We start from the raw sequence: 72,089 nt of genomic DNA on the forward strand, positions 1-72,089 counted from the left end.
CACCTCCTAAATTGAATTAGTAGAGATTCTAACATTTATTCAATGTCACGAGCTTTACGCTTGAATCAAAGAAGCAACCTGCATTCATTCCGTTATTGAATCAAACTTCAATTCCAGATGCAATGAATCAACCTTTACTCTTTGATACAATGAAAGAAACTATTCTTTTTTTTCTCTATCAAACTGCGTTCATTAATTCAATGAATCAAACTGCGTTCATTCATTCATTGAATAATCCTTCAATCATTGATTCAATGAAACAAACTTAATTCATTCATTTAGCAGAGCTAACTGCATTCTTTCATTCAATGAAGCAAACTGCACTTATCCATTCAGTAAAACACGTGTAATCGAAACAGTATGGGTTCTGCCAATCGTGGAATGCCATGAGCTTAAAGCATTTATTCAGTGAAACAAACTGCACACATTCATTCTTTGAAACACACTGCACGTATTTATACAATGACTAGAGCTTTTTTTCATTCATTCAATACGTCTAGCTTAACTCATTAATTAGATCAAACAAACTGCACCTGCTAAATGGAATTAGTAGAGCTTCTATCATTTATTCAATGTCTCGAGCTTTACGCTTTCAATCAATGAAAAAAGCTGCATTCATTCCGTTATTGAATCAATCTTCAATTCCAGATGCAATGAATCAACCGTTTCTGTTTGATACAATGAAAGAAACTATTCTTTTATTTTCTCAATCAAACTGCGTTCATTCATTCATTGAATAATCCTTCAATCATTGATTCAATGAAACAAACTTAATTCATTCATTTAGTGAATCTAACTGCATTCATTCCTTCAATGAGCAGACTGCACTTATCCAATGAGCAAAACACGCTGCACGTGTAATCGAAACAGTATGGTTTCTGCCAATCGTGGAATGCCATGAGATTAAAGCATTTATTCAATGAAACAAACTACACACATTCATTCAATTAAATAAATGTTACGCATGTTTTCAAAGAATAGACATCACTCATTCATTCAATGTGTCAATTTGAACTCATTCTTTCAATCAAGCAAACTTTCAGTGTTCACTTCAAGCTTCTATCATTCATTCCTTGCCACGAGTTGAACGCATTCACTCAATGAAATAAACTGCACACATTCACTTCAAGCTTATATCATTCATTCCTTGCCACGAGTTGAAAGCATTCACTCAATGAAACAAACTGCACACATTCATTCTTTGAAACAGACTGCACGTATTTATACAATGACTAGAGCTTTTTTCATTCATTCAATACGTCTAGCTTAACTCATTCATTCGAAGAAACAAACTGCACCTCCTAAATTGAATTAGTAGAGATTCTAACATTTATTCAATGTCACGAGCTTTACGCTTGAATCAAAGAAGCAACCTGCATTCTGTTATTGAATCAAACTTCAATTCCAGATGCAATGAATCAACCTTTACTCTTTGATACAATGAAAGCAACTATTCTTTTATTTTCTCAATCAAACTGCGTTCATTAATTCAATGAATCAAACTGCGTTCATTCAATCATTGATTCAATGAAACAAACTTAATTCATTCATTTAGTAGAGCTAACTGCATTCTTTCATTCAATGAAGCAAACTGCACTTATCCATTCAGTAAAACACGTGTAATCGAAACAGTATGGGTTCTGCCAATCGTGGAATGCCATGAGCTTAAAGCATTTATTCAGTGAAACAAACTGCACACATTCATTCTTTGAAACACACTGCACGTATTTATACAATGACTAGAGCTTTTTTTCATTCATTCAATGCGTCTAGCTTAACTCATTCATTCGATCAAACAAACTGCACCTGCTAAATGGAATTAGTAGAGCTTCTATCATTTATTCAATGTCTCGAGCTTTACGCTTTCAATCAATGAAAAACACTGCATTCATTCCGTTATTGAATCAAACTTCAATTCCAGATGCAATGAATCAACCGTTTCTGTTTGATACAATGAAAGAAATTACTCTTTTATTTTCTCAATCAAACTGCGTTCATTCATTCATTGAATAATCCTTCAATCATTGATTCAATGAAACAAACTTAATTCATTCATTTAGTGAATCTAACTGCATTCATTCCTTCAATGAAGCAGACTGCACTTATCCATTCAGCAAAACACACTGCACGTGTAATCGAAACAGTATGGTTTCTGCCAATCGTGGAATGCCATGAGATTAAAGCATTTATTCAATGAAACAAACTGCACACATTCATTCAATTAAATAAATGTTACGCATGTTTTCAAAGAATAGACATCACTCATTCATTCAATGTGTCAATTTGAACTCATTCTTTCAATCAAGCAAACTTTCAGTGTTCACTTCAAGCTTCTATCATTCATTCCTTGCCACGAGTTGAACGCATTCACTCAATGAAACAAACTGCATTCATTCCGTTGTTGACTCAAACTTCAATTCCAGATGCAATGAATCAACCGTTACTCTTTGACTCGATGAAATATACTATTCTTTTATTTTGTCAATCACACTGCGTTCATTAATTCAATGATTCAAACTGCGTTCATTCATTCATTGAATAATCCTTCAATCAAACAAACCTAATTCATTCATTTAGCAGAGCTAACTGCATTCTTTCATTCAATGAAGGAAACTGCACTTATCCATTCAGTAAAACACGTGTAATCGAAACAGTATGGGTTCTGCCAATCGTGGAATGCCATGAGCTTAAAGCATTTATTCAGTGAAATAAACTGCACACATTCATTGCACAAACACACTGCACGTATTTATACAATGACAAGAGCTTTTTTTCATTCATTCAATACGTCTAGTTTAACTCATTCATTCAATCAAACAAACTGTACCTGCTAAATGGAATTAGTAGACCTTCTATCATTTATTCAATGTCTCGAGCTTTACGCTTTCAATCAATGAAAAAAACTGCATTCATTCCGTTATTGAATCAAACTTCAATTCCAGATGCAATGAATCAACCGTTACTCTTTGATACAATGAAAGAAACTATTATTTTATATTCTCAATCAAACTGCGTTCATTAATTCAATGATTCAAACTGCGTTCATCCATTCATTGAATAATCCTTCAATCATTAATTCAATGAAACAAACTTAATTCATTCATTTAGTAGATCTAAGTGCATGCAATCATTCAATGAAGCAAACTGCACTTATCCATTCCGTAAAACACGTTGCACGTGTAATCGAAACAGTATGGTTTCTGCCAATCGTGGAATGCCATGAGCTTAAAGCATTTATTCAGTGAAACAAACTACACACATTCATTCAATGAAATAAATGTTCCGTGTGAATTCAAAGTGTAGACATCTCTCATTCATTCAATTTGTCAAGCTTAACTCATTCTTTCAATCAAGCAAACTGTAAGTGTTCACTTCAAGCTTCTATCATTCATTCCTTGCCACGAGTTTAACGCATTCACTCAATGAAACAAACTGCACACATTCACTTCAAGCTTATATCATTCATTCCTTGCCACGAGTTTAAAGCATTCACTCAATGAAACAAACTGCACACATTCATTCTTTGAAACAGACTGCACGTATTTATACAATGCCTAGAGCTTTTCTCATTCATTCAATACGTCTAGCTTAACTCATTCATTCGAAGAAACAAACTGCACCTCCTAAATTGAATTAGTAGAGATTCTATCATTTATTCAATGTCACGAGCTTTACGCTTGAATAAAAGAAGAAACCTGCATTCATTCCGTTATTGAATCAAACTTCAATTCCAGATGCAATGAATCAACCTTTACTCTTTGATACAATGAAAGAAACGATTCTTTTATTTTCTCAATCAAACTGCGTTCATTAATTCAATGAATCAAACTGCGTTCATTCATTCATTGAATAATCCTTCAATCATTGATTCAATGAAACAAACTTAATTCATTCATTTAGTAGATCTAACTGCATGCATTCATTCAATGAAGCAAACTGCACTTATCCATTCATTAAAAAACGTTGCACGTGTAATCGAAAAAGTATGATTTCTGCCAATCGAGGAATGCCATGAGCTTAAAGCATTTATTCAGTGAAACAAACTACACACATTCATTCAATGAAATAAATGTTTCGTGTGAATTCAAAGTGTAGACATCTCTCATTCATTCAATTTGTCAAGCTTAACTCATTCTTTCAATCAAGCAAACTGTAAGTGTTCACTTCAAGCTTCTATCATTCATTCCTTGCCACGAGTTTAACGCATTCACTCAATGAAATAAACTGCACACAATCACTTCAAGCTTATATCATTCATTCCTTGCCACGAGTTTAAAGCATTCACTCAATGAAACAAACTGCACACATTCATTCTTTGAAACAGACTGCACGTATTTATACAATGCCTAGAGCTTTTTTCATTCATTCAATACGTCTAGCTTAACTCATTCATTCGAAGAAACAAACTGCACCTCCTAAATTGAATTAGTAGAGATTCTAACATTTATTCAATGTCACGAGCTTTACGCTTGAATCAAAGAAGCAACCTGCATTCATTCCGTTATTGAATCAAACTTCAATTCCAGATGCAATGAATCAACCTTTACTCTTTGATACAATGAAAGAAACTAATCTTTTATTTTCTCAATCAAACTGCGTTCATTAATTCAATGAATCAAACTGCGTTCATTCAATCATTGATTCAATGAAACAAACTTAATTCATTCATTTAGTAGAGCTAACTGCATTCTTTCATTCAATGAATCAAACTGCACTTATCCATTCAGTAAAACACGTGTAATCGAAACAGTATGGGTTCTGCCAATCGTGGAATGCCATGAGCTTAAAGCATTTATTCAGTGAAACAAACTGCACACATTCATTCTTTGAAACACACTGCACGTATTTATACAATGACTAGTGCTTTTTTTCAGTCATTCAATGCGTCTAGCTTAACTCATTAATTAGATCAAACAAACTGCACCTGCTAAATGGAATTAGTAGAGCTTCTATCATTTATTCAATGTCTCGAGCTTTACGCTTTCAATCAATGAAAAAAGCTGCATTCATTCCGTTATTGAATCAATCTTCAATTCCAGATGCAATGAATCAACCGTTTCTCTTTGATACAATGAAAGAAACTATTCTTTTATTTTCTCAATCAAACTGCGTTCATTCATTCATTGAATAATCCTTCAATCATTGATTCAATGAAACAAACTTAATTCATTCATTTAGTGAATCTAACTGCATTCATTCCTTCAATGAGCAGACTGCACTTATCCATTCAGCAAAACACGCTGCACGTGTAATCGAAACAGTATGGTTTCTGCCAATCGTGGAATGCCATGAGATTAAAGCATTTATTCAATGAAACAAACTGCACACATTCATTCAATTAAATAAATGTTACGCATGTTTTCAAAGAATAGACATCACTCATTCATTCAATGTGTCAATTTGAACTCATTCTTTCAATCAAGCAAACTTTCAGTGTTCACTTCAAGCTTCTATCATTCATTCCTTGCCACGAGTTGAACGCATTCACTCAATGAAACAAACTGCATTCATTCCGTTGTTGAATCAAACTTCAATTCCAGATGCAATGAATCAACCGTTACTCTTTGACTCAATGAAATATACTATTCTTTTATTTTGTCAATCACACTGCGTTCATTAATTCAATGATTCAAACTGCGTTCATTCATTCATTGAATAATCCTTCAATCATTGATTCAATGAAACAAACTTAATTCATTCATTTAGTAGATCTAACTGCATGCATTCATTCAATGAAGCAAACTGCACTTATCCATTCAGTAAAAAACGTTGCACGTGTAATCGAAAAAGTATGATTTCTGCCAATTGAGGAATGCCATGAGCTTAAAGCATTTATTCAGTGAAACAAACTACACACATTCATTCAATGAAATAAATGTTTCGTGTGAATTCAAAGTGTAGACATCTCTCATTCATTCAATTTGTCAAGCTTAACTCATTCTTTCAATCAAGCAAACTGTAAGTGTTCACTTCAAGCTTCTATCATTCATTCCTTGCCACGAGTTTAACGCATTCACTCAATGAAATAAACTGCACACATTCACCTCAAGCTTATATCATTCATTCCTTGTCACGAGTTTAAAGCATTCACTCAATGAAACAAAGTGCACACATTCATTCTTTGAAACAGACTGCACGTATTTATACAATGCCTAGAGCTTTTTTCATTCATTCAATACGTCTAGCTTAACTCATTCATTCGAAGAAACAAACTGCACCTCCTAAATTGAATTAGTAGAGATTCTAACATTTATTCAATGTCACGAGCTTTACGCTTGAATCAAAGAAGCAACCTGCATTCTGTTATTGAATCAAACTTCAATTCCAGATGCAATGAATCAACCTTCAGTCTTTGATACAAGGAAAGAAACTATTCTTTTATTTTCTAAATCAAACTGCGTTCATTAATTCAATGAATCAAACTGCGTTCATTCATTCATTGAATAATCCTTCAATCATTGATTCAATGAAACAAACTTAATTCATTCATTTAGCAGAGCTAACTGCATTCTTTCATTCAATGAAGCAAACTGCACTTATCCATTCAGTAAAACACATGTAATCGAAACAGTATGGTTTCTGCCAATCGTGGAATGGCATGAGCTTAAAGCATTTATTCAGGGAAACCAACTGCACACATTCATTCTTTGAAACACACTGCACGTATTTATACAATGACTAGAGCTTTTCTTCACTCATTCAATACGTCTAGCTTAACTCATTCATTCGATCAAACAAACTGTACCTGCTAAATGGAATTAGTAGACCTTCTATCATTTATTCAATGTCTCGAGCTTTACGCTTTCAATCAATGAAAAACACTGCATTCATTCCGTTATTGAATAAAACTTCAATTCCAGATGCAATGAATCAACCGTTTCTGTTTGATACAATGAAAGAAACTATTCTTTTATTTTCTCAATCAAACTGCGTTCATTCATTCATTGAATAATCCTTCAATCATTGATTCAATGAAACAAACTTAATTCATTCATTTAGTGAATCTAACTGCATTCATTCCTTCAATGAAGCAGACTGCACTTATCCATTCAGCAAAACACACTGCACGTGTAATCGAAACAGTATGGTTTCTGCCAATCGTGGAATGCCATGAGATTAAAGCATTTATTCAATGAAACAAACTACACACATTCATTCAATTAAATAAATGTTACGCATGATTTCAAAGAATAGACATCACTCATTCATTCAATGTGTCAATTTGAACTCATTCTTTCAATCAAGCAAACTATCAGTGTTCACTTCAAGCTTCTATCATTCATTCCTTGCCACGAGTTGAACGCATTCACTCAATGAAACAAACAGCATTCATTCCGTTGTTGACTCAAACTTCAATTCCAGATGCAATGAATCAACCGTTACTCTTTGACTCAATGAAATATACTATTCTTTTATTTTGTCAATCACACTGCGTTCATTAATTCAATGATTCAAACTGCGTTCATTCATTCATTGAATAATCCTTCAATCAAACAAACCTAATTCATTCATTTAGCAGAGCTAACTGCATTCTTTCATTCAATGAAGGAAACTGCACTTATCCATTCAGTAAAACACGTGTAATCGAAACAGTATGGGTTCTGCCAATCGTGGAATGCCATGAGCTTAAAGCATTTATTCAGTGAAAAAAACTGCACACATTCATTGCACAAACACACTGCACGTATTTATACAATGACAAGAGCTTTTTTTCATTCATTCAATGCGTCTAGTTTAACTCATTCATTCAATCAAACAAACTGTACCTGCTAAATGGAATTAGTAGACCTTCTATCATTTATTCAATGTCTCGAGCTTTACGCTTTCAATCAATGAAAAAAACTGCATTCATTCCGTTATTGAATCAAACTTCAATTCCAGATGCAATGAATCAACCGTTACTCTTTGATACAATGAAAGAAACTATTATTTTATATTCTCAATCAAACTGCGTTCATTAATTCAATGATTCAAACTGCGTTCATCCATTCATTGAATAATCCTTCAATCATTGATTCAATGGAACAAACTTAATTCATTCATTTAGTAGATCTAAGTGCATGCATTCATTCAATGAAGCAAACTGCACTTATCCATTCCGTAAAACACGTTGCACGTGTAATCGAAACAGTATGGTTTCTGCCAATCCTGGAATGCCATGAGCTTAAAGCATTTATTCAGTGAAACAAACTACACACATTCATTCAATGAAATAAATGTTCCGTGTGAATTCAAAGTGTAGACATCTCTCATTCATTCAATTTGTCAAGCTTAACTCATTCTTTCAATCAAGCAAACTGTAAGTGTTCACTTCAAGCTTCTATCATTCATTCCTTGCCACGAGTTTAAAGCATTCAATCAATGAAACAAACTGCACACATTCATTCTTTGAAACAGACTGCACGTATTTATACAATGCCTAGAGCTTTTTTCATTCATTCAATACGTCTAGCTTAACTCATTCATTCGAAGAAACAAACTGCACCTCCTAAATTGAATTAGTAGAGATTCTATCATTTATTCAATGTCACGAGCTTTACGCTTGAATAAAAGAAGAAACCTGCATTCATTCCGTTATTGAATCAAACTTCAATTCCAGATGCAATGAATCAACCTTTACTCTTTGATACAATGAAAGAAACGATTCTTTTATTTTCTCAATCAAACTGCGTTCATTAATTCAATGAATCAAACTGCGTTCATTCATTCATTGAATAATCCTTCAATCATTGATTCAATGAAACAAACTTAATTCATTCATTTAGTAGATCTAACTGCATGCATTCATTCAATGAAGCAAACTGCACTTATCCATTCAGTAAAAAACGTTGCACGTGTAATCGAAAAAGTATGATTTCTGCCAATCGAGGAATGCCATGAGCTTAAAGCATTTATTCAGTGAAACAAACTACACACATTCATTCAATGAAATAAATGTTTCGTGTGAATTCAAAGTGTAGACATCTCTCATTCATTCAATTTGTCAAGCTTAACTCATTCTTTCAATCAAGCAAACTGTAAGTGTTCACTTCAAGCTTCTATCATTCATTCCTTGCCACGAGTTTAACGCATTCACTCAATGAAATAAACTGCACACATTCACTTCAAGCTTATATCATTCATTCCTTGCCACGAGTTTAAAGCATTCACTCAATGAAACAAACTGCACACATTCATTATTTGAAACAGACTGCACGTATTTATACAATGACTAGAGCTTTTTTCATTCATTCAATACGTCTAGCTTAACTCATTCATTCGAAGAAACAAACTGCACCTCCTAAATTGAATTAGTAGAGATTCTAACATTTATTCAATGTCACGAGCTTTACGCTTGAATCAAAGAAGCAACCTGCATTCATTCCGTTATTGAATCTAACTTCAATTCCAGATGCAATGAATCAACCTTTACTCTTTGATACAATGAAAGAAACTAATCTTTTATTTTCTCAATCAAACTGCGTTCATTAATTCAATGAATCAAACTGCGTTCATTCAATCATTGATTCAATGAAACAAACTTAATTCATTCATTTAGTAGAGCTAACTGCATTCTTTCATTCAATGAATCAAACTGCACTTATCCATTCAGTAAAACACGTGTAATCGAAACAGTATGGGTTCTGCCAATCGTGGAATGCCATGAGCTTAAAGCATTTATTCAGTGAAACAAACTGCACACATTCATTCTTTGAAACACACTGCACGTATTTATACAATGACTAGAGCTTTTTTTCAGTCATTCAATGCGTCTAGCCTAACTCATTAATTAGATCAAACAAACTGCACCTGCTAAATGGAATTAGTAGAGCTTCTATCATTTATTCAATGTCTCGAGCTTTACGCTTTCAATCAATGAAAAAAGCTGCATTCATTCCGTTATTGAATCAATCTTCAATTCCAGATGCAATGAATCAACCGTTTCTCTTTGATACAATGAAAGAAACTATTCTTTTATTTTCTCAATCAAACTGCGTTCATTCATTCATTGAATAATCCTTCAATCATTGATTCAATGAAACAAACTTAATTCATTCATTTAGTGAATCTAACTGCATTCATTCCTTCAATGAGCAGACTGCACTTATCCATTCAGCAAAACACGCTGCACGTGTAATCGAAACAGTATGGTTTCTGCCAATGGTGGAATGCCATGAGATTAAAGCATTTATTCAATGAAACAAACTACACACATTCATTCAATTAAATAAATGTTACGCATGTTTTCAAAGAATAGACATCACTCATTCATTCAATGTGTCAATTTGAACTCATTCTTTCAATCAAGCAAACTTTCAGTGTTCACTTCAAGCTTCTATCATTCATTCCTTGCCACGAGTTGAACGCATTCACTCAATGAAAAAAACTGCATTCATTCCGTTGTTGAATCAAACTTCAATTCCAGATGCAATGAATCAACCGTTACTCTTTGACTCAATGAAATATACTATTCGTTTATTTTGTCAATCACACTGCGTTCATTAATTCAATGATTCAAACTGCGTTCATTCATTCATTGAATAATCCTTCAATCATTGATTCAATGAAACAAACTTAATTCATTCATTTAGTAGATCTAACTGCATGCATTCATTCAATGAAGCAAACTGCACTTATCCATTCAGTAAAAAACGTTGCACGTGTAATCGAAAAAGTATGATTTCTGCCAATTGAGGAATGCCATGAGCTTAAAGCATTTATTCAGTGAAACAAACTACACACATTCATTCAATGAAATAAATGTTTCGTGTGAATTCAAAGTGTAGACATCTCTCATTCATTCAATTTGTCAAGCTTAACTCATTCTTTCAATCAAGCAAACTTTCAGTGTTCACTTCAAGCTTCTATCATTCATTCCTTGCCACGAGTTTAACGCATTCACTCAATGAAATAAACTGCACACATTCACTTCAAGCTTATATCATTCATTCCTTGCCACGAGTTTAAAGCATTCACTCAATGAAACAAACTGCACACATTCATTATTTGAAACAGACTGCACGTATTTATACAATGACTAGAGCTTTTTTCATTCATTCAATACGTCTAGCTTAACTCATTCATTCGAAGAAACAAACTGCACCTCCTAAATTGAATTAGTAGAGATTCTAACATTTATTCAATGTCACGAGCTTTACGCTTGAATCAAAGAAGCAACCTGCATTCATTCCGTTATTGAATCAAACTTCAATTCCAGATGCAATGAATCAACCTTTACTCTTTGATACAATGAAAGAAACTAATCTTTTATTTTCTCAATCAAACTGCGTTCATTAATTCAATGAATCAAACTGCGTTCATTCAATCATTGATTCAATGAAACAAACTTAATTCATTCATTTAGTAGAGCTAACTGCATTCTTTCATTCAATGAATCAAACTGCACTTATCCATTCAGTAAAACACGTGTAATCGAAACAGTATGGGTTCTGCCAATCGTGGAATGCCATGAGCTTAAAGCATTTATTCAGTGAAACAAACTGCACACATTCATTCTTTGAAACACACTGCACGTATTTATACAATGACTAGAGCTTTTTTTCAGTCATTCAATGCGTCTAGCCTAACTCATTAATTAGATCAAACAAACTGCACCTGCTAAATGGAATTAGTAGAGCTTCTATCATTTATTCAATGTCTCGAGCTTTACGCTTTCAATCAATGAAAAAAGCTGCAATCATTCCGTTATTGAATCAATCTTCAATTCCAGATGCAATGAATCAACCGTTTCTCTTTGATACAATGAAAGAAACTATTCTTTTATTTTCTCAATCAAACTGCGTTCATTCATTCATTGAATAATCCTTCAATCATTGATTCAATGAAACAAACTTAATTCATTCATTTAGTGAATCTAACTGCATTCATTCCTTCAATGAGCAGACTGCACTTATCCATTCAGCAAAACACGCTGCACGTGTAATCGAAACAGTATGGTTTCTGCCAATGGTGGAATGCCATGAGATTAAAGCATTTATTCAATGAAACAAACTACACACATTCATTCAATTAAATAAATGTTACGCATGTTTTCAAAGAATAGACATCACTCATTCATTCAATGTGTCAATTTGAACTCATTCTTTCAATCAAGCAAACTTTCAGTGTTCACTTCAAGCTTCTATCATTCATTCCTTGCCACGAGTTGAACGCATTCACTCAATGAAAAAAACTGCATTCATTCCGTTGTTGAATCAAACTTCAATTCCAGATGCAATGAATCAACCGTTACTCTTTGACTCAATGAAATATACTATTCTTTTATTTTGTCAATCACACTGCGTTCATTAATTCAATGATTCAAACTGCGTTCATTCATTCATTGAATAATCCTTCAATCATTGATTCAATGAAACAAACTTAATTCATTCATTTAGTAGATCTAACTGCATGCATTCATTCAATGAAGCAAACTGCACTTATCCATTCAGTAAAAAACGTTGCACGTGTAATCGAAAAAGTATGATTTCTGCCAATTGAGGAATGCCATGAGCTTAAAGCATTTATTCAGTGAAACAAACTACACACATTCATTCAATGAAATAAATGTTTCGTGTGAATTCAAAGTGTAGACATCTCTCATTCATTCAATTTGTCAAGTTAACTCATTCTTTCAATCAAGCAAACTTTCAGTGTTCACTTCAAGCTTCTATCATTCATTCCTTGCCACGAGTTTAACGCATTCACTCAATGAAATAAACTGCACACATTCACTTCAAGCTTATATCATTCATTCCTTGCCACGAGTTTAAAGCATTCACTCAATGAAACAAACTGCACACATTCATTCTTGGAAACAGACTGCACGTATTTATACAATGACTAGAGCTTTTTTCATTCATTCAATACGTCTAGCTTAACTCATTCATTCGAAGAAACAAACTGCACCTCCTAAATTGAATTAGTAGAGATTCTAACATTTATTCAATGTCACGAGCTTTACGCTTGAATCAAAGAAGCAACCTGCATTCTGTTATTGAATCAAACTTCAATTCCAGATGCAATGAATCAACCTTCACTCTTTGATACCATGAAAGAAACTATTCTTTTATTTTCTCAATCAAACTGCGTTCATTAATTCAATGAATCAAACTGCGTTCATTCAATCATTGATTCAATGAAACAAACTTAATTCATTCATTTAGTAGAGCTAACTGCATTCTTTCATTCAATGAAGCAAACTGCACTTATCCATTCAGTAAAACACGTGTAATCGAAACAGTATGGGTTCTGCCAATCGTGGAATGCCATGAGCTTAAAGCATTTATTCAGTGAAACAAACTGCACACATTCATTCTTTGAAACACTCTGCACGTATTTATACAATGACTAGAGCTTTTTTTCATTCATTCAATGCGTCTAGCTTAACTCATTCATTCGATCAAACAAACTGCACCTGCTAAATGGAATTAGTAGAGCTTCTATCATTTATTCAATGTCTCGAGCTCTACGCTTTCAATCAATGAAAAAAGCTGCATTCATTCCATAATTGAATCAATCTTCAATTCCAGATGCAATGAATCAACCGTTTCTGTTTGATACAATGAAAGAAACTATTCTTTTATTTTCTCAATCAAACTGCGTTCATTCAGACATTGAATAATCCTTCAATCATTGATTCAATGAAACAAACTTAATTCATTCAATTAGTGAATCTAACTGCATTCATTCCTTCAATGAGCAGACTGCACTTATCCATTCAGCAAAACACGCTGCACGTGTAATCGAAACAGTATGGTTTCTGCCAATCGTGGAATGCCATGAGATTAAAGCATTTATTCAAGGAAACAAACTACACACATTCATTCAATTAAATAAATGTTACGCATGATTTCAAAGAATAGACATCACTCATTCATTCAATGTGTCAATTTGAACTCATTCTTTCAATCAAGCAAACTTTCAGTGTTCACTTCAAGCTTCTATCATTCATTCCTTGCCACGAGTTGAACGCATTCACTCAATGAAACAAACTGCATTCATTCCGTTGTTGAATCAAACTTCAATTCCAGATGCAATGAATCAACCGTTACTCTTTGACTCAATGAAATATACTATTCTTTTATTTTGTCAATCACAATGCGTTCATTAATTCAATGATTCAAACTGCGTTCATTCATTCATTGAATAATCCTTCAATCAAACAAACTTAATTCATTCATTTAGTGGATCTAACTGCGTTCATTAATTCAATGAAGCACTCTGCACTTATCCATTCAGTAAAACACGTGTAATCGAAACAGTATGGGTTCTGCCAATCGTGGAATGCCATGAGCTTAAAGCATTTATTCAGTGAAAAAAACTGAACAAATTCATTGCACAAACACTCTGCACGTATTTATACAATGACAAGAGCTTTTTTTCATTCATTCAATACGTCTAGCTTAACTCATTCATTCAATCAAACAAACTGTACCTGCTAAATGGAATTAGTAGAGCTTCTATCATTTATTCAATGTCTCGAGCTTTACGCATTCAATCAATGAAAACAACTGCATTCATTCCGTTATTGAATCAAACTTCAATTCCAGATGCAATAAATCAACCGTTACTCTTTGATACAATGAAAGAAACTATTATTTTATATTCTCAATCTAACTGCGTTTATTAATTCAATGAATCAAACTGCGTTCATTCATTCATTGAATAATCCTTCAATCATTGATTCAATGAAACAAACTTAATTCATTCATTTAGTAGATCTAACTGCATGCATTCATTCAATGAAGCAAACTGCACTTATCCATTCAGTAAAACACGTTGCACGTGTAATCGAAACAGTATGGTTTCTGCCAATCGTGGAATGCCATGAGCTTAAAGCATTTATTCAGTGAAACAAACTACACACATTCATTCAATGAAATAAATGTTTCGTGTGAATTGAATCAAACTTCAATTCCAGATGCAATGAATCAACCGTTACTCTTTGACTCAATGAAATAAACTATTCTTTTATTTTGTCAATCACACTGCGTTCATTAATTCAATGAATCAAACTGCGTTCATTCATTCATTGAATAATCCTTCAATCATTGATTCAATGAAACAAACTTAATTCATTTATTGAGTGGATCTAACTGCATTCGTTCCTTCAATGAAGCAAACTGCACTTATCCATTCAGCAAAACACGCTGCACCTGTAATCGAAACAGTATGGTTTCTGCCAATCATGGAATTCCATGAGCTTAAAACATTTTTTCAGTGAAACAAACTACACACATTCATTCAATGAAATAAATGTTACGTCTGAATTCAAAGAGTAGACATTTCTCATTCATTTAATATGTCAAGCTGAAATCACTCTTTCAATCAAGCAAACTGTAAGTGTTCACTTCAACTTTCTATCATTCATTCCTTGCCACGAGTTTAACGCATTCATTCAATGAAACAAACTGCTCACATTCATTCTTTGAAACAGACTGCACGTATTAACACAATGAATAGAGCTTTTTCATTCATTCAATGTGTCTAGCTTAACTCATTCATTCGATGAAACAAACTGCACCTGCTAATTGAATTAGTTGAGCTTCTATCATTAATTCAATGTTTGGATCTTAACGCATTCACCCAATGAAACAAAGTGCACACAGTCATTCTTAGAAACATACTGCAAGTACTAATTCAATGAGTAGAGCTTTTTTTAATTCATGTAATGTGTCTAGCTTAATGCATTCATCCGATGAAACAAACTGCACATGCTAATTGAATTATTAGAGCTTCTACCATTTATTAAATGTCTCGATCTTAACGATTTCATTCAATGAACAAACTGCATTCATTCCTTTACTGAATCAAGTTTCAATCCCTGATGCAATAAATCAAACGTTACTCTTTGATTCATTGAAATAAACCAGTCTTTCATTCATACAATGAAACTGCAGTGACTCATTTACTGAAATACAGTTAATTCAATGAGTAGAGCTTTTGCTCTTCGTTCAATGCCAGGAACGTAACACATTCTTTCAACGAAACGAACTGCGTACATTCATTTAATGAATAAAACTTCAATCATTGATTCAATGAACATTCTTAATTCATTCATTTTGTAGATCTAACTGCATTCATTCATTCAATGAAGCAGACTGCACTTATCCATTCAGCAAAACACGCTGCACCTGTAATCGAAACAGTATGGTTTCTGCCAATCCTGGAATGCCATGAGCTTAAAGCATTTATTCAGTGAAACAAACTGCACACATTCATTCTTTGAAACACACTGCACGTATTTATACAATGACTAGAGCTTTTCTTCACTCATTCAATACGTCTAGCTTAACTCATTCATTCGATCAAACAAACTGTACCTGATAAATGGAATTAGTAGAGCTTCTATCATTTATTCAATGTCTCGAGCTTTACGCTTTCAATCAATGAAAAACACTGCATTCATTCCGTTATTGAATCAAACTTCAATTCCAGATGCAATGAATCAACCGTTTCTCTTTGATACAATGAAAGAAACTATTCTTTTATTTTCTCAATCAAACTGCGTTCATTCATTCATCGAATAATCCTTCAATCATTGATTCAATGAAACAAACTTAATTCATTCATTTAGTGAATCTAACTGCATTCATTCCTTCAATGAAGCAGACTGCACTTATCCTTTCAGCAAAACACGGTGTAATCGAAACAGTATGGTTTCTGCCAATCGTGGAATGCCATGAGATTAACGCATTTATTCAATGAAACAAACTACACACATTCATTCAATTAAATAAATGTTACGCATGATTTCAAAGAATAGACATCACTCATTCATTCAATGTGTCAATTTGCACTAATTCTTTCAATCAAGCAAACTTTCAGTGTTCACTTCAATCTTCTGTCATTCATTCCTAGCCACGAGGTGAACGCATACACTCAATGAAACAAACTGCATTCATTCCGTTGTTGAATCAAACTTCAATTCCAAATACAATGAATCAACCGTTACTCTTTGACTCAATGAAATAAACTATTCTTTTATTTTGTCAATCACACTGCGTTCATTAATTCAATGAATCAAACTGCGTTCATTCATTCATTGAATAATCCTTCAATCATTGATTCAATGAAACAAACTTAATTCATTTATTGAGTGGATCTAACTGCATTCATTCCTTCAATGACGCAGACTGCACTTATCCATTCAGCAAAACACGCTGCACCTGTAATCGAAACAGTATGGTTTCTGCCAATCATGGAATCCCATGAGCTTAAAGCATTTATTCAGGGAAACCAACTGCACACATTCATTCTTTGAAACACAGTGCACGTATTTATACAATGACTAGAGCTTTTCTTCACTCATTCAATACGTCTAGCTTAACTCATTCATTCGATCAAACAAACTGCACCTGCTAAATGGAATTAGTAGAGCTTCTACCATTTATTCAATGTCTCGATCTTAACGATTTCATTCAATGAACAAACTGCATTCATTCCTTTACTGAATCAAGTTTCATTCCCTGATGCAATAAATCAAACGTTCCTCTTTGATTCAATGAAATAAACCAGTCTTTCATTCATACAATGAAACTGCAGTGACTCATTTACTGAAATACTGTTAATTCAATGAGTAGAGCTTTTGCTCTTCGTTCAATGCCAGGAACGTAACACATTCTTTCAACGAAACAAACTGCGTTCATTCATTTAATGAATAAAACTTCAATCATTGATTCAATGAAACATTCTTAATTCATTCATTTTGTAGATCTAACTGCACTCATTCATTCAATGAAGCAGACTGCACTTATCCATTCAGCAAAACACGCTGCACCTGTAATCGAAACAGTATGGTTTCTGCCAATCATGGAATGCCATGAGCTTAAAGCATTTATTCAGTGAAACAAACTGCACACATTCATTCTTTGAAACACACTGCACGTATTTATACAATGACTAGAGCTTTTCTTCACTCATTCAATACGTCTAGCTTAACTCATTCATTCGATCAAACAAACAGTACCTGATAAATGGAATTAGTAGAGCTTCTATCATTTATTCAATGTCTAGAGCTTTACGCTTTCAATCAATGAAAAACACTGCATTCATTCCGTTATTGAATCAAACTTCAATTCCAGATGCAATGAATCAACCGTTTCTCTTTGATACAATGAAAGAAACTATTCTTTTATTTTCTCAATCAAACTGCGTTCATTCATTCATTGAATAATCCTTCAATCATTGATTCAATGAAACAAACTTAATTCATTCATTTAGTGAATCTAACTGCATTCATTCCTTCAATGAAGCAGACTGCACTTATCCTTTCAGCAAAACACGGTGTAATCGAAACAGTATGGTTTCTGCCAATCGTGGAATGCCATGAGATTAAAGCATTTATTCAATGAAACAAACTACACACATTCATTCAATTAAATAAATGTTACGCATGATTTCAAAGAATAGACATCACTCATTCATTCAATGTGTCAATTTGCACTCATTCTTTCAATCAAGCAAACTTTCAGTGTTCACTTCAAGCTTCTATCATTCATTCCTTGCCACGAGGTGAACGCATTCACTCAATGAAACAAACTGCATTCATTCCGTTGTTGAATCAAACTTCAATTCCAGATGCAATGAATCAACCGTTACTCTTTGACTCAATGAAATAAACTATTCTTTTATTTTGTCAATCACACTGCGTTCATTAATTCAATGAATCAAACTGCGTTCATTCATTTAATGAATAAAACTTCAATCATTGATTCAATGAAACATTCTTAATTCATTCATTTTGTAGATCTAACTGCACTCATTCATTCAATGAAGCAGACTGCACTTATCCATTCAGCAAAACACGCTGCACCTGTAATCGAAACAGTATGGTTTCTGCCAATCATGGAATGCCATGAGCTTTCAGCATTTATTCAGTGAAACAAACTGCACACATTCATTCTTTGAAACACACTGCACGTATTTATACAATGACTAGAGCTTTTCTTCACTCATTCAATACGTCTAGCTTAACTCATTCATTCGATCAAACAAACTGTACCTGATAAATGGAATTAGTAGAGCTTCTATCATTTATTCAATGTCTCGTGCTTTACGCTTTCAATCAATGAAAAACACTGCATTCTTTCCGTTATTGAATCAAACTTCAATTCCAGATGCAATGAATCAACCGTTTCTCTTTGATACAATGAAAGAAACTATTCTTTTATTTTCTCAATCAAACTGCGTTCATTCATTCATTGAATAATCCTTCAATCATTGATTCAATGAAACAAACTTAATTCATTCATTTAGTGAATCTAACTGCATTCATTCCTTCAATGAAGCAGACTGCACTTATCCATTAAGCAAAACACGGTGTAATCGAAACAGTATGGTTTCTGCCAATCGTGGAATGCCATGAGATTAAAGCATTTATTCAATGAAACAAACTACACACATCCATTCAATTAAATAAATGTTACGCATGATTTCAAAGAATAGACATCACTTATTCATTCAATGTGTCAATTTGAACTCATTCTTTCAATCAAGCAAACTTTCAGTGTTCACTTCAAGCTTCTATCATTCATTCCTTGCCACGAGTTGAACGCATTCACTCAATGAAACAAACTGCATTCATTTCGTTGTTGAATCAAACTTCAATTCCAGATGCAATGAATCAACCGTTACTCTTTGACTCAATGAAATATACTATTCTTTTATTTTGTCAATCACACTGCGTTCATTAATTCAATGAATCAAACTGCGTTCATTCATTCATTGAATAATCCTTCAATCATTGATTCAATGAAACAAACTTAATTCATTTATTGAGTGGATCTAACTGCATTCATTCCTTCAATGAAGCAGACTGCACTTATCCATTCAGCAAAACACGCTGCACCTGTAATCGAAACAGTATGGTTTCTGCCAATCGTGGAATGCCATGAGCTTAAAGCATTTATTCAGGGAAACCAACTGCACACATTCATTCTTTGAAACACAGTGCACGTATTTATACAATGACTAGAGCTTTTCTTCACTCATTCAATACGTCTAGCTTAACTCATTCATTCGATCAAACAAACTGTACCTGCTAAATGGAATTAGTAGAGCTTCTATCATTTATTCAATGTCTCGAGCTTTACGCTTTCAATCAATGAAAAACACTGCATTCATTCCGTTATTGAATCAACCGTTTCTGTTTGATACAATGAAAGAAACTATTATTTTATTTTCTCAATCAAACTGCGTTCATTCATTCATTGAATAATCCTTCAATCATTGATTCAATGAAACAAACTTAATTCATTCATTTAGTGAATCTAACTGCATTCATTCCTTCAATGAAGCAGACTGCACTTATCCATTCAGCAAAACACGGTGTAATCGAAACAGTATGGTTTCTGCCAATCGTGGAATGCCATGAGATTAAAGCATTTATTCAATGAAACAAACTACACACATTCATTCAATTAAATAAATGATACGCATGATTTCAAAGAATAGACATCACTCATTCATTCAATGTGTCAATTTGAACTCATTCTTTCAATCAAGCAAACTTTCAGTGTTCACTTCAAACTTCTATCATTCATTCCTTGCCACGAGTTGAACGCATTCACTCAATGAAACAAACTGCATTCATTCCGTTGTTGAATCAAACTTCAATTCCAGATGCAATGAATCAACCGTTACTCTTTGACTCAATGAAATAAACTATTCTTTTATTTTGTCAATCACACTGCGTTCATTAATTCAATGAATCAAACTGCGTTCATTCATTCACTGAATACTCCTTCATACAAACAAACTTAATTCATTCATTTAGTGGATCTAACTGCGTTCATTAATTCAATGAAGCAAACTGCACTTATCCATTCAGTAAAACACGTGTAATCGAAACAGTATGGGTTCTGCCAATCGTGGAATGCCATGAGCTTAAAGCATTTATTCAGTGAAACAAACTGCACACATTCATTCTTTGAAACACACTGCACGTATTTATACAATGACTAGAGCTTTTCTTCACTCATTCAATACGTCTAGCTTAACTCATTCATTCGATCAAACAAACTGTACCTGATAAATGGAATTAGTAGAGCTTCTATCATTTATTCAATGTCTCGTGCTTTACGCTTTCAATCAATGAAAAACACTGCATTCTTTCCGTTATTGAATCAAACTTCAATTCCAGATGCAATGAATCAACCGTTTCTCTTTGATACAATGAAAGAAACTATTCTTTTATTTTCTCAATCAAACTGCGTTCATTCATTCATTGAATAATCCTTCAATCATTGATTCAATGAAACAAACTTAATTCATTCATTTAGTGAATCTAACTGCATTCATTCCTTCAATGAAGCAGACTGCACTTATCCATTAAGCAAAACACGGTGTAATCGAAACAGTATGGTTTCTGCCAATCGTGGAATGCCATGAGATTAAAGCATTTATTCAATGAAACAAACTACACACATCCATTCAATTAAATAAATGTTACGCATGATTTCAAAGAATAGACATCACTTATTCATTCAATGTGTCAATTTGAACTCATTCTTTCAATCAAGCAAACTTTCAGTGTTCACTTCAAGCTTCTATCATTCATTCCTTGCCACGAGTTGAACGCATTCACTCAATGAAACAAACTGCATTCATTTCGTTGTTGAATCAAACTTCAATTCCAGATGCAATGAATCAACCGTTACTCTTTGACTCAATGAAATATACTATTCTTTTATTTTGTCAATCACACTGCGTTCATTAATTCAATGAATCAAACTGCGTTCATTCATTCATTGAATAATCCTTCAATCATTGATTCAATGAAACAAACTTAATTCATTTATTGAGTGGATCTAACTGCATTCATTCCTTCAATGAAGCAGACTGCACTTATCCATTCAGCAAAACACGCTGCACCTGTAATCGAAACAGTATGGTTTCTGCCAATCGTGGAATGCCATGAGCTTAAAGCATTTATTCAGGGAAACCAACTGCACACATTCATTCTTTGAAACACAGTGCACGTATTTATACAATGACTAGAGCTTTTCTTCACTCATTCAATACGTCTAGCTTAACTCATTCATTCGATCAAACAAACTGTACCTGCTAAATGGAATTAGTAGAGCTTCTATCATTTATTCAATGTCTCGAGCTTTACGCTTTCAATCAATGAAAAACACTGCATTCATTCCGTTATTGAATCAACCGTTTCTGTTTGATACAATGAAAGAAACTATTATTTTATTTTCTCAATCAAACTGCGTTCATTCATTCATTGAATAATCCTTCAATCATTGATTCAATGAAACAAACTTAATTCATTCATTTAGTGAATCTAACTGCATTCATTCCTTCAATGAAGCAGACTGCACTTATCCATTCAGCAAAACACGGTGTAATCGAAACAGTATGGTTTCTGCCAATCGTGGAATGCCATGAGATTAAAGCATTTATTCAATGAAACAAACTACACACATTCATTCAATTAAATAAATGATACGCATGATTTCAAAGAATAGACATCACTCATTCATTCAATGTGTCAATTTGAACTCATTCTTTCAATCAAGCAAACTTTCAGTGTTCACTTCAAACTTCTATCATTCATTCCTTGCCACGAGTTGAACGCATTCACTCAATGAAACAAACTGCATTCATTCCGTTGTTGAATCAAACTTCAATTCCAGATGCAATGAATCAACCGTTACTCTTTGACTCAATGAAATAAACTATTCTTTTATTTTGTCAATCACACTGCGTTCATTAATTCAATGAATCAAACTGCGTTCATTCATTCACTGAATACTCCTTCATACAAACAAACTTAATTCATTCATTTAGTGGATCTAACTGCGTTCATTAATTCAATGAAGCAAACTGCACTTATCCATTCAGTAAAACACGTGTAATCGAAACAGTATGGGTTCTGCCAATCGTGGAATGCCATGAGCTTAAAGCATTTATTCAGTGAAAACAACTGCACAGATTCATTGCACAATCACACTGCACGTATTTATACAATGACAAGAGCTTTTTTTCGGTCATTCAATACATCTAGCTGAACTCATTCATTCAATCAAACAAACTGTACCTGCTAAATGGAATTAGTAGACCTTCTATCATTTATTCAATGTCTCGAGCTTTACGCTTTCAATCAATGAAAAAACTGCATTCATTCCGTTATTGAATCAAACTTTAATTCCAGATGCAATGAATCAACCGTTACTCTTTGATACAATGAAAGAAACTATTCTTTTATATTCTCAATCAAACTGCGTTCATTAATTCAATGAATCAAACTGCGTTCATTCATTCATTGAGTAATCCTTCAATCATTGATTCAATGAAACAAACTTAATTCATTCATTTAGTAGATCTAACTGCATGCATTCATTCAATGAAGCAAACTGCACTTATCCATTCAGTAAAACACGTTGCACGTGTAATCGAAAATGTATGGTTTCTGCCAATCGTGGAATGCCATGAGCTTAAAGCATTTATTCAGTGAAACAAACTACACACATTCATTCAATGAAATAAATGTTTCGTGTGAATTCAAAGTGTAGACATCTCTCATTCATTCAAATTGTCAAGCTTAACTCATTCTTTCAATCAAGCAAACTTTCAGTGTTCACTTCAAGCTTCAATCATTCATTGCTTGCCACGAGTTTAAAGCATTCACTCAATGAAACAAACTGCACACATTCATTCTTTGAAACAGACTGCACGTATTTATACAATGACTAGAGCTTTTTCATTCATTCAATGTGTCTAGCTTAACTCATTCATTCGATGAAACAAACTGCACCTGCTAATTGAATTAGTTGAGCTTCTATCATTAATTCAATGTTTCGATCTTAACGCATTCACCCAATGAAACAAAGTGCACACAGTCATTCTTAGAAACATACTGCAAGTACTAATTCAATGAGTAGAGCTTTTTTTAATTCATGTAATGTGTCTAGCTTAATGCATTCATCCGATGAAACAAACTGCACATGCTAATTGAATTATTAGAGCTTCTACCATTTATTCAATGTCTCGATCTTAACGATTTCATTCAATGAACAAACTGCATTCATTCCTTTACTGAATCAAGTTTCAATCCCTGATGCAATAAATCAAACGTTACTCTTTGATTCATTGAAATAATCCAGTCTTTCATTCATACAATGAAACTGCAGTGACTCATTTACTGAAATACAGTTAATTCAATGAGTAGAGCTTTTGCTCTTCGTTCAATGCCAGGAACGTAACACATTCTCTCAACGAAACGAACTGCGTTCATTCATTTAATGAATAAAACTTCAATCATTGATTCAATGAACATTCTTAATTCATTCATTTTGTAGATCTAACTTCATTCATTCATTCAATGAAGCAGACTGCACTTATCCATTCAGCAAAACACGCTGCACCTGTAATCGAAACAGTATGGTTTCTGCCAATCATGGAATTCCATGAGCTTAAAACATTTTTTCAGTGAAACAAACTACACACATTCATTCAATGAAATAAATGTTACGTGTGAATTCAAAGAGTAGACATTGCTCATTCATTTAATATGTCAAGCTGAAATCACTCTTTCAATCAAGCAAACTGTAAGTGTTCACTTCAACTTTCTATCATTCATACCTTGCCACGAGTTTAACGCATTCATTCAATGAAACAAACTGCACACATTCATTCTTTGAAACAGACTGCACGTATTAGCACAATGAATAGAGCTTTTTCATTCATTCAATGTGTCTAGCTTAACTCATTCATTCGATGAAACAAACTGCACCTGCTAATTGAATTAGTTGAGCTTCTATCATTAATTCAATGTTTCGATCTTAACGCATTCACCCAATGAAACAAAGTGCACACAGTCATTCTTAGAAACATACTGCAAGTACTAATTCAATGAGTAGAGCTTTTTTTAATTCATGTAATGTGTCTAGCTTAATGCATTCATCCGATGAAACAAACTGCACATGCTAATTGAATTATTAGAGCTTCTACCATTTATTCAATGTCTCGATCTTAACTATTTCATTCAATGAACAAACTGCATTCATTCCTTTACTGAATCAAGTTTCAATCCCTGATGCAATAAATCAAACGTTACTCTTTGATTCATTGAAATAATCCAGTCTTTCATTCATACAATGAAACTGCAGTGACTCATTTACTGAAATACAGTTAATTCAATGAGTAGAGCTTTTGCTCTTCGTTCAATGCCAGGAACGTAACACATTCTCTCAACGAAACGAACTGCGTTCATTCATTTAATGAATAAAACTTCAATCATTGATTCAATGAACATTCTTAATTCATTCATTTTGTAGATCTAACTTCATTCATTCATTCAATGAAGCAAACTGCACTTATCCATTCAGTAAAACACATGTAATCGAAACAGTATGGTTTCTGCCAATCGTGGAATGCCATGAGCTTAAAGCATTTATTCAGGGAAACCAACTGCACACATTCATTCTTTGAAACACAGTGCACGTATTTATACAATGACTAGAGCTTTTCTTCACTCATTCAATACGTCTAGCTTAACTCATTCATTCGATCAAACAAACTGTACCTGCTAAATGGAATTAGTAGAGCTTCTATCATTTATTCAATGTCTCGAGCTTTACGTTTTCAATCAATGAAAAAAGCTGCATTCATTCCGTTATTGAATCAATCTTGAATTCCAGATGCAAAGAATCAACCGTTTCTCTTTGATACAATGAAAGAAACTATTCTTTTATTTTCTCAATCAAACTGCGTTCATTCATTCATTGAATAATCCTTCAATCATTGATTCAATGAAACAAACTTAATTCATTCAGTTAGTGAATCTAACTGCATTCATTCCTTCAATGAAGCAGACTGCACTTATCCATTCAGCAAAACACGCTGCACGTGTAATCGAAACAGTATGGTTTCTGCCAATCGTGGAATGCCATGAGATTAAAGCATTTATTCAATGAAACAAACTACACACATTCATTCAATTAAATAAATGTTACGCATGATTTCAAAGAATAGACATCACTCATTCATTCAATGTGTCAATTTGAACTCATTCTTTCAATCAAGCAAACTTTCAGTGTTCAAATCAAGCTTCTATCATTCATTCCTTGCCACGAGTTGAACGCATTCACTCAATGAAACAAATTGCATTCATTCCGTTGTTGAATCAAACTTCAATTCCAGATGCAATGAATCAACCGTTACTCTTTGACTCAATGAAATAAACTATTCTTTTATTTTGTCAATCACACTGCGTTCATTAATTCAATGAATCAAACTGCGTTCATTCATTCATTGAATAATCCTTCAATCATTGATTCAAGAAACAAACTTAATTCATTTATTGAGTGGATCTAACTGCATTCATTCCTTCAATGAAGCAGACTGCACTTATCCATTCAGCAAAACACGCTGCACCTGTAATCGAAACAGTATGGTTTCTGCCAATCATGGAATTCCATGAGCTTAAAACATTTTTTCAGTGAAACAAACTACACACATTCATTCAAAGAAATAAATGTTACGTGTGAATTCAAAGAGTAGACATTTCTCATTCATTTAATATGTCAAGCTGAAATCACTCTTTCAATCAAGCAAACTGTAAGTGTTCACTTCAACTTTCTATCATTCATTCCTTGCCACGAGTTTAACGCATTCATTCAATGAAACAAACTGCACACATTCATTCTTTGAAACAGACTGCACGTATTAACACAATGAATAGAGCTTTTTCATTCATTCAATGTGTCTAGCTTAACTCATTCATTCGATGAAACAAACTGCACCTGCTAATTGAATTAGTTGAGCTTCTATCATTAATTCAATGTTTCGATCTTAACGCATTCACCCAATGAAACAAAGTGCACACAGTCATTCTTAGAAACATACTGCAAGTACTAATTCAATGAGTAGAGCTTTTTTTAATTCATGTAATGTGTCTAGCTTAATGCATTCATCCGATGAAACAAACTGCACATGCTAATTGAATTATTAGAGCTTCTACCATTTATTCAATGTCTCGATCTTAACGATTTCATTCAATGAACAAACTGCATTCATTCCTTTACTGAATCAAGTTTCAATCCCTGATGCAATAAATCAAACGTTACTCTTTGATTCATTGAAATAAACCAGTCTTTCATTCATACAATGAAACTGCAGTGACTCATTTACTGAAATACAGTTAATTCAATGAGTAGAGCTTTTGCTCTTCGTTCAATGCCAGGAACGTAACACATCCTTTCAACGAAACGAACTGCGTTCATTCATTTAATGAATAAAACTTCAATCATTGATTCAATGAACATTCTTAATTCATTCATTTTGTAGATCTAACTGCATTCAATCAAGCAGACTGCACTTATCCATTCAGCAAAACACGCTGCACGTGTAATCGAAACAGTATGGTTTCTGCCAATCCTGGAATGCCATGAGCTTAAAGCATTTATTCAGTGAAACAAACTGCACACATTCATTTTTTGAAACACACTGCACGTATTTATACAATGACTAGAGCTTTTCTTCACTCATTCAATACGTCTAGCTTAACACATTTATTCGATCAAACAAACTGTACCTGATAAATGGAATTAGTAGAGCTTCTATCATTTATTCAATGTCTCGAGCTTTACGCTTTCAATCAATGAAAAACACTGCATTCATTCCGTTATTGAGTCAAACTTCAATTCCAGATGCAATGAATCAACCGTTTCTCTTTGATACAATGAAAGAAACTATTCTTTTATTTTCTCAATCAAACTGCGTTCATTCATTCATTGAATAATCCTTCAAGCATTGATTCAATGAAACAAACTTAATTCATTCATTTAGTGAATCTAACTGCATTCATTCCTTCAATGAAGCAGACTGCACTTATCCATTCAGCAAAACACGGTGTAATCGAAACAGTATGGTTTCTGCCAATCGTGGAATGCCATGAGATTAAAGCATTTATTCAATGAAACAAACTACAAACATTCATTCAATTAAATAAATGTTACGCATGATTTCAAAGAATAGACATCACTCATTCATTCAATGTGTCAATTTGAACTCATTCTTTCAATCAAGCAAACTTTCAGTGTTCACTTCAAGCTTCTATCATTCATTCCTTGCCACGAGTTGAACGCATTCACTCAATGAAACAAACTGCATTCATTCCGTTGTTGAAACAAACTTCAATTCCAGATGCAATGAATCAACCGTTACTCTTTGACTCAATGAAATATACTATTCTTTTATTTTGTCAATCACACTGCGTTCATTAATTCAATGATTCAAACTGCGTTCATTCATTCATTGAATAATCCTTCAATCAAACAAACTTAATTCATTCATTTAGTGGATCTAACTGCGTTCATTAATTCAATGAAGCAAACTGCACTTATCCATTCAGTAAAACACGTGTAATCGAAACAGTATGGGTTCTGCCAATCGTGGAATGCCATGAGCTTAAAGCATTTATTCAGTGAAAAAAACTGAACAAATTCATTGCACAAACACACTGCACGTATTTATACAATGACAAGAGCTTTTTTTCATTCATTCAATACGTCTAGCTTAACTCATTCATTCAATCAAACAAACTGTACCTGCTAAATGGAATTAGTAGAGCTTCTATCATTTATTCAATGTCTCGAGCTTTACGCTTTCAATCAATGAAAACAACTGCATTCATTCCGTTATTGAATCAAACTTCAATTCCAGATGCAATGAATCAACCGTTACTCTTTGATACAATGAAAGAAACTATTATTTAATATTCTCAATCTAACTGCGTTCATTAATTCAATGAATCAAACTGCGTTCATTCATTCATTGAATAATCCTTCAATCATTGATTCAATGAAACAAACTTAATTCATTCATTTAGTAGAGCTAACTGCATTCTTTCATTCAATGAAGCAACCAGCACTTATCCATTCAGTAAAACACGTGTAATCGAAACAGTATGGTTTCTGCCAATCGTGGAATGCCATGAGCTTAAAGCATTTATTCAGTGAAACAAACTGCACACATTCATTCTTTGAAACACACTGCACGTATTTATACAATGACTAGACCTTTTTTTCATTCATTCAATACGTCTAGCTTAACTCATTCATTCGATCAAACAAACTGCACCTGCTAAATGGAATTAGTAGAGCTTCTATCATTTATTCAATGTCTCGAGCTTTACGGTTTCAATCAATGAAAAACACTGCATTCATTCCGTTATTGAATCAAACTTCAATTCCAGATGCAATGAATCAACCGTTTCTCTTTGATACAATGAAAGAAACTATTCTTTTATTTTCTCAATCAAACTGCGTTCATTCATTCATTGAATAATCCTTCAATCATTGATTCAATGAAACAAACTTAATTCATTCATTTAGTGAATCTAACTGCATTCATTCCTTCAATGTAGCAGACTGCACTTATCCATTCAGCAAAACACGCTCACGTGCAATCGAAACAGTATGGTTTCTGCCAATCGTGGAATGCCATGAGATTAAAGCATTTATTCAATGAAACAAACTACACACATTCATTCAATTAAATAAATGTTACGCATGATTTCAAAGAATAGACATCACTCATTCATTCAATGTGTCAATTTGAACTCATTCTTTCAATCAAGCAAACTTTCAGTGTTCACTTCAAGCTTCTATCATTCATTCCTTGCCACGAGTTGAACGCATTCACTCAATGAAACAAACTGCATTCATTCCGTTGATGAATCAAACTTCAATTCCAGATGCAATGAATCAACCGTTACTCTTTGACTCAATGAAATATACTATTCTTTTATTTTGTCAATCACACTGCGTTCATTAATTCAATGAATCAAACTGCGTTCATTCATTCATTGAATAATCCTTCAATCAAACAAACTTAATTCATTCATTTAGTGGATCTAACTGCGTTCATTAATTCAATGAAGCAAACTGCACTTATCCATTCAGTAAAACACGTGTAATCGAAACAGTATGGGTTCTGCCAATCGTGGAATGCCATGAGCTTAAAGCATTTATTCAGTGAAAAAAACTGAACAAATTCATTGCACAAACACACTGCACGTATTTATACAATGACAAGAGCTTTTTTTCATTCATTCAATACGTCTAGCTTAACTCATTCATTCAATCAAACAAACTGTACCTGCTAAATGGAATTAGTAGAGCTTCTATCATTTATTCAATGTCTCGAGCTTTACGCTTTCAATCAATGAAAACAACTGCATTCATTCCGTTATTGAATCAAACTTCAATTCCAGATGCAATGAATCAACCGTTACTCTTTGATACAATGAAAGAAACTATTATTTTATATTCTCAATCTAACTGCGTTTATTAATTCAATGAATCAAACTGCGTTCATTCATTCATTGAATAATCCTTCAATCATTGATTCAATGAAACAAACTTAATTCATTCATTTAGTAGATCTAACTGCATGCATTCATTCAATGAAGCAAGCTGCACTTATCCATTCAGTAAAACACGTTGCACGTGTAATCGAAACAGTATGGTTTCTGCCAATCGTGGAATGCCATGAGCTTAAAGCATTTATTCAGTGAAACAAACTACACACATTCATTCAATGAAATAAATGTTTCGTGTGAATTCAAAGTGTAGACATCTCTCATTCATTCAATTTGTCAAGCTTAACTCATTCTTTCAATCAAGCAAACTGTAAGTGTTCACTTCAAGCTTCTATCATTCATTCCTTGCCACGAGTTTAACGCATTCACTCAATGAAATAAACTGCACACATTCACTTCAAGCTTATATCATTCATTCCTTGCCACGAGTTTAAAGCATTCACTCAATGAAACAAACTGCACACATTCATTCTTTGAAACAGACTGCACGTATTTATTCAATGACTAGAGCTTTTTTCATTCATTCAATACGTCTAGCTTAACTCATTCATTCGAAGAAACAAACTGCACCTCCTAAATTGAATTAGTAGAGATTCTATCATTTATTCAATGTCACGAGCTTTACGCTTGAATCAAAGAAGAAACCTGCATTCATTCCGTTATTGAATCAAACTTCAATTCCAGATGCAATGAATCAACCTTTACTCTTTGATACAATGAAAGAAACTATTCTTTTATTTTCTCAATCAAACTGCGTTCATTAATTCAATGAATCAAACTGCGTTCATTCATTCATTGAATAATCCTTCAATCATTGATTCAATGAAACAAACTTAATTCATTCATTTAGTAGAGCTAACTGCATTCTTTCATTCAATGAAGGAAACTGCACTTATCCATTCAGTAAAACACGTGTAATCGAAACAGTATGGGTTCTGCCAATCCTGGAATGCCATGAGCTTAAAGCATTTATTCAGTGAAACAAACTGCACACATTCATTCTTTGAAACACTCTGCACGTATTTATACAATGACTAGAGCTTTTCTTCACTCATTCAATACGTCTAGCTTAACTCATTCATTCGATCAAACAAACTGTACCTGCTAAATGGAATTAGTAGAGCTTCTATCATTTATTCAATGTCTCGAGCTTTACGCTTTCAATCAATGAAAAAAGCTGCATTCATTCCGTTATTGAATCAATCTTGAATTCCAGATGCAAAGAATCAACCGTTTCTCTTTGATACAATGAAAGAAACTATTCTTTTATTTTCTCAATCAAACTGCGTTCATTCATTCATTGAATAATCCTTCAATCATTGATTCAATGAAACAAACTTAATTCATTCAGTTAGTGAATCTAACTGCATTCATTCCTTCAATGAAGCAGACTGCACTTATCCATTCAGCAAAACACGCTGCACGTGTAATCGAAACAGTATGGTTTCTGCCAATCGTGGAATGCCATGAGATTAAAGCATTTATTCAATGAAACAAACTACACACATTCATTCAATTAAATAAATGTTACGCATGATTTCAAAGAATAGACATCACTCATTCATTCAATGTGTCAATTTGAACTCATTCTTTCAATCAAGCAAACTTTCAGTGTTCACTTCAAGCTTCTATCATTCATTCCTTGCCACGAGTTGAACGCATTCACTCAATGAAACAAACTGCATTCATCCCGTTGTTGAATCAAACTTCAATTCCAGATGCAATGAATCAACTGTTACTCTTTGACTCAATGAAATATACTATTCTTTTATTTTGTCAATCACACTGCGTTCATTAATTCAATGATTCAAACTGCGTTCATTCATTCATTGAATAATCCTTCAATCAAACAAACTTAATTCATTCATTTAGTGGATCTAACTGCGTTCATTAATTCAATGAAGCAAACTGCACTTATCCATTCAGTAAAACACGTGTAATCGAAACAGTATGGGTTCTGCCAATCGTGGAATGCCATGAGCTTAAAGCATTTATTCAGTGAAAAAAACTGAACAAATTCATTGCACAAACACTCTGCACGTATTTATACAATGACAACAGCTTTTCTTCATTCATTCAATACGTCTAGCTTAACTCATTCATTCAATCAAACAAACTGTACCTGCTAAATGGAATTAGTAGAGATTCTATCATTTATTCAATGTCTCGAGCTTTACGCTTTCAATCAATGAAAACAACTGCATTCATTCCGTTATTGAATCAAACTTCAATTCCAGATGCAATGAATCAACCGTTACTCTTTTATACAATGGAAGAAACTATTATTTAATATTCTCAATCTAACTGCGTTCATTAATTCAATGAATCAAACTGCGTTCATTCATTCATTGAATAATCCTTCAATCATTGATTCAATGAAACAAACTTAATTCATTCATTTAGTAGATCTAACTGCATGCATTCATTCAATGAAGCAAACTGCACTTATCCATTCAGTAAAACACGTTGCACGTGTAATCGAAAATGGATGGTTTCTGCCAATCGTGGAATGCCATGAGCTTAAAGCATTTTTTCAGTGCAACAAACTACACACATTCATTCAATGAAATAAATGTTTCGTGTGAATACAAAGTGTAGACATGCTCATTCATTCAATTTGTCAAGCTAAACTCATTCTTTCAATCAAGCAAACTTTCAGTGTTCACTTCAAGCTTCTATCATTCATTCCTTGCCACGAGTTTAACGCATTCACTCAATGAAATAAACTGCACACATTCACTTCAAGCTTATATCATTCATTCCTTGCCACGAGTTGAACGCATTCACTCAATGAAACAAACTGCATTCATTCCGTTGTTGAATCAAACTTCAATTCCAGATGCAATGAATCAACCGTTACTCTTTGACTCAATGAAATATACTCTTCTTTTATTTTGTCAATCACACTGCGTTCATTAATTCAATGAATCAAACTGCGTTCATTCATTCATTGAATAATCCTTCAATCATTGATTCAATGAAACAAACTTAATTCATTTATTGAGTCGATCTAACTGCATTCATTCCTTCAATGAAGCAGACTGCACTTATCCATTCAGCAAAACACGCTGCACCTGTAATCGAAACAGTATGGTTTCTGCAAATCATGGAATTCCATGAGCTTAAAACATTTTTTCAGTGAAACAAACTACACACATTCATTCAATGAAATAAATGTTACGTCTGAATTCAAAGAGTAGACATTTCTCATTCATTGATTCAATGAAACAAACTTAAATCATTTATTGAGTGGATCTAACTGCATTCATTCCTTCAATGAAGCAGACTGCACTTATCCATTCAGCAAAACACGCTGCACCTGTAATCGAAACAGTATGGTTTCTGCCAATCATGGAATTCCATGAGCTTAAAACATTTTTTCAGTGAAACAAACTACACACATTCATTCAAAGAAATAAATGTTACGTGTGAATTCAAAGAGTAGACATTTCTCATTCATTTAATATGTCAAGCTGAAATCACTCTTTCAATCAAGCAAACTGTAAGTGTTCACTTCAACTTTCTATCATTCATTCCTTGCCACGAGTTTTACGCATTCATTCAATGAAACAAACTGCACACATTCATTCTTTGAAACAGACTGCACGTATTAACACAATGAATAGAGCTTTTTCATTCATTCAATGTGTCTAGCTTAACTCATTCATTCGATGAAACAAACTGCACCTGCTAATTGAATTAGTTGAGCTTCTATCATTAATTCAATGTTTCGATCTTAACGCATTCACCCAATGAAACAAAGTGCACACAGTCATTCTTAGAAACATACTGCAAGTACTAATTCAATGAGTAGAGCTTTTTTTAATTCATGTAATGTGTCTAGCTTAATGCATTCATCCGATGAAACAAACTGCACATGCTAATTGAATTATTAGAGCTTCTACCATTTATTCAATGTCTCGATCTTAACGATTTCATTCAATGAACAAAATGCATTCATTCCTTTACTGAATCAAGTTTCAATCCCTGATGCAATAAATCAAACGTTACTCTTTGATTCATTGAAATAAACCAGTCTTTCATTCATACAATGAAACTGCAGTGACTCATTTACTGAAATACAGTTAATTCAATGAGTAGAGCTTTTGCTCTTCGTTCAATGCCAGGAACGTAACACATTCTTTCAACGAAACGAACTGCGTTCATTCATTTAATGAATAAAACTTCAATCATTGATTCAATGAACATTCTTAATTCATTCATTTTGTAGATCTAACTGCATTCAATCAAGCAGACTGCACTAATCCATTCAGCAAAACACGCTGCACGTGTAATCGAAACAGTATGGTTTCTGCCAATCCTGGAATGCCATGAGCTTAAAGCATTTATTCAGTGAAACAAACTGCACACATTCATTTTTTGAAACACACTGCACGTATTTATACAATGACTAGAGCTTTTCTTCACTCATTCAATACGTCTAGCTTAACTCATTCATTCGATCAAACAAACTGTACCTGATAAATGGAATTAGTAGAGCTTCTATCATTTATTCAATGTCTCGAGCTTTACGCTTTCAATCAATGAAAAACACTGCATTCATTCCGTTATTGAATCAAACTTCAATTCCAGATGCAATGAATCAAACGTTTCTCTTTGATACAATGAAAGAAACTATTCTTTTATTTTCTCAATCAAACTGCGTTCATTCATTCATTGAATAATCCTTCAATCATTGATTCAATGAAACAAACTTAATTCATTCATTTAGTGAATCTAACTGCATTCATTCCTTCAATGAAGCAGACTGCACTTATCCATTCAGCAAAACACGGTGTAATCGAAACAGTATGGTTTCTGCCAATCGTGGAATGCCATGAGATTAAAGCATTTATTCAATGAAACAAACTACACACATTCATTCAATTAAATAAATGTTACGCATGATTTCAAAGAATAGACATCACTCATTCATTCAATGTGTCAATTTGAACTCATTCTTTCAATCAAGCAAACTTTCAGTGTTCACTTCAAGCTTCTATCATTCATTCCTTGCCACGAGTTGAACGCATTCACTCAATGAAACAAACTGCATTCATTCCGTTGTTGAATCAAACTTCAATTCCAGATGCAATGAATCAACCGTTACTCTTTGACACAATGAAATATACTATTCTTTTATTTTGTCAATCACACTGCGTTCATTAATTCAATGAATCAAACTGCGTTCATTCATTCATTGAATAATCCTTCAATCATTGTTTCAATGAAACAAACTTAATTCATTTATTGAGTGGATCTAACTGCATTCATTCCTTCAATGAAGCAGACTGCACTTATCCATTCAGCAAAACACGCTGCACCTGTAATCGAAACAGTATGGTTTCTGCAAATCATGGAATTCCATGAGCTTAAAACATTTTTTCAGTGAAACAAACTACACACATTCATTCAATGAAATAAATGTTACGTCTGAATTCAAAGAGTAGACATTTCTCATTCATTTAATATGTCAAGCTGAAATCACTCTTTCAATCAAGCAAACTGTAAGTGTTCACTTCAACTTTCTATCATTCATTCCTTGCCACGAGTTTTACGCATTCATTCAATGAAACAAACTGCACACATTCATTCTTTGAAACAGACTGCACGTATTAACACAATGAATAGAGCTTTTTCATTCATTCAATGTGTCTAGCTTAACTCATTCATTCGATGAAACAAACTGCACCTGCTAATTGAATTAGTTGAGCTTCTATCATTAATTCAATGTTTCGATCTTAACGCATTCACCCAATGAAACAAAGTGCACACAGTCATTCTTAGAAACATACTGCAAGTACTAATTCAATGAGTAGAGCTTTTTTTAATTCATGTAATGTGTCTAGCGAAATGCATTCATCCGATGAAAAAAACTGCACATGCTAATTGAATTATTAGAGCTTCTACCATTTATTCAATGTCTCGATCTTAACGATTTCATTCAATGAACAAACTGCATTCATTCCTTTACTGAATCAAGTTTCAATCCCTGATGCAATAAATCAAACGTTACTCTTTGATTCAATGAAATAAACCAGTCTTTCATTCATACAATGATACTGCAGTGACTCATTTACTGAAATACAGTTAATTCAATGAGTAGAGCTTTTGCTCTTCGTTCAATGCCAGGAACGGAACACATTCTTTCAACGAAACAAACTGCGTTCATTCATTTAATGAATAAAACTTCAATCATTGCTTCAATGAAACATTCTTAATTCATTCATTTTGTAGATCTAACTGCATTCATTCATTCAATGAAGCAAACTGCACTTATCCATTCAGTAAAACACATGTAATCGAAACAGTATGGTTTCTGCCAATCGTGGAATGCCATGAGCTTAAAGCATTTATTCAGGGAAACCAACTGCACACATTCATTCTTTGAAACACAGTGCACGTATTTATACAATGACTAGAGCTTTTCTTCACTCATTCAATACGTCTAGCTTAACTCATTCATTTGATCAAACAAACTGTACCTGCTAAATGGAATTAGTAGAGCTTCTATCATTTATTCAATGTCTCGAGCTTTACGCTTTCAATCAATGAAAAAAGCTGCATTCATTCCGTTATTGAATCAATCTTGAATTCCAGATGCAAAGAATCAACCGTTTCTCTTTGATACAATGAAAGAAACTATTCTTTTATTTTCTCAATCAAACTGCGTTCATTCATTCATTGAATAATCCTTCAATCATTAATTCAATGAAACAAACTTAATTCATTCATTTAGTGAATCTAACTGCATTCATTCCTTCAATGAAGCAGACTGCACTTATCCATTCAGCAAAACACGCTGCACGTGTAATCGAAACAGTATGGTTTCTGCCAATCGTGGAATGCCATGAGATTAAAGCATTTATTCAATGAAACAAACTACACACATTCATTCAATTAAATAAATGTTACGCATGATTTCAAAGAATAGACATCACTCATTCATTCAATGTGTCAATTTGAACTCATTCTTTCAATCAAGCAAACTTTCAGTGTTCACTTCAAGCTTCTATCATTCATTCCTTGCCACGAGTTGAACGCATTCACTCAATGAAACAAACTGCATTCATTCCGTGTTGAATCAAACTTCAATTCCAGATGCAATGAATCAACCGTTACTCTTTGACCCAATGAAATATACTATTCTTTTATTTTGTCAATCACACTGCGTTCATTAATTCAATGAATCAAACTGCGTTCATTCATTCATTGAATAATCCTTCAATCATTGTTTCAATGAAACAAACTTAATTCATTTATTGAGTGGATCTAACTGCATTCATTCCTTCAATGAAGCAGACTGCACTTATCCATTCAGCAAAACACGCTGCACCTGTAATCGAAACAGTATGGTTTCTGCCAATCATGGAATTCCATGAGCTTAAAACATTTTTTCAGTGAAACAAACTACACACATTCATTCAAAGAAATAAATGTTACGTGTGAATTCAAAGAGTAGACATTTCTCATTCATTTAATATGTCAAGCTGAAATCACTCTTTCAATCAAGCAAACTGTAAGTGTTCACTTCAACTTTCTATCATTCATTCCTTGCCACGAGTTTAACGCATTCATTCAATGAAACAAACTGCACACATTCATTCTTTGAAACAGACTGCACGTATTAACACAATGAATAGAGCTTTTTCATTCATTCAATGTGTCTAGCTTAACTCATTCATTCGATGAAACAAACTGCACCTGCTAATTGAATTAGTTGAGCTTCTATCATTAATTCAATGTTTCGATCTTAACGCATTCACCCAATGAAACAAAGTGCACACAGTCATTCTTAGAAACATACTGCAAGTACTAATTCAATGAGTAGAGCTTTTTTTAATTCATGTAATGTGTCTAGCTTAATGCATTCATCCGATGAAACAAACTGCACATGCTAATTGAATTATTAGAGCTTCTACCATTTATTCAATGTCTCGATCTTAACGATTTCATTCAATGAACAAACTGCATTCATTCCTTTACTGAATCAAGTTTCAATCCCTGATGCAATAAATCAAACGTTACTCTTTGATTCAATGAAATAAACCAGTCTTTCATTCATACAATGATACTGCAGTGACTCATTTACTGAAATACAGTTAATTCAATGAGGAGAGCTTTTGCTCTTCGTTCAATGCCAGGAACGGAACACATTCTTTCAACGAAACAAACTGCGTTCATTCATTTAATGAATAAAACTTCAATCATTGCTTCAATGAAACATTCTTAATTCATTCATTTTGTAGATCTAACTGCATTCATTCATTCAATGAAGCAAACTGCACTTATCCATTCAGTAAAACACATGTAATCGAAACAGTATGGTTTCTGCCAATCGTGGAATGCCATGAGCTTAAAGCATTTATTCAGGGAAACCAACTGCACACATTCATTCTTTGAAACACAGTGCACGTATTTATACAATGACTAGAGCTTTTCTTCACTCATTCAATACGTCTAGCTTAACTCATTCATTCGATCAAACAAACTGTACCTGCTAAATGGAATTAGTAGAGCTTCTATCATTTATTCAATGTCTCGAGCTTTACGCTTTCAATCAATGAAAAAAGCTGCATTCATTCCGTTATTGAATCAATCTTGAATTCCAGATGCAAAGAATCAACCGTTTCTCTTTGATACAATGAAAGAAACTATTCTTTTATTTTCTCAATCAAACTGCGTTCATTCATTCATTGAATAATCCTTCAATCATTAATTCAATGAAACAAACTTAATTCATTCATTTAGTGAATCTAACTGCATTCATTCCTTCAATGAAGCAGACTGCACTTATCCATTCAGCAAAACACGCTGCACGTGTAATCGAAACAGTATGGTTTCTGCCAATCGTGGAATGCCATGAGATTAAAGCATTTATTCAATGAAACAAACTACACACATTCATTCAATTAAATAAATGTTACGCATGATTTCAAAGAATAGACATCACTCATTCATTCAATGTGTCAATTTGAACTCATTCATTCAATCAAGCAAACTTTCAGTGTTCACTTCAAGCTTCTATCATTCATTCCTTGCCACGAGTTGAACGCATTCACTCAATGAAACAAACTGCATTCATTCCGTTGTTGAATCAAACTTCAATTCCAGATGCAATGAATCAACCGTTACTCTTTGACTCAATGAAATAAACTATTCTTTTATTTTGTCAATCACACTGCGTTCATTAATTCAATGAATCAAACTGCGTTCATTCATTCATTGAATAATCCTTCAATCATTGATTCAAGAAACAAACTTAATTCATTTATTGAGTGGATCTAACTGCATTCATTCCTTCAATGAAGCAGACTGCACTTATCCATTCAGCAAAACACGCTGCACCTGTAATCGAAACAGTATGGTTTCTGCCAATCATGGAATTCCATGAGCTTAAAACATTTTTTCAGTGAAACAAACTACACACATTCATTCAAAGAAATAAATGTTACGTGTGAATTCAAAGAGTAGACATTTCTCATTCATTTAATATGTCAAGCTGAAATCACTCTTTCAATCAAGCAAACTGTAAGTGTTCCCTTCAACTTTCTATCATTCATTCCTTGCCACGAGTTTAACTTTTTCATTCAATGAAACAAACTGCACACATTCATTCTTTGAAACAGACTGCACGTATTAACACAATGAATAGAGCTTTTTCATTCATTCAATGTGTCTAGCTTAACTCATTCATTCGATGAAACAAACTGCACCTGCTAATTGAATTAGTTGAGCTTCTATCATTAATTCAATGTTTGGATCTTAACGCATTCACCCAATGAAACAAAGTGCACACAGTCATTCTTAGAAACATACTGCAAGTACTAATTCAATGAGTAGAGCTTTTTTTAATTCATGTAATGTGTCTAGCTTAATGCATTCATCCGATGAAACAAACTGCACATGCTAATTGAATTATTAGAGCTTCTACCATTTATTCAATGTCTCGATCTTAACGATTTCATTCAATGAACAAAATGCATTCATTCCTTTACTGAATCAAGTTTCAATCCCTGATGCAATAAATCAAACGTTACTCTTTGATTCATTGAAATAAACCAGTCTTTCATTCATACAATGAAACTGCAGTGACTCATTTACTGAAATACAGTTAATTCAATGAGTAGAGCTTTTGCTCTTCGTTCAATGCCAGGAACGTAACACATTCTTTCAACGAAACGAACTGCGTTCATTCATTTAATGAATAAAACTTCAATCATTGATTCAATGAAACATTCTTAATTCATTCATTTTGTAGATCTAACTGCATTCATTCATTCAATGAAGCAGACTGCACTTATCCATTCAGCAAAACACGCTGCACGTGTAATCGAAACAGTATGGTTTCTGCCAATCCTGGAATGCCATGAGCTTAAAGCATTTATTCAGTGAAACAAACTGCACACATTCATTCTTTGAAACACAGTGCACGTATTTATACAATGACTAGAGCTTTTCTTCACTCATTCTATACGTCTAGCTTAACACATTCATTCGATCAAACAAACTGTACCTGATAAATGGAATTAGTAGAGCTTCTATCATTTATTCAATGTCTCGAGCTTTACGCTTTCAATCAATGAAAAACACTGCATTCATTCCGTTATTGAGTCAAACTTCAATTCCAGATGCAATGAATCAACCGTTTCTCTTTGATACAATGAAAGAAACTATTCTTTTATTTTCTCAATCAAACTGCGTTCATTCATTCATTGAATAATCCTTCATGCATTGATTCAATGAAACAAACTTAATTCATTCATTTAGTGAATCTAACTGCATTCATTCCTTCAATGAAGCAGACTGCACTTATCCATTCAGCAAAACACGGTGTAATCGAAACAGTATGGTTTCTGCCAATCGTGGAATGCCATGAGATTAAAGCATTTATTCAATGAAACAAACTACACACATTCATTCAATTAAATAAATGTTACGCATGATTTCAAAGAATAGACATCACTCATTCATTCAATGTGTCAATTTGAACTCATTCTTTCAATCAAGCAAACTTTCAGTGTTCACTTCAAGCTTCTATCATTCATTCCTTGCCACGAGTTGAACGCATTCACTCAATGAAACAAACTGCATTCATTCCGTTGTTGAAACAAACTTCAATTCCAGATGCAATGAATCAACCGTTACTCTTTGACTCAATGAAATATACTATTCTTTTATTTTGTCAATCACACTGCGTTCATTAATTCAATGAATCAAACTGCGTTCATTCATTCATTGAATAATCCTTCAATCAAACAAACTTAATTCATTCATTTAGTGGATCTAACTGCGTTCATTAATTCAATGAAGCAAACTGCACTTATCCATTCAGTAAAACACGTGTAATCGAAACAGTATGGGTTCTGCCAATCGTGGAATGCCATGAGCTTAAAGCATTTATTCAGTGAAAAAAACTGAACAAATTCATTGCACAAACACACTGCACGTATTTATACAATGACAAGAGCTGTTTTTCATTCATTCAATACGTCTAGCTTAACTCATTCATTCAATCAAACAAACTGTACCTGCTAAATGGAATTAGTAGAGCTTCTATCATTTATTCAATGTCTCGAGCTTTACGCTTTCAATCAATGAAAACAACTGCATTCATTCCGTTATTGAATCAAACTTCAATTCCAGATGCAATGAATCAACCGTTAATCTTTGATACAATGAAAGAAACTATTATTTAATATTCTCAATCTAACTGCGTTCATTAATTCAGTGAATCAAACTGCGTTCATTCATTCATTGAATAATCCTTCAATCATTGATTCAATGAAACAAACTTAATTCATTCATTTAGTAGAGCTAACTGCATTCTTTCATTCAATGAAGCAACCAGCACTTATCCATTCAGTAAAACACGTGTAATCGAAACAGTATGGGTTCTGCCAATCGTGGAATGCCATGAGCTTAAAGCATTTATTCAGTGAAACAAACTGCACACATTCATTCTTTGAAACACACTGCACGTATTTATACAATGACTAGACCTTTTTTTCATTCATTCAATACGTCTAGCTTAACTCATTCATTCGATCAAACAAACTGCACCTGCTAAATGGAATTAGTAGAGCTTCTATCATTTATTCAATGTCTCGAGCTTTACGGTTTCAATCAATGAAAAACACAGCATTCATTCCGTTATTGAATCAAACTTCAATTCCAGATGCAATGAATCAACCGTTTCTCTTTGATACAATGAAAGAAACTATTCTTTTATTTTCTCAATCAAACTGCGTTCATTCATTCATTGAATAATCCTTCAATCATTGATTCAATGAAACAAACTTAATTCATTCATTTAGTGAATCTAACTGCATTCATTCCTTCAATGAAGCAGACTGCACTTATCCATTCAGCAAAACACGCTGCACGTGTAATCGAAACAGTATGGTTTCTGCCAATCGTGGAATGCCATGAGATTAAAGCATTTATTCAATGAAACAAACTACACACATTATTCAATTAAATAAATGTTACGCATGATTTCAAAGAATAGACATCACTCATTCATTCAATGTGTCAATTTGAACTCATTCTTTCAATCAAGCAAACTTTCAGTGTTCACTTCAAGCTTCTATCATTCATTCCTTGCCACGAGTTGAACGCATTCACTCAATGAAACAAACTGCATTCATTCCGTTGTTGAATCAAACTTCAATTCCAGATGCAATGAATCAACCGTTACTCTTTGACTCAATGAAATATACTATTCTTTTATTTTGTCAATCACACTGCGTTCATTAATTCAATGAATCAAACTGCGTTCATTCATTCATTGAATAATCCTTCAATCAAACAAACTTAATTCATTCATTTAGTGGATCTAACTGCGTTCATTAATTCAATGAAGCAAACTGCACTTATCCATTCAGTAAAACACGTGTAATCGAAACAGTATGGGTTCTGCCAATCGTGGAATGCCATGAGCTTAAAGCATTTATTCAGTGAAACAAACTACACACATTCATTCAATGAAATAAATGTTTCGTGTGAATTCAAAGTGTAGACATCTCTCATTCATTCAATTTGTCAAGCTTAACTCATTCTTTCAATCAAGCAAACTGTAAGTGTTCACTTCAAGCTTCTATCATTCATTCCTTGCCACGAGTTTAACGCATTCACTCAATGAAATAAACTGCACACATTCACTTCAAGCTTATATCATTCATTCCTTGCCACGAGTTTAAAGCATTCACACAATGAAACAAACTGCACACATTCATTCTTTGAAACAGACTGCACGTATTTATTCAATGACTAGAGCTTTTTTCATTCATTCAATACGTCTAGCTTAACTCATTCATTCGAAGAAACAAACTGCACCTCCTAAATTGAATTAGTAGAGATTCTATCATTTATTCAATGTCACGAGCTTTACGCTTGAATCAAAGAAGAAACCTGCATTCATTCCGTTATTGAATCAAACTTCAATTCCAGATGCAATGAATCAACCTTTACTCTTTGATACAATGAAAGAAACTATTCTTTTATTTTCTCAATCAAACTGCGTTCATTAATTCAATGAATCAAACTGCGTTCATTCATTCATTGAATAATCCTTCAATCATTGATTCAATGAAACAAACTTAATTCATTCATTTAGTAGAGCTAACTGCATTCTTTCATTCAATGAAGGAAACTGCACTTATCCATTCAGTAAAACACGTGTAATCGAAACAGTATGGGTTCTGCCAATCCTGGAATGCCATGAGCTTAAAGCATTTATTCAGTGAAACAAACTGCACACATTCATTCTTTGAAACACTCTGCACGTATTTATACAATGACTAGAGCTTTTCTTCACTCATTCAATACGTCTAGCTTAACTCATTCATTCGATCAAACAAACTGTACCTGCTAAATGGAATTAGTAGAGCTTCTATCATTTATTCAATGTCTCGAGCTTTACGCTTTCAATCAATGAAAAAAGCTGCATTCATTCCGTTATTGAATCAATCTTGAATTCCAGATGCAAAGAATCAACCGTTTCTCTTTGATACAATGAAAGAAACTATTCTTTTATTTTCTCAATCAAACTGCGTTCATTCATTCATTGAATAATCCTTCAATCATTGATTCAATGAAACAAACTTAATTCATTCAGTTAGTGAATCTAACTGCATTCATTCCTTCAATGAAGCAGACTGCACTTATCCATTCAGCAAAACACGCTGCACGTGTAATCGAAACAGTATGGTTTCTGCCAATCGTGGAATGCCATGAGATTAAAGCATTTATTCAATGAAACAAACTACACACATTCATTCAATTAAATAAATGTTACGCATGATTTCAAAGAATAGACATCACTCATTCATTCAATGTGTCAATTTGAACTCATTCTTTCAATCAAGCAAACTTTCAGTGTTCACTTCAAGCTTCTATCATTCATTCCTTGCCACGAGTTGAACGCATTCACTCAATGAAACAAACTGCATTCATCCCGTTGTTGAATCAAACTTCAATTCCAGATGCAATGAATCAACTGTTACTCTTTGACTCAATGAAATATACTATTCTTTTATTTTGTCAATCACACTGCGTTCATTAATTCAATGATTCAAACTGCGTTCATTCATTCATTGGATAATCCTTCAATCAAACAAACTTAATTCATTCATTTAGTGGATCTAACTGCGTTCATTAATTCAATGAAGCAAACTGCACTTATCCATTCAGTAAAACACGTGTAATCGAAACAGTATGGGTTCTGCCAATCGTGGAATGCCATGAGCTTAAAGCATTTATTCAGTGAAAAAAACTGAACAAATTCATTGCACAAACACTCTGCACGTATTTATACAATGACAACAGCTTTTCTTCATTCATTCAATACGTCTAGCTTAACTCATTCATTCAATCAAACAAACTGTACCTGCTAAATGGAATTAGTAGAGATTCTATCATTTATTCAATGTCTCGAGCTTTACGCTTTCAATCAATGAAAACAACTGCATTCATTCCGTTATTGAATCAAACTTCAATTCCAGATGCAATGAATCAACCGTTACTCTTTTATACAATGGAAGAAACTATTATTTAATATTCTCAATCTAACTGCGTTCATTAATTCAATGAATCAAACTGCGTTCATTCATTCATTGAATAATCCTTCAATCATTGATTCAATGAAACAAACTTAATTCATTCATTTAGTAGATCTAACTGCATGCATTCATTCAATGAAGCAAACTGCACTTATCCATTCAGTAAAACACGTTGCACGTGTAATCGAAAATGGATGGTTTCTGCCAATCGTGGAATGCCATGAGCTTAAAGCATTTTTTCAGTGCAACAAACTACACACATTCATTCAATGAAATAAATGTTTCGTGTGAATACAAAGTGTAGACATGCTCATTCATTCAATTTGTCAAGCTAAACTCATTCTTTCAATCAAGCAAACTTTCAGTGTTCACTTCAAGCTTCTATCATTCATTCCTTGCCACGAGTTTAACGCATTCACTCAATGAAATAAACTGCACACATTCACTTCAAGCTTATATCATTCATTCCTTGCCACGAGTTGAACGCATTCACTCAATGAAACAAACTGCATTCATTCCGTTGTTGAATCAAACTTCAATTCCAGATGCAATGAATCAACCGTTACTCTTTGACTCAATGAAATATACTCTTCTTTTATTTTGTCAATCACACTGCGTTCATTAATTCAATGAATCAAACTGCGTTCATTCATTCATTGAATAATCCTTCAATCATTGATTCAATGAAACAAACTTAATTCATTTATTGAGTCGATCTAACTGCATTCATTCCTTCAATGAAGCAGACTGCACTTATCCATTCAGCAAAACACGCTGCACCTGTAATCGAAACAGTATGGTTTCTGCAAATCATGGAATTCCATGAGCTTAAAACATTTTTTCAGTGAAACAAACTACACACATTCATTCAATGAAATAAATGTTACGTCTGAATTCAAAGAGTAGACATTTCTCATTCATTGATTCAATGAAACAAACTTAAATCATTTATTGAGTGGATCTAACTGCATTCATTCCTTCAATGAAGCAGACTGCACTTATCCATTCAGCAAAACACGCTGCACCTGTAATCGAAACAGTATGGTTTCTGCCAATCATGGAATTCCATGAGCTTAAAACATTTTTTCAGTGAAACAAACTACACACATTCATTCAAAGAAATAAATGTTACGTGTGAATTCAAAGAGTAGACATTTCTCATTCATTTAATATGTCAAGCTGAAATCACTCTTTCAATCAAGCAAACTGTAAGTGTTCACTTCAACTTTCTATCATTCATTCCTTGCCACGAGTTTTACGCATTCATTCAATGAAACAAACTGCACACATTCATTCTTTGAAACAGACTGCACGTATTAACACAATGAATAGAGCTTTTTCATTCATTCAATGTGTCTAGCTTAACTCATTCATTCGATGAAACAAACTGCACCTGCTAATTGAATTAGTTGAGCTTCTATCATTAATTCAATGTTTGGATCTTAACGCATTCACCCAATGAAACAAAGTGCACACAGTCATTCTTAGAAACATACTGCAAGTACTAATTCAATGAGTAGAGCTTTTTTTAATTCATGTAATGTGTCTAGCTTAATGCATTCATCCGATGAAACAAACTGCACATGCTAATTGAATTATTAGAGCTTCTACCATTTATTCAATGTCTCGATCTTAACGATTTCATTCAATGAACAAAATGCATTCATTCCTTTACTGAATCAAGTTTCAATCCCTGATGCAATAAATCAAACGTTACTCTTTGATTCATTGAAATAAACCAGTCTTTCATTCATACAATGAAACTGCAGTGACTCATTTACTGAAATACAGTTAATTCAATGAGTAGAGCTTTTGCTCTTCGTTCAATGCCAGGAACGTAACACATTCTTTCAACGAAACGAACTGCGTTCATTCATTTAATGAATAAAACTTCAATCATTGATTCAATGAACATTCTTAATTCATTCATTTTGTAGATCTAACTGCATTCAATCAAGCAGACTGCACTAATCCATTCAGCAAAACACGCTGCACGTGTAATCGAAACAGTATGGTTTCTGCCAATCCTGGAATGCCATGAGCTTAAAGCATTTATTCAGTGAAACAAACTGCACACATTCATTTTTTGAAACACACTGCACGTATTTATACAATGACTAGAGCTTTTCTTCACTCATTCAATACGTCTAGCTTAACTCATTCATTCGATCAAACAAACTGTACCTGATAAATGGAATTAGTAGAGCTTCTATCATTTATTCAATGTCTCGAGCTTTACGCTTTCAATCAATGAAAAACACTGCATTCATTCCGTTATTGAATCAAACTTCAATTCCAGATGCAATGAATCAAACGTTTCTCTTTGATACAATGAAAGAAACTATTCTTTTATTTTCTCAATCAAACTGCGTTCATTCATTCATTGAATAATCCTTCATGCATTGATTCAATGAAACAAACTTAATTCATTCATTTAGTGAATCTAACTGCATTCATTCCTTCAATGAAGCAGACTGCACTTATCCATTCAGCAAAACACGGTGTAATCGAAACAGTATGGTTTCTGCCAATCGTGGAATGCCATGAGATTAAAGCATTTATTCAATGAAACAAACTACACACATTCATTCAATTAAATAAATGTTACGCATGATTTCAAAGAATAGACATCACTCATTCATTCAATGTGTCAATTTGAACTCATTCTTTCAATCAAGCAAACTTTCAGTGTTCACTTCAAGCTTCTATCATTCATTCCTTGCCACGAGTTGAACGCATTCACTCAATGAAACAAACTGCATTCATTCCGTTGTTGAATCAAACTTCAATTCCAGATGCAATGAATCAACCGTTACTCTTTGACACAATGAAATATACTATTCTTTTATTTTGTCAATCACACTGCGTTCATTAATTCAATGAATCAAACTGCGTTCATTCATTCATTGAATAATCCTTCAATCATTGTTTCAATGAAACAAACTTAATTCATTTATTGAGTGGATCTAACTGCATTCATTCCTTCAATGAAGCAGACTGCACTTATCCATTCAGCAAAACACGCTGCACCTGTAATCGAAACAGTATGGTTTCTGCAAATCATGGAATTCCATGAGCTTAAAACATTTTTTCAGTGAAACAAACTACACACATTCATTCAATGAAATAAATGTTACGTCTGAATTCAAAGAGTAGACATTTCTCATTCATTTAATATGTCAAGCTGAAATCACTCTTTCAATCAAGCAAACTGTAAGTGTTCACTTCAACTTTCTATCATTCATTCCTTGCCACGAGTTTTACGCATTCATTCAATGAAACAAACTGCACACATTCATTCTTTGAAACAGACTGCACGTATTAACACAATGAATAGAGCTTTTTCATTCATTCAATGTGTCTAGCTTTACTCATTCATTCGATGAAACAAACTGCACCTGCTAATTGAATTAGTTGAGCTTCTATCATTAATTCAATGTTTCGATCTTAACGCATTCACCCAATGAAACAAAGTGCACACAGTCATTCTTAGAAACATACTGCAAGTACTAATTCAATGAGTAGAGCTTTTTTTAATTCATGTAATGTGTCGAGCTTAATGCATTCATCCGATGAAACAAACTGCACATGCTAATTGAATTATTAGAGCTTCTACCATTTATTCAATGTCTCGATCTTAACGATTTCATTCAATGAACAAAATGCATTCATTCCTTTACTGAATCAAGTTTCAATCCCTGATGCAATAAATCAAACGTTACTCTTTGATTCATTGAAATAAACCAGTCTTTCATTCATACAATGAAACTGCAGTGACTCATTTACTGAAATACAGTTAATTCAATGAGTAGAGCTTTTGCTCTTCGTTCAATGCCAGGAACGTAACACATTCTTTCAACGAAACGAACTGCGTTCATTCATTTAATGAATAAAACTTCAATCATTGATTCAATGAAACATTCTTAATTCATTCATTTTGTAGATCTAACTGCATTCATTCATTCAATGAAGCAGACTGCACTTATCCATTCAGCAAAACACGCTGCACGTGTAATCGAAACAGTATGGTTTCTGCCAATCCTGGAATGCCATGAGCTTAAAGCATTTATTCAGTGAAACAAACTGCACACATTCATTCTTTGAAACACAGTGCACGTATTTATACAATGACTAGAGCTTTTCTTCACTCATTCAATACGTCTAGCTTAACACATTCATTCGATCAAACAAACTGTACCTGATAAATGGAATTAGTAGAGCTTCTATCATTTATTCAATGTCTCGAGCTTTACGCTTTCAATCAATGAAAAACACTGCATTCATTCCGTTATTGAGTCAAACTTCAATTCCAGATGCAATGAATCAACCGTTTCTCTTTGATACAATGAAAGAAACTATTCTTTTATTTTCTCAATCAAACTGCGTTCATTCATTCATTGAATAATCCTTCATGCATTGATTCAATGAAACAAACTTAATTCATTCATTTAGTGAATCTAACTGCATTCATTCCTTCAATGAAGCAGACTGCACTTATCCATTCAGCAAAACACGGTGTAATCGAAACAGTATGGTTTCTGCCAATCGTGGAATGCCATGAGATTAAAGCATTTATTCAATGAAACAAACTACACACATTCATTCAATTAAATAAATGTTACGCATGATTTCAAAGAATAGACATCACTCATTCATTCAATGTGTCAATTTGAACTCATTCTTTCAATCAAGCAAACTTTCAGTGTTCACTTCAAGCTTCTATCATTCATTCCTTGCCACGAGTTGAACGCATTCACTCAATGAAACAAACTGCATTCATTCCGTTGTTGAAACAAACTTCAATTCCAGATGCAATGAATCAACCGTTACTCTTTGACTCAATGAAATATACTATTCTTTTATTTTGTCAATCACACTGCGTTCATTAATTCAATGAATCAAACTGCGTTCATTCATTCATTGAATAATCCTTCAATCAAACAAACTTAATTCATTCATTTAGTGGATCTAACTGCGTTCATTAATTCAATGAAGCAAACTGCACTTATCCATTCAGTAAAACACGTGTAATCGAAACAGTATGGGTTCTGCCAATCGTGGAATGCCATGAGCTTAAAGCATTTATTCAGTGAAAAAAACTGAACAAATTCATTGCACAAACACACTGCACGTATTTATACAATGACAAGAGCTTTTTTTCATTCATTCAATACGTCTAGCTTAACTCATTCATTCAATCAAACAAACTGTACCTGCTAAATGGAATTAGTAGAGCTTCTATCATTTATTCAATGTCTCGAGCTTTACGCTTTCAATCAATGAAAACAACTGCATTCATTCCGTTATTGAATCAAACTTCAATTCCAGATGCAATGAATCAACCGTTAATCTTTGATACAATGAAAGAAACTATTATTTAATATTCTCAATCTAACTGCGTTCATTAATTCAGTGAATCAAACTGCGTTCATTCATTCATTGAATAATCCTTCAATCATTGATTCAATGAAACAAACTTAATTCATTCATTTAGTAGAGCTAACTGCATTCTTTCATTCAATGAAGCAACCAGCACTTATCCATTCAGTAAAACACGTGTAATCGAAACAGTATGGGTTCTGCCAATCGTGGAATGCCATGAGCTTAAAGCATTTATTCAGTGAAACAAACTGCACACATTCATTCTTTGAAACACACTGCACGTATTTATACAATGACTAGACCTTTTTTTCATTCATTCAATACGTCTAGCTTAACTCATTCATTCGATCAAACAAACTGCACCTGCTAAATGGAATTAGTAGAGCTTCTATCATTTATTCAATGTCTCGAGCTTTACGGTTTCAATCAATGAAAAACACAGCATTCATTCCGTTATTGAATCAAACTTCAATTCCAGATGCAATGAATCAACCGTTTCTCTTTGATACAATGAAAGAAACTATTCTTTTATTTTCTCAATCAAACTGCGTTCATTCATTCATTGAATAATCCTTCAATCATTGATTCAATGAAACAAACTTAATTCATTCATTTAGTGAATCTAACTGCATTCATTCCTTCAATGAAGCAGACTGCACTTATCCATTCAGCAAAACACGCTGCACGTGTAATCGAAACAGTATGGTTTCTGCCAATCGTGGAATGCCATGAGATTAAAGCATTTATTCAATGAAACAAACTACACACATTATTCAATTAAATAAATGTTACGCATGATTTCAAAGAATAGACATCACTCATTCATTCAATGTGTCAATTTGAACTCATTCTTTCAATCAAGCAAACTTTCAGTGTTCACTTCAAGCTTCTATCATTCATTCCTTGCCACGAGTTGAACGCATTCACTCAATGAAACAAACTGCATTCATTCCGTTGTTGAATCAAACTTCAATTCCAGATGCAATGAATCAACCGTTACTCTTTGACTCAATGAAATATACTATTCTTTTATTTTGTCAATCACACTGCGTTCATTAATTCAATGAATCAAACTGCGTTCATTCATTCATTGAATAATCCTTCAATCAAACAAACTTAATTCATTCATTTAGTGGATCTAACTGCGTTCATTAATTCAATGAAGCAAACTGCACTTATCCATTCAGTAAAACACGTGTAATCGAAACAGTATGGGTTCTGCCAATCGTGGAATGCCATGAGCTTAAAGCATTTATTCAGTGAAAAAAACTGAACAAATTCATTGCACAAACACACTGCACGTATTTATACAATGACAAGAGCTTTTTTTCATTCATTCAATACGTCTAGCTTAACTCATTCATTCAATCAAACAAACTGTACCTGCTAAATGGAATTAGTAGAGCTTCTATCATTTATTCAATGTCTCGAGCTTTACGCTTTCAATCAATGAAAACAACTGCATTCATTCCGTTATTGAATCAAACTTCAATTCCAGATGCAATGAATCAACCGTTACTCTTTGATACAATGAAAGAAACTATTATTTTATATTCTCAATCTAACTGCGTTTATTAATTCAATGAATCAAACTGCGTTCATTCATTCATTGAATAATCCTTCAATCATTGATTCAATGAAACAAACTTAATTCATTCATTTAGTAGATCTAACTGCATGCATTCTTTCAATGAAGCAAGCTGCACTTATCCATTCAGTAAAACACGTTGCACGTGTAATCGAAACAGTATGGTTTCTGCCAATCGTGGAATGCCATGAGCTTAAAGCATTTATTCAGTGAAACAAACTACACACATTCATTCAATGAAATAAATGTTTCGTGTGAATTCAAAGTGTAGACATCTCTCATTCATTCAATTTGTCAAGCTTAACTCATTCTTTCAATCAAGCAAACTGTAAGTGTTCACTTCAAGCTTCTATCATTCATTCCTTGCCACGAGTTTAACGCATTCACTCAATGAAATAAACTGCACACATTCACTTCAAGCTTATATCATTCATTCCTTGCCACGAGTTTAAAGCATTCACTCAATGAAACAAACTGCACACATTCATTCTTTGAAACAGACTGCACGTATTTATTCAATGACTAGAGCTTTTTTCATTCATTCAATACGTCTAGCTTAACTCATTCATTCGAAGAAACAAACTGCACCTCCTAAATTGAATTAGTAGAGATTCTATCATTTATTCAATGTCACGAGCTTTACGCTTGAATCAAAGAAGAAACCTGCATTCATTCCGTTATTGAATCAAACTTCAATTCCAGATGCAATGAATCAACCTTTACTCTTTGATACAATGAAAGAAACTATTCTTTTATTTTCTCAATCAAACTGCGTTCATTAATTCAATGAATCAAACTGCGTTCATTCATTCATTGAATAATCCTTCAATCATTGATTCAATGAAACAAACTTAATTCATTCATTTAGTCGAGCTAACTGCATTCTTTCATTCAATGAAGGAAACTGCACTTATCCATTCAGTAAAACACGTGTAATCGAAACAGTATGGGTTCTGCCAATCGTGGAATGCCATGAGCTTAAAGCATTTATTCAGTGAAACAAACTGCACACATTCATTCTTTGAAACACTCTGCACGTATTTATACAATGACTAGAGCTTTTCTTCACTCATTCAATACGTCTAGCTTAACTCATTCATTCGATCAAACAAACTGTACCTGCTAAATGGAATTAGTAGAGCTTCTATCATTTATTCAATGTCTCGAGCTTTACGCTTTCAATCAATGAAAAAAGCTGCATTCATTCCGTTATTGAATCAATCTTGAATTCCAGATGCAAAGAATCAACCGTTTCTCTTTGATACAATGAAAGAAACTATTCTTTTATTTTCTCAATCAAACTGCGTTCATTCATTCATTGAATAATCCTTCAATCATTGATTCAATGAAACAAACTTAATTCATTCAGTTAGTGAATCTAACTGCATTCATTCCTTCAATGAAGCAGACTGCACTTATCCATTCAGCAAAACACGCTGCACGTGTAATCGAAACAGTATGGTTTCTGCCAATCGTGGAATGCCATGAGATTAAAGCATTTATTCAATGAAACAAACTACACACATTCATTCAATTAAATAAATGTTACGCATGATTTCAAAGAATAGACATCACTCATTCATTCAATGTGTCAATTTGAACTCATTCTTTCAATCAAGCAAACTTTCAGTGTTCACTTCAAGCTTCTATCATTCATTCCTTGCCACGAGTTGAACGCATTCACTCAATGAAACAAACTGCATTCATCCCGTTGTTGAATCAAACTTCAATTCCAGATGCAATGAATCAACTGTTACTCTTTGACTCAATGAAATATACTATTCTTTTATTTTGTCAATCACACTGCGTTCATTAATTCAATGATTCAAACTGCGTTCATTCATTCATTGAATAATCCTTCAATCAAACAAACTTAATTCATTCATTTAGTGGATCTAACTGCGTTCATTAATTCAATGAAGCAAACTGCACTTATCCATTCAGTAAAACACGTGTAATCGAAACAGTATGGGTTCTGCCAATCGTGGAATGCCATGAGCTTAAAGCATTTATTCAGTGAAAAAAACTGAACAAATTCATTGCACAAACACTCTGCACGTATTTATACAATGACAACAGCTTTTCTTCATTCATTCAATACGTCTAGCTTAACTCATTCATTCAATCAAACAAACTGTACCTGCTAAATGGAATTAGTAGAGATTCTATCATTTATTCAATGTCTCGAGCTTTACGCTTTCAATCAATGAAAACAACTGCATTCATTCCGTTATTGAATCAAACTTCAATTCCAGATGCAATGAATCAACCGTTACTCTTTGATACAATGGAAGAAACTATTATTTAATATTCTCAATCTAACTGCGTTCATTAATTCAATGAATCAAACTGCGTTCATTCATTCATTGAATAATCCTTCAATCATTGATTCAATGAAACAAACTTAATTCATTCATTTAGTAGATCTAACTGCATGCATTCATTCAATGAAGCAAACTGCACTTATCCATTCAGTAAAACACGTTGCACGTGTAATCGAAAATGGATGGTTTCTGCCAATCGTGGAATGCCATGAGCTTAAAGCATTTTTTCAGTGAAACAAACTACACACATTCATTCAATGAAATAAATGTTTCGTGTGAATGCAAAGTGTAGACATGCTCATTCATTCAATTTGTCAAGCTAAACTCATTCTTTCAATCAAGCAAACTTTCAGTGTTCACTTCAAGCTTCTATCATTCATTCCTTGCCACGAGTTTAACGCATTCACTCAATGAAATAAACTGCACACATTCACTTCAAGCTTATATCATTCATTCCTTGCCACGAGTTGAACGCATTCACTCAATGAAACAAACTGCATTCATTCCGTTGTTGAATCAAACTTCAATTTCAGATGCAATGAATCAACCGTTACTCTTTGACTCAATGAAATATACTCTTCTTTTATTTTGTCAATCACACTGCGTTCATTAATTCAATGAATCAAACTGCGTTCATTCATTCATTGAATAATCCTTCAATCATTGATTCAATGAAACAAACTTAATTCATTTATTGAGTGGATCTAACTGCATTCATTCCTTCAATGAAGCAGACTGCACTTATCCATTCAGCAAAACACGCTGCACCTGTAATCGAAACAGTATGGTTTCTGCAAATCATGGAATTCCATGAGCTTAAAACATTTTTTCAGTGAAACAAACTACACACATTCATTCAATGAAATAAATGTTACGTCTGAATTCAAAGAGTAGACATTTCTCATTCATTGATTCAATGAAACAAACTTAATTCATTTATTGAGTGGATCTAACTGCATTCATTCCTTCAATGAAGCAGACTGCACTTATCCATTCAGCAAAACACGCTGCACCTGTAATCGAAACAGTATGGTTTCTGCCAATCATGGAATTCCATGAGCTTAAAACATTTTTTCAGTGAAACAAACTACACACATTCATTCAAAGAAATAAATGTTACGTGTGAATTCAAAGAGTAGACATTTCTCATTCATTTAATATGTCAAGCTGAAATCACTCTTTCAATCAAGCAAACTGTAAGTGTTCACTTCAACTTTCTATCATTCATTCCTTGCCACGAGTTTTACGCATTCATTCAATGAAACAAACTGCACACATTCATTCTTTGAAACAGACTGCACGTATTAACACAATGAATAGAGCTTTTTCATTCATTCAATGTGTCTAGCTTAACTCATTCATTCGATGAAACAAACTGCACCTGCTAATTGAATTAGTTGAGCTTCTATCATTAATTCAATGTTTCGATCTTAACGCATTCACCCAATGAAACAAAGTGCACACAGTCATTCTTAGAAACATACTGCAAGTACTAATTCAATGAGTAGAGCTTTTTTTAATTCATGTAATGTGTCTAGCTTAATGCATTCATCCGATGAAACAAACTGCACATGCTAATTGAATTATTAGAGCTTCTACCATTTATTCAATGTCTCGATCTTAACGATTTCATTCAATGAACAAACTGCATTCATTCCTTTACTGAATCAAGTTTCAATCCCTGATGCAATAAATCAAACGTTACTCTTTGATTCATTGAAATAAACCAGTCTTTCATTCATACAATGAAACTGCAGTGACTCATTTACTGAAATACAGTTAATTCAATGAGTAGAGCTTTTGCTCTTCGTTCAATGCCAGGAACGGAACACATTCTTTCAACGAAACGAACTGCGTTCATTCATTTAATGAATAAAACTTCAATCATTGATTCAATGAACATTCTTAATTCATTCATTTTGTAGATCCAACTGCATTCAATCAAGCAGACTGCACTTATCCATTCAGCAAAACACGCTGCACGTGTAATCGAAACAGTATGGTTTCTGCCAATCCTGGAATGCCATGAGCTTAAAGCATTTATTCAGTGAAACAAACTGCACACATTCATTTTTTGAAACACACTGCACGTATTTATACAATGACTAGAGCTTTTCTTCACTCATTCAATACGTCTAGCTTAACTCATTCATTCGATCAAACAAACTGTACCTGATAAATGGAATTAGTAGTGCTTCTATCATTTATTCAATGTCTCGAGCTTTACGCTTTCAATCAATGAAAAACACTGCATTCATTCCGTTATTGAATCAAACTTCAATTCCAGATGCAATGAATCAAACGTTTCTCTTTGATACAATGAAAGAAACTATTCTTTTATTTTCTCAATCAAACTGCGTTCATTCATTCATTGAATAATCCTTCAATCATTGATTCAATGAAACAAACTTAATTCATTCGTTAGTGAATCTAACTGCTTTCATTCCTTCAATGAAGCAGACTGCACTTATCCATTCAGCAAAACACGGTGTAATCGAAACAGTATGGTTTCTGCCAATCGTGGAATGCCATGAGATTAAAGCATTTATTCAATGAAACAAACTACACACATTCATTCAATTAAATAAATGTTACGCATGATTTCAAAGAATAGACATCACTCATTCATTCAATGTGTCAATTTGAACTCATTCTTTCAATCAAGCAAACTTTCAGTGTTCACTTCAAGCTTCTATCATTCATTCCTTGCCACGAGTTGAACGCATTCACTCAATGAAACAAACTGCATTCATTCCGTTGTTGAATCAAACTTCAATTCCAGATGCAATGAATCAACCGTTACTCTTTGACACAATGAAATATACTATTCTTTTATTTTGTCAATCACACTGCGTTCATTAATTCAATGAATCAAACTGCGTTCATTCATTCATTGAATAATCCTTCAATCATTGATTCAATGAAACAAACTTAATTCATTTATTGAGTGGATCTAACTGCATTCATTCCTTCAATGAAGCAGACTGCACTTATCCATTCAGCAAAACACGCTGCACCTGTAATCGAAACAGTATGGTTTCTGCAAATCATGGAATTCCATGAGCTTAAAACATTTTTTCAGTGAAACAAACTACACACATTCATTCAATGAAATAAATGTTACGTCTGAATTCAAAGAGTAGACATTTCTCATTCATTTAATATGTCAAGCTGAAATCACTCTTTCAATAAAGCAAACTGTAAGTGTTCACTTCAACTTTCTATCATTCATTCCTTGCCACGAGTTTTACGCATTCATTCAATGAAACAAACTGCACACATTCATTCTTTGAAACAGACTGCACGTATTAACACAATGAATAGAGCTTTTTCATTCATTCAATGTGTCTAGCTTAACTCATTCATTCGATGAAACAAACTGCACCTGCTAATTGAATTAGTTGAGCTTCTATCATTAATTCAATGTTTCGATCTTAACGCATTCACCCAATGAAACAAAGTGCACACAGTCATTCTTAGAAACATACTGCAAGTACTAATTCAATGAGTAGAGCTTTTTTTAATTCATGTAATGTGTCTAGCGAAATGCATTCATCCGATGAAACAAACTGCACATGCTAATTGAATTATTAGAGCTTCTACCATTTATTCAATGTCTCGATCTTAACGATTTCATTCAATGAACAAACTGCATTCATTCCTTTACTGAATCAAGTTTCAATCCCTGATGCAATAAATCAAACGTTACTCTTTGATTCAATGAAATAAACCAGTCTTTCATTCATACAATGATACTGCAGTGACTCATTTACTGAAATACAGTTAATTCAATGAGTAGAGCTTTTGCTCTTCGTTCAATGCCAGGAACGGAACACATTCTTTCAACGAAACGAACTGCGTTCATTCATTTAATGAATAAAACTTCAATCATTGATTCAATGAAACATTCTTAATTCATTCATTTTGTAGATCTAACTGCATTCATTCATTCAATGAAGCAGACTGCACTTATTCATTCAGCAAAACACGCTGCACGTGTAATCGAAACAGTATGGTTTCTGCCAATCGTGGAATGCCATGAGATTAAAGCATTTATTCAGTGAAACCAACTGCACACATTCATTATTTGAAACACAGTGCACGTATTTATACAATGACTAGAGCTTTTCTTCACTCATTCAATACGTCTAGCTTAACTCATTCATTCGATCAAACAAACTGTACCTGCTAAATGGAATTAGTAGAGCTTCTATCATTTATTCAATGTCTCGAGCTTTACGCTTTCAATCAATGAAAAAAGCTGCATTCATTCCGTTATTGAATCAATCTTGAATTCCAGATGCAAAGAATCAACCGTTTCTCTTTGATACAATGAAAGAAACTATTCTTTTATTTTCTCAATCAAACTGCGTTCATTCATTCATTGAATAATCCTTCAATCATTGATTCAATGAAACAAACTTAATTCATTCAGTTAGTGAATCTAACTGCATTCATTCCTTCAATGAAGCAGATTGCACTTATCCATTCAGCAAAACACGCTGCACGTGTAATCGAAACAGTATGGTTTCTGCCAATCGTGGAATGCCATGAGATTAAAGCATTTATTCAATGAAACAAACTACACACATTCATTCAATTAAATAAATGTTACGCATGATTTCAAAGAATAGACATCACTCATTCATTCAATGTGTCAATTTGAACTCATTCTTTCAATCAAGCAAACTTTCAGTGTTCACTTCAAGCTTCTATCATTCATTCCTTGCCACGAGTTGAACGCATTCACTCAATGAAACAAACTGCATTCATCCCGTTGTTGAATCAAACTTCAATTCCAGATGCAATGAATCAACTGTTACTCTTTGACTCAATGAAATATACTATTCTTTTATTTTGTCAATCACACTGCGTTCATTAATTCAATGATTCAAACTGCGTTCATTCATTCATTGAATAATCCTTCAATCAAACAAACTTAATTCATTCATTTAGTGGATCTAACTGCGTTCATTAATTCAATGAAGCAAAATGCACTTATCCATTCAGTAAAACACGTGTAATCGAAACAGTATGGGTTCTGCCAATCGTGGAATGCCATGAGCTTAAAGCATTTATTCAGTGAAAAAAACTGAACAAATTCATTGCACAAACACTCTGCACGTATTTATACAATGACAACAGCTTTTCTTCATTCATTCAATACGTCTAGCTTAACTCATTCATTCAATCAAACAAACTGTACCTGCTAAATGGAATTAGTAGAGATTCTATCATTTATTCAATGTCTCGAGCTTTACGCTTTCAATCAATGAAAACAACTGCATTCATTCCGTTATTGAATCAAACTTCAATTCCAGATGCAATGAATCAACCGTTACTCTTTGATACAATGGAAGAAACTATTATTTAATATTCTCAATCTAACTGCGTTCATTAATTCAATGAATCAAACTGCGTTCATTCATTCATTGAATAATCCTTCAATCATTGATTCAATGAAACAAACTTAATTCATTCATTTAGTAGATCTAACTGCATGCATTCATTCAATGAAGCAAACTGCACTTATCCATTCAGTAAAACACGTTGCACGTGTAATCGAAAATGGATGGTTTCTGCCAATCGTGGAATGCCATGAGCTTAAAGCATTTTTTCAGTGAAACAAACTACACACATTCATTCAATGAAATAAATGTTTCGTGTGAATGCAAAGTGTAGACATGCTCATTCATTCAATTTGTCAAGCTAAACTCATTCTTTCAATCAAGCAAACTTTCAGTGTTCACTTCAAGCTTCTATCATTCATTCCTTGCCACGAGTTTAACGCATTCACTCAATGAAATAAACTGCACACATTCACTTCAAGCTTATATCATTCATTCCTTGCCACGAGTTGAACGCATTCACTCAATGAAACAAACTGCATTCATTCCGTTGTTGAATCAAACTTCAATTCCAGATGCAATGAATCAACCGTTACTCTTTGACACAATGAAATATACTATTCTTTTATTTTGTCAATCACACTGCGTTCATTAATTCAATGAATCAAACTGCGTTCATTCATTCATTGAATAATCCTTCAATCATTGATTCAATGAAACAAACTTAATTCATTTATTGAGTGGATCTAACTGCATTCATTCCTTCAATGAAGCAGACTGCACTTATCCATTCAGCAAAACACGCTGCACCTGTAATCGAAACAGTATGGTTTCTGCCAATCATGGAATTCCATGAGCTTAAAACATTTTTTCAGTGAAACAAACTACACACATTCATTCAAAGAAATAAATGTTACGTGTGAATTCAAAGAGTAGACATTTCTCATTCATTTAATATGTCAAGCTGAAATCACTCTTTCAATCAAGCAAACTGTAAGTGTTCACTTCAACTTTCTATCATTCATTCCTTGCCACGAGTTTTACGCATTCATTCAATGAAACAAACTGCACACATTCATTCTTTGAAACAGACTGCACGTATTAACACAATGAATAGAGCTTTTTCATTCATTCAATGTGTCTAGCTTAACTCATTCATTCGATGAAACAAACTGCACCTGCTAATTGAATTAGTTGAGCTTCTATCATTAATTCAATGTTTCGATCTTAACGCATTCACCCAATGAAACAAAGTGCACACAGTCATTCTTAGAAACATACTGCAAGTACTAATTCAATGAGTAGAGCTTTTTTTAATTCATGTAATGTGTCTAGCTTAATGCATTCATCCGATGAAACAAACTGCACATGCTAATTGAATTAATAGAGCTTCTACCATTTATTCAATGTCTCGATCTTAACGATTTCATTCAATGAACAAACTGCATTCATTCCTTTACTGAATCAAGTTTCAATCCCTGATGCAATAAATCAAACGTTACTCTTTGATTCATTGAAATAAACCAGTCTTTCATTCATACAATGAAACTGCAGTGACTCATTTACTGAAATACAGTTAATTCAATGAGTAGAGCTTTTGCTCTTCGTTCAATGCCAGGAACGTAACACATTCTTTCAACGAAACGAACTGCGTTCATTCATTTAATGAATAAAACTTCAATCATTGATTCAATGAACATTCTTAATTCATTCATTTTGTAGATCTAACTGCATTCAATCAAGCAGACTGCACTTATCCATTCAGCAAAACACGCTGCACCTGTAATCGAAACAGTATGGTTTCTGCAAATCATGGAATTCCATGAGCTTAAAACATTTTTTCAGTGAAACAAACTACACACATTCATTCAATGAAATAAATGTTACGTCTGAATTCAAAGAGTAGACATTTCTCATTCATTTAATATGTCAAGCTGAAATCACTCTTTCAATCAAGCAAACTGTAAGTGTTCACTTCAACTTTCTATCATTCATTCCTTGCCACGAGTTTTACACATTCATTCAATGAAACAAACTGCACACATTCATTCTTTGAAACAGACTGCACGTATTAACACAATGAATAGAGCTTTTTCATTCATTCAATGTGTCTAGCTTAACTCATTCATTCGATGAAACAAACTGCACCTGCTAATTGAATTAGTTGAGCTTCTATCATTAATTCAATGTTTCGATCTTAACGCATTCACCCAATGAAACAAAGTGCACACAGTCATTCTTAGAAACATACTGCAAGTACTAATTCAATGAGTAGAGCTTTTTTTAATTCATGTAATGTGTCTAGCTTAATGCATTCATCCGATGAAACAAACTGCACATGCTAATTGAATTATTAGAGCTTCTACCATTTATTCAATGTCTCGATCTTAACGATTTCATTCAATGAACAAACTGCATTCATTCCTTTACTGAATCAAGTTTCAATCCCTGATGCAATAAATCAAACGTTACTCTTTGATTCAATGAAATAAACCAGTCTTTCATTCATACAATGATACTGCAGTGACTCATTTACTGAAATACAGTTAATTCAATGAGGAGAGCTTTTGCTCTTCGTTCAATGCCAGGAACGGAACACATTCTTTCAACGAAACAAACTGCGTTCATTCATTTAATGAATAAAACTTCAATCATTGATTCAATGAAACATTCTTAATTCATTCATTTTGTAGATCTAACTGCATTCATTCATTCAATGAAGCAGACTGCACTTATTCATTCAGCAAAACACGCTGCACGTGTAATCGAAACAGTATGGTTTCTGCCAATCGTGGAATGCCATGAGATTAAAGCATTTATTCAGTGAAACCAACTGCACACATTCATTATTTGAAACACAGTGCACGTATTTATACAATGACTAGAGCTTTTCTTCACTCATTCAATACGTCTAGCTTAACTCATTCATTCGATCAAACAAACTGTACCTGCTAAATGGAATTAGTAGAGCTTCTATCATTTATTCAATGTCTCGAGCTTTACGCTTTCAATCAATGAAAAAAGCTGCATTCATTCCGTTATTGAATCAATCTTGAATTCCAGATGCAAAGAATCAACCGTTTCTCTTTGATACAATGAAAGAAACTATTCTTTTATTTTCTCAATCAAACTGCGTTCATTCATTCATTGAATAATCCTTCAATCATTGATTCAATGAAACAAACTTAATTCATTCAGTTAGTGAATCTAACTGCATTCATTCCTTCAATGAAGCAGACTGCACTTATCCATTCAGCAAAACACGCTGCACGTGTAATCGAAACAGTATGGTTTCTGCCAATCGTGGAATGCCATGAGATTAAAGCATTTATTCAATGAAACAAACTACACACATTCATTCAATTAAATAAATGTTACGCATGATTTCAAAGAATAGACATCACTCATTCATTCAATGTGTCAATTTGAACTCATTCTTTCAATCAAGCAAACTTTCAGTGTTCACTTCAAGCTTCTATCATTCATTCCTTGCCACGAGTTGAACGCATTCACTCAATGAAACAAACTGCATTCATCCCGTTGTTGAATCAAACTTCAATTCCAGATGCAATGAATCAACTGTTACTCTTTGACTCAATGAAATATACTATTCTTTTATTTTGTCAATCACACTGCGTTCATTAATTCAATGATTCAAACTGCGTTCATTCATTCATTGAATAATCCTTCAATCAAACAAACTTAATTCATTCATTTAGTGGATCTAACTGCGTTCATTAATTCAATGAAGCAAACTGCACTTATCCATTCAGTAAAACACGTGTAATCGAAACAGTATGGGTTCTGCCAATCGTGGAATGCCATGAGCTTAAAGCATTTATTCAGTGAAAAAAACTGAACAAATTCATTGCACAAACACTCTGCACGTATTTATACAATGACAACAGCTTTTCTTCATTCATTCAATACGTCTAGCTTAACTCATTCATTCAATCAAACAAACTGTACCTGCTAAATGGAATTAGTAGAGATTCTATCATTTATTCAATGTCTCGAGCTTTACGCTTTCAATCAATGAAAACAACTGCATTCATTCCGTTATTGAATCAAACTTCAATTCCAGATGCAATGAATCAACCGTTACTCTTTGATACAATGGAAGAAACTATTATTTAATATTCTCAATCTAACTGCGTTCATTAATTCAATGAATCAAACTGCGTTCATTCATTCATTGAATAATCCTTCAATCATTGATTCAATGAAACAAACTTAATTCATTCATTTAGTAGATCTAACTGCATGCATTCATTCAATGAAGCAAACTGCACTTATCCATTCAGTAAAACACGTTGCACGTGTAATCGAAAATGGATGGTTTCTGCCAATCGTGGAATGCCATGAGCTTAAAGCATTTTTTCAGTGAAACAAACTACACACATTCATTCAATGAAATAAATGTTTCGTGTGAATGCAAAGTGTAGACATGCTCATTCATTCAATTTGTCAAGCTAAACTCATTCTTTCAATCAAGCAAACTTTCAGTGTTCACTTCAAGCTTCTATCATTCATTCCTTGCCACGAGTTTAACGCATTCACTCAATGAAATAAACTGCACACATTCACTTCAAGCTTATATCATTCATTCCTTGCCACGAGTTGAACGCATTCACTCAATGAAACAAACTGCATTCATTCCGTTGTTGAATCAAACTTCAATTCCAGATGCAATGAATCAACCGTTACTCTTTGACACAATGAAATATACTATTCTTTTATTTTGTCAATCACACTGCGTTCATTAATTCAATGAATCAAACTGCGTTCATTCATTCATTGAATAATCCTTCAATCATTGATTCAATGAAACAAACTTAATTCATTTATTGAGTGGATCTAACTGCATTCATTCCTTCAATGAAGCAGACTGCACTTATCCATTCAGCAAAACACGCTGCACCTGTAATCGAAACAGTATGGTTTCTGCCAATCATGGAATTCCATGAGCTTAAAACATTTTTTCAGTGAAACAAACTACACACATTCATTCAAAGAAATAAATGTTACGTGTGAATTCAAAGAGTAGACATTTCTCATTCATTTAATATGTCAAGCTGAAATCACTCTTTCAATCAAGCAAACTGTAAGTGTTCACTTCAACTTTCTATCATTCATTCCTTGCCACGAGTTTTACGCATTCATTCAATGAAACAAACTGCACACATTCATTCTTTGAAACAGACTGCACGTATTAACACAATGAATAGAGCTTTTTCATTCATTCAATGTGTCTAGCTTAACTCATTCATTCGATGAAACAAACTGCACCTGCTAATTGAATTAGTTGAGCTTCTATCATTAATTCAATGTTTCGATCTTAACGCATTCACCCAATGAAACAAAGTGCACACAGTCATTCTTAGAAACATACTGCAAGTACTAATTCAATGAGTAGAGCTTTTTTTAATTCATGTAATGTGTCTAGCTTAATGCATTCATCCGATGAAACAAACTGCACATGCTAATTGAATTAATAGAGCTTCTACCATTTATTCAATGTCTCGATCTTAACGATTTCATTCAATGAACAAACTGCATTCATTCCTTTACTGAATCAAGTTTCAATCCCTGATGCAATAAATCAAACGTTACTCTTTGATTCATTGAAATAAACCAGTCTTTCATTCATACAATGAAACTGCAGTGACTCATTTACTGAAATACAGTTAATTCAATGAGTAGAGCTTTTGCTCTTCGTTCAATGCCAGGAACGTAACACATTCTTTCAACGAAACGAACTGCGTTCATTCATTTAATGAATAAAACTTCAATCATTGATTCAATGAACATTCTTAATTCATTCATTTTGTAGATCTAACTGCATTCAATCAAGCAGACTGCACTTATCCATTCAGCAAAACACGCTGCACCTGTAATCGAAACAGTATGGTTTCTGCAAATCATGGAATTCCATGAGCTTAAAACATTTTTTCAGTGAAACAAACTACACACATTCATTCAATGAAATAAATGTTACGTCTGAATTCAAAGAGTAGACATTTCTCATTCATTTAATATGTCAAGCTGAAATCACTCTTTCAATCAAGCAAACTGTAAGTGTTCACTTCAACTTTCTATCATTCATTCCTTGCCACGAGTTTTACACATTCATTCAATGAAACAAACTGCACACATTCATTCTTTGAAACAGACTGCACGTATTAACACAATGAATAGAGCTTTTTCATTCATTCAATGTGTCTAGCTTAACTCATTCATTCGATGAAACAAACTGCACCTGCTAATTGAATTAGTTGAGCTTCTATCATTAATTCAATGTTTCGATCTTAACGCATTCACCCAATGAAACAAAGTGCACACAGTCATTCTTAGAAACATACTGCAAGTACTAATTCAATGAGTAGAGCTTTTTTTAATTCATGTAATGTGTCTAGCTTAATGCATTCATCCGATGAAACAAACTGCACATGCTAATTGAATTATTAGAGCTTCTACCATTTATTCAATGTCTCGATCTTAACGATTTCATTCAATGAACAAACTGCATTCATTCCTTTACTGAATCAAGTTTCAATCCCTGATGCAATAAATCAAACGTTACTCTTTGATTCAATGAAATAAACCAGTCTTTCATTCATACAATGATACTGCAGTGACTCATTTACTGAAATACAGTTAATTCAATGAGGAGAGCTTTTGCTCTTCGTTCAATGCCAGGAACGGAACACATTCTTTCAACGAAACAAACTGCGTTCATTCATTTAATGAATAAAACTTCAATCATTGATTCAATGAAACATTCTTAATTCATTCATTTTGTAGATCTAACTGCATTCATTCATTCAATGAAGCAGACTGCACTTATTCATTCAGCAAAACACGCTGCACGTGTAATCGAAACAGTATGGTTTCTGCCAATCGTGGAATGCCATGAGATTAAAGCATTTATTCAGTGAAACCAACTGCACACATTCATTATTTGAAACACAGTGCACGTATTTATACAATGACTAGAGCTTTTCTTCACTCATTCAATACGTCTAGCTTAACTCATTCATTCGATCAAACAAACTGTACCTGCTAAATGGAATTAGTAGAGCTTCTATCATTTATTCAATGTCTCGAGCTTTACGCTTTCAATCAATGAAAAAAGCTGCATTCATTCCGTTATTGAATCAATCTTGAATTCCAGATGCAAAGAATCAACCGTTTCTCTTTGATACAATGAAAGAAACTATTCTTTTATTTTCTCAATCAAACTGCGTTCATTCATTCATTGAATAATCCTTCAATCATTGATTCAATGAAACAAACTTAATTCATTCAGTTAGTGAATCTAACTGCATTCATTCCTTCAATGAAGCAGACTGCACTTATCCATTCAGCAAAACACGCTGCACGTGTAATCGAAACAGTATGGTTTCTGCCAATCGTGGAATGCCATGAGATTAAAGCATTTATTCAATGAAACAAACTACACACATTCATTCAATTAAATAAATGTTACGCATGATTTCAAAGAATAGACATCACTCATTCATTCAATGTGTCAATTTGAACTCATTCTTTCAATCAAGCAAACTTTCAGTGTTCACTTCAAGCTTCTATCATTCATTCCTTGCCACGAGTTGAACGCATTCACTCAATGAAACAAACTGCATTCATCCCGTTGTTGAATCAAACTTCAATTCCAGATGCAATGAATCAACTGTTACTCTTTGACTCAATGAAATATACTATTCTTTTATTTTGTCAATCACACTGCGTTCATTAATTCAATGATTCAAACTGCGTTCATTCATTCATTGAATAATCCTTCAATCAAACAAACTTAATTCATTCATTTAGTGGATCTAACTGCGTTCATTAATTCAATGAAGCAAACTGCACTTATCCATTCAGTAAAACACGTGTAATCGAAACAGTATGGGTTCTGCCAATCGTGGAATGCCATGAGCTTAAAGCATTTATTCAGTGAAAAAAACTGAACAAATTCATTGCACAAACACTCTGCACGTATTTATACAATGACAACAGCTTTTCTTCATTCATTCAATACGTCTAGCTTAACTCATTCATTCAATCAAACAAACTGTACCTGCTAAATGGAATTAGTAGAGATTCTATCATTTATTCAATGTCTCGAGCTTTACGCTTTCAATCAATGAAAACAACTGCATTCATTCCGTTATTGAATCAAACTTCAATTCCAGATGCAATGAATCAACCGTTACTCTTTGATACAATGGAAGAAACTATTATTTAATATTCTCAATCTAACTGCGTTCATTAATTCAATGAATCAAACTGCGTTCATTCATTCATTGAATAATCCTTCAATCATTGATTCAATGAAACAAACTTAATTCATTCATTTAGTAGATCTAACTGCATGCATTCATTCAATGAAGCAAACTGCACTTATCCATTCAGTAAAACACGTTGCACGTGTAATCGAAAATGGATGGTTTCTGCCAATCGTGGAATGCCATGAGCTTAAAGCATTTTTTCAGTGAAACAAACTACACACATTCATTCAATGAAATACATGTTTCGTGTGAATGCAAAGTGTAGACATGCTCATTCATTCAATTTGTCAAGCTAAACTCATTCTTTCAATCAAGCAAACTTTCAGTGTTCACTTCAAGCTTCTATCATTCATTCCTTGCCACGAGTTTAACGCATTCACTCAATGAAATAAACTGCACACATTCACTTCAAGCTTATATCATTCATTCCTTGCCACGAGTTGAACGCATTCACTCAATGAAACAAACTGCATTCATTCCGTTGTTGAATCAAACTTCAATTCCAGATGCAATGAATCAACCGTTACTCTTTGACTCAATGAAATATACTCTTCTTTTATTTTGTCAATCACACTGCGTTCATTAATTCAATGAATCAAACTGCGTTCATTCATTCATTGAATAATCCTTCAATCATTGATTCAATGAAACAAACTTAATTCATTTATTGAGTGGATCTAACTGCATTCATTCCTTCAATGAAGCAGACTGCACTTATCCATTCAGCAAAACACGCTGCACCTGTTATCGAAACAGTATGGTTTCTGCAAATCATGGAATTCCATGAGCTTAAAACATTTTTTCAGTGAAACAAACTACACACATTCATTCAATGAAATAAATGTTACGTCTGAATTCAAAGAGTAGACATTTCTCATTCATTGATTCAATGAAACAAACTTAATTCATTTATTGAGTGGATCTAACTGCATTCATTCCTTCAATGAAGCAGACTGCACTTATCCATTCAGCAAAACACGCTGCACCTGTAATCGAAACAGTATGGTTTCTGCCAATCATGGAATTCCATGAGCTTAAAACATTTTTTCAGTGAAACAAACTACACACATTCATTCAAAGAAATAAATGTTACGTGTGAATTCAAAGAGTAGACATTTCTCATTCATTTAATATGTCAAGCTGAAATCACTCTTTCAATCAAGCAAACTGTAAGTGTTCACTTCAACTTTCTATCATTCATTCCTTGCCACGAGTTTTACGCATTCATTCAATGAAACAAACTGCACACATTCATTCTTTGAAACAGACTGCACGTATTAACACAATGAATAGAGCTTTTTCATTCATTCAATGTGTCTAGCTTAACTCATTCATTCGATGAAACAAACTGCACCTGCTAATTGAATTAGTTGAGCTTCTATCATTAATTCAATGTTTCGATCTTAACGCATTCACCCAATGAAACAAAGTGCACACAGTCATTCTTAGAAACATACTGCAAGTACTAATACAATGAGTAGAGCTTTTTTTAATTCATGTAATGTGTCTAGCTTAATGCATTCATCCGATGAAACAAACTGCACATGCTAATTGAATTATTAGAGCTTCTACCATTTATTCAATGTCTCGATCTTAACGATTTCATTCAATGAACAAACTGCATTCATTCCTTTACTGAATCAAGTTTCAATCCCTGATGCAATAAATCAAACGTTACTCTTTGATTCATTGAAATAAACCAGTCTTTCATTCATACAATGAAACTGCAGTGACTCATTTACTGAAATACAGTTAATTCAATGAGTAGAGCTTTTGCTCTTCGTTCAATGCCAGGAACGTAACACATTCTTTCAACGAAACGAACTGCGTTCATTCATTTAATGAATAAAACTTCAATCATTGCTTCAATGAACATTCTTAATTCATTCATTTTGTAGATCTAACTGCATTCAATGAAGCAGACTGCACTTATCCATTCAGCAAAACACGCTGCACGTGTAATCGAAACAGTATGGTTTCTGCCAATCCTGGAATGCCATGAGCTTAAAGCATTTATTCAGTGAAACCAACTGCACACATTCATTATTTGAAACACAGTGCACGTATTTATACAATGACTAGAGCTTTTCTTCACTCATTCAATACGTCTAGCTTAACTCATTCATTCGATCAAACAAACTGTACCTGCTAAATGGAATTAGTAGAGCTTCTATCATTTATTCAATGTCTCGAGCTTTACGCTTTCAATCAATGAAAAAAGCTGGATTCATTCCGTTATTGAATCAATCTTGAATTCCAGATGCAAAGAATCAACCGTTTCTCTTTGATACAATGAAAGAAACTATTCTTTTATTTTCTCAATCAAACTGCGTTCATTCATTCATTGAATAATCCTTCAAGCATTGATTCAATGAAACAAACTTAATTCATTCATTTAGTGAATCTAACTGCATTCATTCCTTCAATGAAGCAGACTGCACTTATCCATTCAGCAAAACACGGTGTAATCGAAACAGTATGGTTTCTGCCAATCGTGGAATGCCATGAGATTAAAGCATTTATTCAATGAAACAAACTACACACATTCATTCAATTAAATAAATGTTACGCATGATTTCAAAGAATAGACATCACTCATTCATTCAATGTGTCAATTTGAACTCATTCTTTCAATCAAGCAAACTTTCAGTGTTCACTTCAAGCTTCTATCATTCATTCCTTGCCACGAGTTGAACGCATTCACTCAATGAAACAAACTGCATTCATTCCGTTGTTGAATCAAACTTCAATTCCAGATGCAATGAATCAACCGTTACTCTTTGACACAATGAAATATACTATTCTTTTATTTTGTCAATCACACTGCGTTCATTAATTCAATGAATCAAACTGCGTTCATTCATTCATTGAATAATCCTTCAATCATTGATTCAATGAAACAAACTTAATTCATTTATTGAGTGGATCTAACTGCATTCATTCCTTCAATGAAGCAGACTGCACTTATCCATTCAGCAAAACACGCTGCACGTGTAATCGAAACAGTATGGTTTCTGCCAATCGTGGAATGCCATGAGATTAAAGCATTTATTCAATGAAACAAACTACACACATTCATTCAATTAAATAAATGTTACGCATGATTTCAAAGAATAGACATCACTCATTCATTCAATGTGTCAATTTGAACTCATTCTTTCAATCAAGCAAACTTTCAGTGTTCACTTCAAGCTTCTATCATTCATTCCTTGCCACGAGTTGAACGCATTCACTCAATGAAACAAACTGCATTCATCCCGTTGTTGAATCAAACTTCAATTCCAGATGCAATGAATCAACTGTTACTCTTTGACTCAATGAAATATACTATTCTTTTATTTTGTCAATCACACTGCGTTCATTAATTCAATGATTCAAACTGCGTTCATTCATTCATTGAATAATCCTTCAATCAAACAAACTTAATTCATTCATTTAGTGGATCTAACTGCGTTCATTAATTCAATGAAGCAAACTGCACTTATCCATTCAGTAAAACACGTGTAATCGAAACAGTATGGGTTCTGCCAATCGTGGAATGCCATGAGCTTAAAGCATTTATTCAGTGAAAAAAACTGAACAAATTCATTGCACAAACACTCTGCACGTATTTATACAATGACAACAGCTTTTCTTCATTCATTCAATACGTCTAGCTTAACTCATTCATTCAATCAAACAAACTGTACCTGCTAAATGGAATTAGTAGAGATTCTATCATTTATTCAATGTCTCGAGCTTTACGCTTTCAATCAATGAAAACAACTGCATTCAT

This window comes from Chiloscyllium punctatum, chromosome 28 (genome assembly GCF_047496795.1).
Source record: "Chiloscyllium punctatum isolate Juve2018m chromosome 28, sChiPun1.3, whole genome shotgun sequence".
In the NCBI taxonomy this organism is placed as follows: Eukaryota; Metazoa; Chordata; class Chondrichthyes; order Orectolobiformes; family Hemiscylliidae; genus Chiloscyllium; species Chiloscyllium punctatum.